General features: G+C 45.5%; 1 protein-coding gene across 2 annotated transcripts; it reads left to right on the forward strand.

Annotated features, from left to right (window-relative positions):
- Window positions 1–3,569: 3,569 nt before the first annotated feature.
- AMIGO1 (adhesion molecule with Ig like domain 1) lies at window positions 3,570–56,615 on the forward strand. Of its 2 annotated transcripts, none has more exons than XM_063955203.1 (2): window positions 3,570–3,861; window positions 49,174–56,615. In XM_063955203.1, exon 2 carries the CDS (start codon window positions 49,464–49,466, stop codon window positions 50,979–50,981), a length of 1,518 nt encoding a protein of 505 aa, XP_063811273.1. In that variant the 5' UTR covers window positions 3,570–3,861; window positions 49,174–49,463; the 3' UTR covers window positions 50,982–56,615. The 2 variants fall into 2 exon arrangements, with proteins under 2 accessions (XP_063811273.1, XP_063811274.1); XM_063955204.1 differs by lacking the exon at window positions 3,570–3,861 and adding an exon at window positions 4,378–4,507.
- The last annotated feature ends 15,474 nt before the right edge of the window (window positions 56,616–72,089 follow it).

Consider the following 72,089-nt stretch of genomic DNA (forward strand, 5'->3'; position numbering starts at 1 on the left):
TTCAGCCGGCTGCAGGACTCATAGAGTCACGCAAACCAGCCAGGAAATCTCTTCCAAGAGATCCTGGTCTCACTCCCCAACAACGACAGCGACACTCCTGCGTTTTGGGAAATAGAGGCCATTGCCACCCTATACACTCCCTCAAATGGCAACAGACTGTCAATCACTGACCATCAGCTGCCAATATGCGTCCGACATTGCAGACCCGCACTACACATGTACAGCATGGGTCTGGCGCATGCCCAAAGCACTGAACATTGGAATGTTTCAGAATAGGCCGTACCTCCAACCACATCTGAATCAGACCCATTATGTCGTGCCAGACCAGTACAGTTAGCCAATATAGAGTGCAGCCCCAGGTATTTCTGTTGGATTTATAATACAGGGGACCTCCCCCCTAGCTAAATCTCTGGTGTCATTCCAATGCAAAGCCCACCCAAAGCTCCAGTGTTGACAGTATGCAGACCCATATAGAGTTTTAATGCTCCAGGGTCACTGGAGGATACCGCTGATCAATTACAAATCAGAGTGCAGAGCCAATGCTGACTGACGAGGAGAGACCAGCCTTAGAAAAGAATGAAGACTGAAATAGAGGGCAGAGAGCAGCTGACCTACACTTTCTTTTTCCTTCACTATTATAAACCCCTGCCATCAATGCCTCCCAACACACACACACACACACACACACACACACACACACACACACACACACACACACAGTGTTCTATATTGAACTATAACCGGATAGCTTGGTTTAAAAATCACACAGAATTTTCACATTCTCAGGAACAAACAATTAGGGGGGGAATTCAATTGTTTGAAAAGTCAGTTGGGTGTCTGTCTTTTCCTGTCTATTAGATAGGAAAAGTCAGACACCCAACTGACTTTTCAAACAATAGAATACCACCCTTAGAATCCAAACCGTCATTGTGCAGCTCAGGGTACTGATTGGCTTTGGTTGATCACATGAGGATACCATAACTAGATCAAGTGTTCAGTTATTTTGGGGAAGTTATGACAAATATCTGCCAATTACATTATATAATCACATAGGGGGTCATTCCGAGTTGTTCGCTTGCTGACGATTTTCGCAGTGCAGCATTTAAGTGAAAAAACTGCAAAAATGCGCATGGTAAGCAGAGCGCATGCGCTAAATACTTTCACACAAAACTTTGTAGATTTACACAAACTCAAGCGACATTTTTTCATCGCTCGAGTGATCGTAGTGTGATTGACAGGAAGTGGGTGTTTCTGGAGTGTGCTAAAAAAACGCAGGCGTGCCAGGTAAAAACGCAGGAGAGGCTGGAGAAACGGGGGAGTGGCTGGCCGAACACAGGGCGTATTTGTGACGTCAAACCAGGAACTGAACGGACAGAGGTGATTGCAGTCTAGGAGTAGGGCTGGAGCTACTCAGAAACTGCAGGGAATTATTTAGAAGCTAAGATACACTCCCAGAGGGCGGCGGCCTAGCGTTTGCAATGCTGCTAAAAGCAGCGAGCGAACAACTTGGAATGAGGGCCAGAGTCAGCAATCAGTATGTATATGGTCAGATTACTGGCATCAAGGATCTCCTTCATATATCAGGTAATCATTTTTACACTTTATTTCCACTATCACACTCATGAATATCCTGTTATGGCACATATTTATTTCACTAAGATTTCAATCTATAATCACCTTTTCCTATACTTACATGTGTTGGGGCTGGGTGAAAACCATATCTTCTTGTTACGGTTTAGTAAACCGCATGGTTGCTCAATAGAAGTGTAGCAAATGTTACAAATTGTTATCTTTCATCAAGTGCAGAGTGTCTCTTTCTGGAGCTAGTTTCTCTGACGCTGTCCAGCTGCATCTAGTACTGAAATCTTTCTATTTTTATTTAAGCTATAATACAGGTCTGGCATTAGAATTAAGCTGCTAAAATATCATTTTCCAAAACTGTGAGATAGCATCACTTATTGTCAGTATTACTGTGGTGTATGCTACTTTTCAACACCTGTCACTGTACTGAATGAACTTTGTTTAAATGTGTTATTATAACACAATATATCATTTATTAACAGTTACTGTACTTCCTAGCGCACACATATTACGCAGCCCTTTATCTGGCAATTCACATCAGTGCCTGCCCCATTGGAGCTTACAATCTATATACCCTATCACACACTCAAGGATTATTATCATTTTTTTGTCAGAATCCATTTAACCTACCAGTATGTTTTTGTAGGGAACTGGTCAGGATCCCAGTGGTCGGTATCCTGGCAGTCAAACTACAGACACCAGAATCCTGACACTATTCGGAATGCCAACAGTAGGACATAGGGACACAAGGCCGGCGCTAAAATCTCAACTACTGAGATCCCGAATGAGCTTCAGCCGCCCAAACTGACCGGTAAGCCACCAAAGGTGGATTAGGGGTGGTTTGGGGGATTGTTTAGGCTTTGGGGATGAGGGTTAGGTTTAGGCTGTGGGGAGGGGGGTGTGAAGGGTGGGGGGGGGGGGGGTAGGCAGATATGAGCAAAAAGTGAAGGGAGGTAATCAGGAGTAAATAACCACTAAAGATGAGGAGAAGTAAGTGAAATAGGGACAACTCATAATTCTACCATGATGCTAATACACACAGAAAGTCAAATTACCATGTGAAGGAGGTCTACCCGGTAATTTGCCAATCAACGCGGGTCCTTTTTCTGTGTGAAAGGGTTAACTCAACTTCGACCCAGGAATTTACCAGGGTCGGAGACCCAAGAATTTCAACCCGGATTGACCCTTTCACACTGAAGAAATACCCGTGTTGATTTGCAAATTACCGGGTAGACATTTTCTCACACATTAATTTGCTTGTTTGTGTGAAGGGGGGGGGGGGGGGGGTCAGGCAGGGATCAGCACTCAAATGATGGGTTACAGCCGGGATTTTCAGACATTTCTTTTAAAGTCTGTGCTGAGAGTCAGATTACCCTAAAGTAACATTAGCAGCAGCTAGTGTAACTATGAGAGTAGTCCGGTTGTATAGTGCAGTGTAGACTGTGGAGGGACAGCCATATGTGTTCACTACTACTAAATTAATGCCTTTAGTTACACTTTGTCTTTGCAGATCTAATTGCATATGCATATAATGTATGACACATTAGCCATTTCCCTAATGTCTTGATAAAAAGCAATATACAGAACACCTGTCATCCCTGAGGCAGAGGGGTTTGTACTGAGTGAGGCCAAACAAATAGTGTGAGAGACAGAAGTTGTAAATGAAATGAAATAAAGTGAGGCCTGCCAAAAAAAATCATTGAAGGGAATAAATGATTCAATGACAAAACTGAAAGGTTAGAAGAAGCAGTAATGGGAAAATGTGGAGGGACTGAGATAAAGTACAAAAAGGAATGTGAAAAAAAATAGTATCTTCTGACATTTACTGCAGATCTAAGCCAAGAATTAATCAAGAGACAACAAAGCAAATCCAGACTAACAAGGGCAATGAGTCACTGAACATCAAACAGGACGAGTTCACAGCACAACCTCCCTCCTTCACTGCTGCTTTTGTTTTGTTCCCTTCCTTCTCCCTCCCCTATCATCTATTCCCCCTTGTCTCCCTCCTCCTTTTGTCTTTCTCTCCCTCTTTCTCCATCCTCTTCCCTCTCTCTTTTTTGTCCTTATCACTCTCTCTCTCTCTCTCTCTTTCTCTCCTCCCCCAGCTCCCTGGCACCAATAACAAGAGCGAGATCAGCAGTGGCTGCAGCGGACGGAGCTTTCTGCATGCGGAGGACAGAGGAGACCTGCACCTAGCCTGTAACAGAGAGAGAGAGAGAGAGAGAGAGAGAGATGGTAAAACAAGGAACTCCAAGGGAACAAAGGCGGAAAAAAAGACAGGTACAGTGAAACATGTTAAATATACATAATTAGAGACAAGTGTAGAGAGCTGAAAATGCCAAAAGTGGTGCAAATGGGGTGGACCAGAAGGACAGCAGTATAGAAAAACAGGGATATGTGTGTGTGTGTGTGTGTGTGTGTGTGTGTGTGTGTGTGTGTGTGTGTGTGTGTGTGTGTGTGTGTGTGTGTGTGTGTGTGTGTGTGTGTGTAAATCAGTGATTCACATGATGAAATAGAGGTCAACTAATTGATGATCAGATACAGGTAGAGGAGCACAAAAAGAAAACAAAAGACGAGTAAGACATGCAGACATAGGAATAAATATAGACTGATTAACACTCATGTGTTAGGAAAGAGCTGATCTTATACAGACAGACAATTCTGATCACACATAGATAGGTCATAATGACAAGGAAAAGAGACAGCTGCAAAGGTCAGACTGGCAACACACTCTCATGCAGACACACACCTTCCTCTCTCATCAGCAGTATAATAACATCCATCCTGAGGACCTGCAGTTTATCTGCATCATCCTCGTAAACATTCAACCCCCTCCCATCCAAAGCCAGGACTGGAAGCAGCACTCACTCAGCACTTACTGAACACACTTCCAGAATATAACAAGGACAGAAGTACATCCCTCCAGGTACAGTCTATGTGGGCCACTGTTGTATGTATACATGGAAGAGGAGTGTGTATGGAAAGAATGAGGAAGGTAGGGAATGCAAATGTGTGGAAAGGATGCATGGAAATGAATCAGAATCCAAGCAGACAGTATTCCCTTTCTATTTCGGAAAATTTCTAGTGCTTGTTGATAGGTGCTGAACTACCAATTGTCGTTAGCCTGCAGTTACAAATTAAACCCTGCACAATACGCAGCAGCATGATATGAAATGTGCAATTACCAGGCTACTAGAGGAATAGTCAGGCATGTATTTGGGACATAAACGAAAGGGACATACTGTAGTCTAGAGGCCTGTAAAAAATACATATTTCTATAAGGACACCAGTATTGAGGATTTCCCAGATAAATGGCTACTTTTCCATTATCTGTATCAGGTATCAGTCTATTACAGCTGTGCAAATAAATGAAAGGCTTGGTTTTAAGGTAATTTAAGCAGATTCATTGGACGTATTTTACCTTTATGCTGTTGCATAAAATATTATTCTAGAGCCTGTTGCAAGATTAAAGCTCAAATTTAATCATATGATCTGGAGCCAGTCACTGAGGAACATGTATGAGAAAGCTGTGTTTTTTTGGGGGGGATTGCAGTTGTGTTTCTAATCTGATGCGATGAAATTGTTGTGAGTACTTATTTGTCTTGTCTACCTTATAACTCTGGTCCAAGAGGTTTGTAAATATATCAAAATTAGAACGGTTCGGATTTATGTGGTTATTTTTGGATTTCAATAACGGCATCTTGTTGGCTCTCACGTGTTTTGGATAGCCAATAGGATAAATCCGGATAATCCCGAACTTGCGCTAGTTTGGTGAAAAGAACCGAGTAAAACCAAAACCTTGCGTTTCCAATTAAAATGCAAAAATCCATCAGTTCCTATAAGTGTTCCACCACTGTATCTTATTTGTTATTGAACAACACTAGAAGCAAAATGTAATAGCCTGCAAGCTGCCAGAGGTGCGGGACTTTGTGCGAGAATGCCCGTATTCGAAAAGTGGCAGTCATTTACAAGGCAAAAAAGCGGGCACTCTCGCACAAAGCCCCACACCTCCAGCAGCTCGCAGGCTATTACATTAGCTCAACGTGTCCACAAATGCTAATCTTCCAAATATTTCGCTCCAGTTGTTTTCCAGCTCCATCTTTATATTATCCCCAATGTATCAAAAAGTTCTGTAATTGCTGAATGCTCAACAATAATGTACTTGCTCTATGATCAGATTGAAGCAAAAAAGAGCATTCCGAGCATTGTCTTCAGCTGTTTGCCACCCAAAAAAGTGAGTCATTCACTGTTAAAAACAATAAACCCTCTTTAAAATAAGGAAGTGGGATTGTTTTGCATCAGCTGTCGCTGTTGCCCTTTCTGGAATTAAAGGGGAATGATCAAATGCATTTTAATGAGTTAATCCTACATGAAATCACCCACACCACAGATCTGGTATTATGGCAGATAATAATACTGGAAGTGTCGGTGAAGCTGACCTCCAAAGTCTTTAACTGCAGATGTTTTTGGGGATGGGTTGAGTTGGTGTATGGGAAACTGAACTCTTACTATGCAGATCTACAATTGCAATCTCTACATAACAATTGTAATCATGGAGAGAAAAGTGTTGAAGCTGCACATTTATAACACATTAAGAATAAAACGAAGATCGCCTTTAGGGGTACGGTTCCGTTATAAACTAGGATATTTAATACATGCAGCAAGCACTAAGCTGATATTGACAAGCGCTTGAACAGGCTGAGTGGATACGGCAATCCAGTCTGCAGTGTAATCCGGTATTTATGATTTGAACTCAATAAAAAATGCATCTGACGGAAGAGAACAATGTCTTATGGGGATAATAAGGAATTTACCATAATTATCTTGTAATTGTGGCCACATCGTAAGTGCAAAGACAAGCATGGTTCTTCCTTTTCCTGGAATCAGTTAAGTGCATTTGTTCCTATTAGTGCAAATTCAGTGCAAGTAAGTTTTGTCTTTAATTTGTTGTTTTTATGGTACGTTTCTGTAAAACAGAATTTACATTTGGATTAATATTTTTTACATTTATTTTGAAATTAAGTTGCAGTTTCAAGCAATCTGTAAGCATTATTGTGCATTACTTCAGTAATACTGCAGGTATTAGTTTTAGTTAACTGATACGATTTTCATTTTAAGTAAGAGTAAACATACGCATAGAATTTAAGCGTATTGCATTCAGTATGTGTTGCATGACTGGTAATGAAGAAGTGCATAAAAAGTGGCAAGAAATATATCAAATGTATGCTAAATAAATGAATAGTGTAATATTGGGCCTTATTCGGGTTGGAACGCTATTGAGACTGAATTTGCAATCATCCCAAAACTGGTACTGCTAAAAATCGCAAGTGAAGAGCCACCCTGAAAGGTAAAAGACGCTCAACGATGCGATCGCAACTCTGCATATTCAGTAGCAGAATTGCACTCAAAATGCAGAAAGCGACTACCATCAACAGTTGCGGTTGACCCAGGGCTACTCAGAAAAATGCGGATGCAGTTGCACCAGCACCATGTATTTAGTCACAATTGATTGCAACTGATGTCAGACACATGCTCCAAAATAGTCCATGATCTGCCTGCGTTTTACGAACCACTCCCCACACGCCTTCCAGTAAGGCTCTTACGTTTTCTTTCTTTTTTTTCTTGCTGCAGGGGAGACATTACGTTAAGGGCAAGTATGCAATAAAGTATTTACTTACTTTAGGAATGATCACAGAACACCATGCACACAACAACGGAGGGATGTAATGGAGTCCGAGATCGCTAGAGTTGCGGGATGGCGACCGATCTCAGACATTTTTAAAAAAAGGGGCAATCACTTACAAGCTATAGTTTTGCCTTGTAAGTGTTTTCCCCTTTAAAAAAATGTCCAAGATCGTCCGGCACCCGCAGCTCCGGCAATATCGGACTCTATTACATCCCTCCGCAAGTCTAACACTGAACTGAGCACCTTGTATAGATAAGGGCAGTGATCCCTGTCACAAGGTAAACAAATAAAGTGGATATTTTCGATCTAGCGGTAGAGCAAATGTTTACATTGCACACGCATGCTTTCCCCATAGACTTTACATGGGAACTTTGTCGAAACACCTGCACCGTTGTCACAATCTAATTTTTTTTCTTTGACTAGCACATCTACATGGTGAGACCTTTATTTTGATACCGCAACCATATTTTACATTCAGATGTTCTCTCAAAACAGGTCTCACAGTAAAAAAAACTTCTAGAATTAATATATAGATATATTCACAGTCAATACAAATGTGTGTCTACCAAGGCTCAGGGGGAGGACAATTAGGACTTCTAAGAGGTTTCATTTGATAGATCCTTTTTGCAACCTCACTATGGGGCCGATTTATCACCATCCACATCTGCGATGTGGATGTCATGTGATAAAATTGCCCAAGCTTGCAAAGCAATTATTCTCTGCATCGCTTGGATGTATCAATAATTGCATGATGGGACAGAGCTTGCGAGAAAGCTCTGTCCCTGTGAATGCCTTCCGCATCATTAGCTGGATATTTTCCGCAAAAAAAGACCTAAAGTTCCTGCCATTGCTACCGCCACCACCGGGTACCTCCCCATCAGAACTACTCACGACGAGACAACCTCCTGGTAATTATACTTACCAGTCCCAGGAGCCGGTGTTTGGTGGTCTTGGAGGGCTGCCTGACATCGGCTCCTGTGCGCTGCTGTGACCCCCGGTGCTGTGAAGTGAGCTGCCATTTTGCAGCATCACTTTACTGCACCGGGGGTCACAGTAGCGCATAGGAGGACCCGATGACCGTCAGCCCTCACCAGAGCACTGTTCCCCGGTCTCTCGCACTGGTAAGTATGGTTTTTGTTTTTTTTGGGGGGGTGGGGTGTTAACTGTTTTGTTTTTTTTGTTGTTTTTTTACCTCTGCTCAGCTTGTGTGATCACTGGAGCCGGGTCACTGCACAGGGCTTATTGTGTTTTTTTTTCTTCACATTTTTTTCCATTATAAGTATGGAGAATGTGATCTGATTACTAAAAAAAATGCGAATGAAAGGGTTTGGAGCAGTTTTTCACGAAAACTACTCTAAAAACCCTTTAATAGATTTGAGTGAAACTAAAATAATGTAAAAAGGGTGTGAAAACACTCTTTTCCACATTTTTTTCTAGTAAAAATTATGTTACTAAATAGGTCCCTATGTAATTATGTAATTATGGCCCTCATTCCGAGTTGATCGCTCGCTAGCTGCTTTTAGCAGCATTGCACACACTAGGCCGCCGCCCTCTGGGAGTGTATCTTAGCTTAGCAGAAGCGCGAACGAAAGGTTAGCAGAACTGCTCGTAAAAATTTTCATGCAGTTTCTGAGCAGCTCGAAACTTACTCCTACCTTGCGATCACTGCAGACTGTTTAGTTCCTGGTTTGACGTCACAAACACACCCTGCGTTCGGCCAGCCACTCCCCCGTTTCCCCAGGCACACCTGCGTTTTTTAGCACACTCCCTGAAAACGGACAGTTACCACCCAGAAACACCCACTTCCTGTCAATCACTCACCGATCAACGCAGCGACAGAAAAGCGTCACTCGCACTTGTGTAAAACTGCATAGTTTTGTGTGAAAGTACTTCGCGCGTGTGTATTGCGGGCCATACGCATGCGCAGAACAGCTGATTTTTAGTCTGATCGCTGTGCTGCGAACAACGGCAGCTAGCGGTCAACTAGGAATGAGGGCCAATATGTAACTATAGACTTGTTTAGCACCACAGGAAATACATTCTAAATATCCAAAGTAAAAATATCTATAAAAGTGTCATTAATAATAATAATAAGAATAAGAATAATACTCACAATAATAATTTTATTTATATAGCGCTCTTTCTCCAACATGACTCAAGGTGCTTTACAGACATCAAAAACAATGCACATAATGGGCCGGATGTAATGGAGTGCAAGATAGCCGGAGTTCCGAGATTCCGACCAAACCCATACTGGTTTTGCCTTGTAAATGATTCCCGCTCTAAGAACGTACGAGTTCGGCCGGAATCTTGGCGCTCCAGCCAGAATTTCACCTCGCACTAAATTACATCTGGCCCAATAATTGAAAGGGTTAAATCAACGTCCACTCAATAATTGACTTATTTAACTTCTTTATCTAATTTCACAATTTACGTATGTTGCTTTGAGCAATTATAAAGTTACATGAGTGTGTCTCAATAATCTATTACAGAGAAACTAGCGCAGGATAATGTTTTTATAATACCCAAGTGATGCTGATTCTGATGAGATTTGGACCAGTGTAAAGATACAAGGCCATAACTAAACTGCTTATCTTTATCATTTGTAAACAAATATATAATGCACAAGTAAGATCAATATATGCATAAACTTCAGTAAATATTATCTGTTTATACAGAGCCGGCCCTAACCAATATGATGCCCTAGGCAAGATTTTGGCTGGTGCCCCCTAGCACCACCGCTGGTTCTGCCTCTGACCTTGCACCTCTTTCCCAGCACCATCACCCCTCACCCATAGCAGTCCTTGTACCCCCTATATTTTAAATAGGAACAGTTCGCACATTTCACGCACAGCCCAAAAAGGGGCATCTTCTTGCTGGGAAGGGGCATGGCCACACAATAGTAACCTCAATTCCGATTACGCCACACAGTACTGCAACTTTATTCACATTTTATCTTGCGATAGTGTCCATAATTCATATTACATCCCACAGTAGTATCACTTTACCTTATAAACGTTACTCCTCACAGTAGAGCCCCTTATTCACATTACATCACACTGAATTGCTCCTTATTCACATTACACCACACCTTATTGCTCTTTATTCACATTAGATGACACAGTAGTGCCCTTTCTATATGCAACGCCACATAGTAGAGCACCTTATACACATAATGCCACACATTAGTAATGCATTTATACACAATTCCACACAGTAATGCCCCTTACACATATGAGACACATTAATATCCTTATAAACATAATGCACCTTACACATTATGACAACCTTTATTAATGCCCTTTTACACATAATGTCCATTACACATATGCCGAACATTATTAATGTCCTTATACACATAATGACACACATAGTGCCCCCTACACATTTGCTGCACATTATTAGTGCCCCTATACACATAATGACACACATACAGTAGTACCCTGTTACACATATGCTGCACATTATTAAAGCCCTTATACACATAATGACACACATAGTGGCCCTTTACACATATGTTGCACATTATTAATGCATTTTTACATGACACACATAATGCTCCTTACACATATTCTGAACACTACTGTACAACCAATCCACTCACATGCACACAGCATTCACACTTCCACTAACACTGTGACCTCTGCCTCTGCTTGGATACAGATGTGTCCTCACAAATTTTGCATCAATGCTAACGTTGGGCACCTTTTTTTAATGAAAATGCATCTTATTTGCATTGCTATGTGGCTAGGATGCACAAGCAGCTTCTGCTGATTAAACTGATATGCAGCATGCCTATATACTGTGTGAGACTGGCTGTATCTGCATATGAAATGCTACATACAGAATATAGGCATGCCGCATATCATTTTAATCAGCAGAAGCTGATGATGCCCCTAGGCATATCAAATGCCCTAGGCAATTGGCTAGTTTGCCTATGCCTATGGCCGGCTCTGTGTTTATACCATGAGTTCTGCTGCCTTATACAGTAATTAGTGGGTTCTTATACGATCATTTAAGTGTACACTGACAAAACATATGTATTCTAGGGAATAATGCACAACTAATGTAAATGACTGTAGAATGGATATTAGAACTAGAGATGAGCGCCTGAAATTTTTCGGGTTTTGTGTTTTGGTTTTGGGTTCGGTTCCGCGGCCGTGTTTTGGGTTCGAACGCGTTTTGGCAAAACCTCACCGAATTATTTTTGTCGGATTCGGGTGTGTTTTGGATTCGGGTGTTTTTTTCCAAAAACACTAAAAAACAGCTTAAATCATAGAATTTGGGGGTCATTTTGATCCCAAAGTATTATTAACCTCAAAAACCATAATTTACACTCATTTTCAGTCTATTCTGAATACCTCACACCTCACAATATTATTTTTAGTCCTAAAATTTGCACCGAGGTCGCTGTGTGAGTAAGATAAGCGACCCTAGTGGCCGACACAAACACCGGGCCCATCTAGGAGTGGCACTGCAGTGTCACGCAGGATGTCCCTTCCAAAAAACCCTCCCCAAACAGCACATGACGCAAAGAAAAAAAGAGGCGCAATGAGGTAGCTGTGTGAGTAAGATTAGCGACCTTAGTGGCCGACACAAACACCGGGCCCATCTAGGAGTGGCACTGCAGTGTCACGCAGGATGGCCCTTCCAAAAAACCCTCCCCAAACAGCACATGACGCAAAGAAAAAAAGAGGCGCAATGAGGTAGCTGACTGTGTGAGTAAGATTAGCGACCCTAGTGGCCGACACAAACACCGGGCACATCTAGGAGTGGCACTGCAGTGTCACGCAGGATGTCCCTTCCAAAAAACCCTCCCCAAACAGCACATGACGCAAAGAAAAAAAGAGGCGCAATGAGGTAGCTGTGTGAGTAAGATTAGCGACCCTAGTGGCCGACACAAACACCGGGCCCATCTAGGAGTGGCACTGCAGTGTCACGCAGGATGTCCCTTCCAAAAAACCCTCCCCAATCAGCACATGATGCAAAGAAAAAGAAAAGAAAAAAGAGGTGCAAGATGGAATTATCCTTGGGCCCTCCCACCCACCCTTATGTTGTATAAACAAAACAGGACATGCACACTTTAACCAACCCATCATTTCAGTGACAGGGTCTGCCACACGACTGTGACTGATATGACGGGTTGGTTTGGACCCCCCCCAAAAAAGAAGCAATTAATCTCTCCTTGCACAAACTGGCTCTACAGAGGCAAGATGTCCACCTCATCTTCACCCTCCGATATATCACCGTGTACATCCCCCTCCTCACAGATTATCAATTCGTCCCCACTGGAATCCACCATCTCAGCTCCCTGTGTACTTTGTGGAGGCAATTGCTGCTGGTCAATGTCTCCGCGGAGGAATTGATTATAATTCATTTTAATGAACATCATCTTCTCCACATTTTCTGGATGTAACCTCGTACGCCGATTGCTGACAAGGTGAGCGGCGGCACTAAACACTCTTTCGGAGTACACACTTGTGGGAGGGCAACTTAGGTAGAATAAAGCCAGTTTGTGCAAGGGCCTCCAAATTGCCTCTTTTTCCTGCCAGTATAAGTACGGACTGTGTGACGTGCCTACTTGGATGCGGTCACTCATATAATCCTCCACCATTCTATCAATGTTGAGAGAATCATATGCAGTGACAGTAGACGACATGTCCGTAATCGTTGTCAGGTCCTTCAGTCCGGACCAGATGTCAGCATCAGCAGTCGCTCCAGACTGCCCTGCATCACCGCCAGCGGGTGGGCTCGGAATTCTGAGCCTTTTCCTCGCACCCCCAGTTGCGGGAGAATGTGAAGGAGGAGATGTTGACAGGTCGCGTTCCGCTTGACTTGACAATTTTGTCACCAGCAGGTCTTTCAACCCCAGCAGACCTGTGTCTGCCGGAAAGAGAGATCCAAGGTAGGCTTTAAATCTAGGATCGAGCACGGTGGCCAAAATGTAGTGCTCTGATTTCAACAGATTGACCACCCGTGAATCCTTGTTAAGCGAATTAAGGGCTGCATCCACAAGTCCCACATGCCTAGCGGAATCGCTCCGTGTTAGCTCCTCCTTCAATGCCTCCAGCTTCTTCTGCAAAAGCCTGATGAGGGGAATGACCTGACTCAGGCTGGCAGTGTCTGAACTGACTTCACGTGTGGCAAGTTCAAAGGGCATCAGAACCTTGCACAACGTTGAAATCATTCTCCACTGCACTTGAGACAGGTGCATTCCACCTACTATATCGTGCTCAATTGTATAGGCTTGAATGGCCTTTTGCTGCTCCTCCAACCTCTGAAGCATATAGAGGGTTGAATTCCACCTCGTTACCACTTCTTGCTTCAGATGATGGCAGGGCAGGTTCAGTAGTTTTTGGTGGTGCTCCAGTTTTCTGTACGTGGTGCCTGTACGCCGAAAGTGTCCCGCAATTCTTCTGGCCACCGACAGCATCTCTTGCACGCCCCTGTCGTTTTTTAAAAAATTCTGCACCACCAAATTCAAGGTATGTGCAAAACATGGGACGTGCTGGAATTGGCCCAGATTTAATGCACACACAATATTGCTGGCGTTGTCCGATGCCACAAATCCACAGGAGAGTCCAATTGGGGTAAGCCATTCCGCGATGATCTTCCTCAGTTGCCGTAAGAGGTTTTCAGCTGTGTGCGTATTCTGGAAAGCGGTGATACAAAGCGTAGCCTGCCTAGGAAAGAGTTGGCGTTTGCGAGATGCTGCTACTGGTGCCGCCGCTGCTGTTCTTGCGGCGGGAGTCCATACATCTACCCAGTGGGCTGTCACAGTCATATAGTCCTGACCCTGCCCTGCTCCACTTGTCCACATGTCCGTGGTTAAGTGGACATTGGGTACAGCTGCATTTTTTAGGACACTGGTGACTCTTTTTCTGAGGTCTGTGTACATTTTCGGTATCGCCTGCCTAGAGAAATGGAACCTAGATGGTATTTGGTACCGGGGACACAGTACCTCCAACAAGTCTCTAGTTGGCTCTGCAGTAATGATGGATACCGGAACCACGTTTCTCACCACCCAGGATGCCAAGGCCTCAGTTATCCGCTTTGCAGTAGGATGACTGCTGTGATATTTCATCTTCCTCGCAAAGGACTGTTGAACAGTCAATTGCTTACTGGAAGTAGTACAAGTGGGCTTACGACTTCCCCTCTGGGATGACCATCGACTCCCAGCGGCAACAACAGCAGCGCCAGCAGCTGTAGGCGTTACACGCAAGGATGCATCGGAGGAATCCCAGGCAGGAGAGGACTCGTCAGACTTGCCAGTGACATGGCCTGCAGGACTATTGGCATTCCTGGGGAAGGAGGAAATTGACACTGAGGGAGTTGGTGGGGTGGTTTGCGTGAGCTTGGTTACAAGAGGAAGGGATTTACTGGTCAGTGGACTGCTTCCGCTGTCACCCAAAGTTTTTGAACTTGTCACTGACTTATTATGAATGCGCTGCAGGTGACGTATAAGGGAGGATGTTCCGAGGTGGTTAACGTCCTTACCCCTACTTATTACAGCTTGACAAAGGGAACACACGGCTTGACACCTGTTGTCCGCATTTCTGGTGAAATACCTCCACACCGAAGAGCTGATTTTTTTGGTATTTTCACCTGGCATGTCAACGGCCATATTCCTCCCACGGACAACAGGTGTCTCCCCGGGTGCCTGACTTAAACAAACCACCTCACCATCAGAATCCTTCTGGTCAATTTCCTCCCCAGCGCCAGCAACACCCATATCCTCCTCATCCTGGTGTACTTCAACACTGACATCTTCAATCTGACTATCAGGAACTGGACTGCGGGTGCTCCTTCCAGCACTTGCAGGGGGCATGCAAATAGTGGAAGGCGCATGCTCTTCACGTCCAGTGTTGGGAAGGTCAGGCATCGCAAACGACACAATTGGACTCTCCTTGTGGATTTGGGATTTCAAAGAACGCACAGTTCTTTGCGGTGCTTTTGCCAGCTTGAGTCTTTTCAGTTTTCTAGCGAGAGGCTGAGTGCTTCCATCCTCATGTGAAGCTGAACCACTAGCCATGAACATAGGCCAGGGCCTCAGCCGTTCCTTGCCACTCCGTGTGGTAAATGGCATATTGGCAAGTTTACGCTTCTCCTCCGACAATTTTATTTTAGGTTTTGGAGTCCTTTTTTTTCTGATATTTGGTGTTTTGGATTTGACATGCTCTGTACTATGACATTGGGCATCGGCCTTGGCAGACGACGTTGCTGGCATTTCATCGTCTCGGCCATGACTAGTGGCAGCAGCTTCAGCACGAGGTGGAAGTGGATCTTGATCTTTCCCTAATTTTGGAACCTCAACTTTTTTGTTCTCCATATTTTATAGGCAGAACTAAAAGGCACCTCAGGTAAACAATGGAGATGGATGGATTGGATACTAGTATACAATTATGGACGGACTGCCACGGTTAGGTGGTATAAAAAAACCACGGTTAGGTGGTATATATTGTAATACAATTATGGATGGACGGACTGCCTGCCGAGTGCCGACACAGAGGTAGCCACAGCCGTGAACTACCGCACTGTACACTGGTTGATAAAGAGATAGTAGTATACTCGTAACAACTAGTATGACTGACTATGACGGTATAAAGAATGAAAAAAAAACCACGGTTAGGTGGTATATATTGTAATACAATTATGGATGGACGGACTGCCTGCCGAGTTCCGACACAGAGGTAGCCACAGCCGTGAACTACCGCACTGTACACTGGTTGATAAAGAGATAGTAGTATACTCGTAACAACTAGTATGACTGACTATGACGGTATAAAGAATGAAAAAAAAACCACGGTTAGGTGGTATATATTATAATACAATTATGGATGGACGGACTGCCTGCCGACTGCCGACACAGAGGTAGCCACAGCCGTGAACTACCGCACTGTACACTGGTTGATAAAGAGATAGTAGTATACTCGTAACAACTAGTATGACACTATGACGGTATAAAGAATGAAAAAAAAACCACGGTTAGGTGGTATATATTATAATAATACAATTATGGATGGACGGACTGCCTGCCGAGTTCCGACACAGAGGTAGCCACAGCCGTGAACTACCGCACTGTACACTGGTTGATAAAGAGATAGTAGTATACTCGTAACAACTAGTATGACTGACTATGACGGTATAAAGAATGAAAAAAAAACCACGGTTAGGTGGTATATATTGTAATACAATTATGGATGGACGGACTGCCTGCCGAGTTCCGACACAGAGGTAGCCACAGCCGTGAACTACCGCACTGTACACTGGTTGATAAAGAGATAGTAGTATACTCGTAACAACTAGTATGACTGACTATGACGGTATAAAGAATGAAAAAAAAACCACGGTTAGGTGGTATATATTGTAATACAATTATGGATGGACGGACTGCCTGCCGAGTTCCGACACAGAGGTAGCCACAGCCGTGAACTACCGCACTGTACACTGGTTGATAAAGAGATAGTAGTATACTCGTAACAACTAGTATGACTGACTATGACGGTATAAAGAATGAAAAAAAAACCACGGTTAGGTGGTATATATTATAATACAATTATGGATGGACGGACTGCCTGCCGACTGCCGACACAGAGGTAGCCACAGCCGTGAACTACCGCACTGTACACTGGTTGATAAAGAGATAGTAGTATACTCGTAACAACTAGTATGACACTATGACGGTATAAAGAATGAAAAAAAAACCACGGTTAGGTGGTATATATTATAATACAATTATGGATGGACGGACTGCCTGCCGACTGCCGACACAGAGGTAGCCACAGCCGTGAACTACCGCACTGTACACTGGTTGATAAAGAGATAGTAGTATACTCGTAACAACTAGTATGACACTATGACGGTATAAAGAATGAAAAAAAAACCACGGTTAGGTGGTATATATTATAATACAATTATGGATGGACGGACTGCCTGCCGAGTGCCGACACAGAGGTAGCCACAGCCGTGAACTACCGCACTGTACACTGGTTGATAAAGAGATAGTAGTATACTCGTAACAACTAGTATGACTGACTATGACGGTATAAAGAATGAAAAAAAAACCACGGTTAGGTGGTATATATTATAATACAATTATGGATGGACGGACTGCCTGCCGACTGCCGACACAGAGGTAGCCACAGCCGTGAACTACCGCACTGTACACTGGTTGATAAAGAGATAGTAGTATACTCGTAACAACTAGTATGACACTATGACGGTATAAAGAATGAAAAAAAAACCACGGTTAGGTGGTATATATTATAATAATACAATTATGGATGGACGGACTGCCTGCCGACTGCCGACACAGAGGTAGCCACAGCCGTGAACTACCGCACTGTACACTGGTTGATAAAGAGATAGTAGTATACTCGTAACAACTAGTATGACTATGACGACGGTATAAAGAAAGAAAAAAAAATACCACGGTTAGGTGGTATATAATTATACAATTATGGATGGACGGACTGCCTGCCGAGTGCCGACTGCCGACACAGAGGTAGCCACAGCCGTGAACTACCGCACTGTACTGTGTCTGCTGCTAATATAGACTGGTTGATAAAGAGATAGTATACAACAATATACTACTATACTGGTGGTCAGGCACTGGTCACCACTAGTCACACTGGCAGTGGCACTCCTGCAGCAAAAGTGTGCACTGTTTAATTTTAAATTAATATAATATTATGTACTCCTGGCTCCTGCTATAACAACCTGCAGTGCTCCCCAGTCTCCCCCACAATTATTATAAGCTTTTATACATTGATGTGCAGCACACTGGGCTGAGCTGAGTGCACACAGACTGAGTCACACTGTGTGACTGCTGTGTATCGTTTTTTTCAGGCAGAGAACGGATATAGCAGAGAACGGATATATTAAATAAAAGTTAACTTAACAACAACTGCACTGGTCACTGTGGTAAACTCTGTCTGCACAATCTCTCTCTCTCTCTCTCTCTTCTAATCTATTCTAATGGAGAGGACGCCAGCCACGTCCTCTCCCTATCAATCTCAATGCACGTGTGAAAATGGCGGCGACGCGCGGCTCCTTATATAGAATCCGAGTCTCGCGAGAATCCGACAGCGTCATGATGACGTTCGGGCGCGCTCGGGTTAACCGAGCAAGGCGGGAAGATCCGAGTCGCTCGGACCCGTGAAAAAAAAAGTGAAGTTCGTGCGGGTTCGGATTCAAAGAAACCGAACCCGCTCATCTCTAATTAGAACGCCACTGACTTATGTGAGCCTATAACTTCATGCTTTTAAGGTTACATTGCAATTTCTAATATCTATATAATTGACAGTTTGTATATCTTCTAGGATACTGTACATTCAGCTTGTCAACATCAGAATATCCAAAAGCATTATGGGGACGGTGGAATACAGACACAGTAATGTTGGCAAGTGTGAAATGTTAGTAATAGCATTTTCTACATGCTTATAGTACAACTGTCAACATGGTACTAATTACTCATGTTGATAGCTGTACTCTCGGCTGGAGTAAAATGCTGTGAGTAGTATTTCACATGCACCCACATCATGGTGTCTGTGTTCCAGTGTCGTCATAATGCCTGAAGACATTAGAATTATCGATAAGCCAACTTGTTATGCACACCAGTGCCTGCAGGAAAGTACTGGTGTCAGAACTGTTATGCACTCCAGTGCCTGCAGGAATGTACTGGTGTTTGAACTGTTATGCAAAACAAATGGACTCACAGACAGACTGGGGAATATGACATAACGTACACAGAAGGTGATAGGGTAACAAAATACACACAAGGTGAACAGAGAAGCCCAGAGGCTAAGGAACTGGGTATCTCCCTTGTATTAGAACTGCTCAGATGGGAAAAGCAAGATGTTGTGTTTTAATACGTAGAGAACCCGAAATGCTGTTGCTAAGGGCAACAGCAAAACCCTAAAGGGTTACCAACGGGTGTGGCAGTAAACTCCTTGGTCAGAGATGGAATGATAGACACAAGGAGAGTCTCCACAATCCTAATTCTCACTTGCAGTGCACAGGTTCAGCTTACTGCCACTAAACTGACCCCTGACACCTAGCACAGTGAGACAGGATTAGACAGGCAAGTCTTAGAATACAGCCGCAAACTTGCTAAGTTCACAGAGTAGTAACAGAACCCCAGCAAGCTAAACGACTGACTCCAGTCTTACTGCTAGGTCTGGATTGGCAGAGTGTAATACCAAATCCCCAGGCCTATTTGCAGTAAGCAACAAACAAATACAAAGCTACACAGTACTGGTTAACTTTCAGGAACTGACTAACCAACAAAGATTCAGCAGCATCTGCTTACCCTGAGAAGAGGCCTTATAAAGCAGGTGCTGTCCACTCCCCACTCAGACCTCACAGACTGTGAGCACAAAAACCAGCACCGGATCCCCTGCCGTGCACAGAGCCTATAACCACTGCACAGCAAAAGACCCGAACCGGAGTATCAGCTGCGCTCAGGTTACTCCGCTAGCACTTGTCTCCCGGTTGCCATGACGACGTGGCAGCACAGGGCAGGAGACCCTAACACAACTACTTTCCCCCACACAACAGCAATAGGAGGATTGATGTATCAAGCAGTGAAAAAAGTGGAGAAGTTGCTCATTGCATCTACATATCGTTTTATAGAATACACTTGAGATTTCCTCAAACTGATTGGCTGCAATGGTCAACTTCTTCACTGGTCCACTTCTCCTGTCTTTTCACTGCTTGATACATCAACACATGGTTATAAACAAACAACAAATGGGATATTCATATATACAGCAGTTCCTTTATATTATTTTTAACCAACTTTTGAATTATTTCACCACATGCAGCAGATGCTATAAAGTATAAACATATATTTGCACTAAATTACTGCAAAACTACATGGTTTGTGTAACATGCTGAAATTTGCATCAGCCAGAGGGAGGAGATGGAAAGTGTCAGGTATTTCTTACATCCCTAATACATACTTGCCTACCTGACCCTCTCCATGAGGGAGAAAATGCTCTGTTCCTGGACTTTCCTGGTAATGTATGATTGCCATCACCTGTGGTGAGCTAGTTAATTGATAAGAAAGGTGTTTCACCACAGGTGATAACAATCATACATTACCAGGAAAGTCCAGGAACAGAGCGTTTTCTCCCTCATGGAAAGGGTCAGGTAGGCAAGTATGCCCTAATAGTACACCTGCTGTAGGTTACTGGTGAAAATAAAATAATAATGATTTTACTTTTGCACCACGCTTGAGCTGGAGGAGAAGTGATCCTATATTGTAACAGGATGCATTTTTCAGCAAAGTGCATTTTTAGGTGCACTCAGGGCCAGATTAAAGGTCACATGACACTAGGCTGAAAATGATCCAGGGTTTATTTTGAGAAGCAGAGGAGGTGTGTCGATTGATGTGTGGGCGTGGCCAGTGCACTGTGTGAATGTACAAATCTAACCATCAGCAGAAATGTCTGGCTAAATACATAAAAATAACAATTGTATAACTAGGTGAGTCAAACAGAAATAAAGGGCAGGATGTAATGAACTCTGAGTCCGGCGGCTGTGCAGGATGCCGACCGAACTCGGATGTTTTTTAAAGGGACAATCATGTACAAGGCATGGTTTAGCCTTTCCTAGTCTACTTGAGTGTTCACAAATATGAAATGCTATCTGAATGTACCATGGGGGTCATTCCGAGTTGATCGCTCGCTAGCAGTTTTTAGCAGCCGTGCAAACGCATTGTCGCCGCCCACGGGGGAGAGTATTTTCGCTTTGCAGAAGTGCGAACACCTGTGCAGCAGAGCGCCTGCAAAAACATTTTGTGCAAAACAAGACCAGCCCTGAACTTACTCTTCGTGTGCGTTGATTCTAACGTTGGAGGGTTGGCTTTTGACGTCACACACCCGCCCAACGTTCGCCCAGCCACGCCTGCATTTTCCCTGGCACACTTGCGTTTTTCTAAGCACTCCCTGAAAACGGTCAGTTGACACCCAGAAACGCCCCTTTCCTGTCAATCTTCTTGCGGCTGCCAGTGCGAATGAAAACGTCACTAGAACCTGTGCAAAACCACAAAGGCCTTTGTACCCGTACATCGCGCGTGCGCATTGCGGTGCATACGCATGCGCATAAATGCAGATTTTTAGCCTGAACGCTGCACTGCGAAAAACGGCAGCTAGTGATCAACTTGGAATGACCCCCAATATGCGAAGAGATCACCCTACATGCTCTATAAATGTATATTAAATCCACCACATGCCCTCTGACGAGATCAGTATGATTTACCTACAATCAAAATCCAGACGGTCAAAATGCCGACAACAATTGACCGATGATCAAAATACCGACAAGGTCAAAATACCGACATGGTCAAAATAACGGCATTTAAAATATCGACATGGTCAAAATACCAACATTTGAAATGTCGACAGGCCAAAAAGTCGACACAAGTTTTTTTAAAAAAAATTGGTGTGTATATCGACAAAGGATGACATGGACACCATATAAGTGTACTTGCTGTGCTCGCCATGCTTCGCTTGGCACACTATTATATTCCCCGTCCAGGTCCACTGGCATGATACAGTATGAACAAGTCGGTTTCAATGAAAAAAATCATGAAAAACTCATGCCAATTTCTTGACCTGTCGACATTTTAATTGTCGGTATTTTGACGGTGTCAACATTTTTAATGGAGTTATTTTGAACATGTCTGTATTTTGACCGTCAGGATTTTGGTTGTAGGTAAATTGACTGCATCCTCCTCTGACTTCCCTAAATGCTATTTTGTAAATGCCTCTCAGCCATGTATATATTAGGCTAAAAGCATAGCTAAAGACAGCAGCATTGGTTTGGCCATAGCTCTGCTCTTTATTAAGCTTGTAAGCTAGCCGCTCCAGTGAAGATTCAGCTCTGTTCCAATTTTCTCTGTGTGGAGATAGCAGCTCTCACTATGGTTCTCTGGAGGGGATACATATGAGATCCCAACAGACAGGATGCCATCTGCCGGAATCCCAGAGGCGAAGCAGCGAGTCCCCTTGTGGGCCCCGTTGCGGTCGTAGCACAACGGGACCGGTGGCCCGCTTCACCTGACACAGGTTCTAATCCCACGCGGTTGGTGGCGTGGACCCACCAACCGAGTGAGAATACCAGGCGGTTGTCAGTATTTTACCGGCCGTTGATATTTCACTGGCTGCCGGGATTCCGGCGACGGTCTCTTGAACGCCGGGATCCTGATAGCCGGTATATTAACTGCATCCCCTCTGGAGTTCCAGAGTCTTAAAAATGGCTCTGTAACTTGCTGTCATATTCTCTTCAAGAATTAATTTTAATTACAGCATTCTGTGCTACAGTACTTGTTGAGACCTTTTAGCCAACTACACATTGCTAGAAAGGGTCTATTTAAGTGATGCTTTGAAATGTCAGGCTGGCAATAATCAAGCCTGACTGTGTCTAGTTTAATTTAACCCAATTATCAATTCAATTTGGTTCACTGCCTGAATGAGTAGATAAGGGGGTGTTGGAGAAGTTGTTTCCTTCAGTAAATGAAATATTCATTTAAACATACCTCCCAACATGACCCTCTCCAGGAGGGACAGATAGCTCTGCTTCTGGACTTTTCACTTCTTAATGTATGATTGTCTACACCTGTGTTGAACAGGTTAATGGATAAGAAAGGTTTTTCAGCACAGGTGATGGCAATCATAAATTAAGAGGGAAGTCCAGAAGTAGAGCATTCTGTCCCTCCTGGAGAGGGTCATGTTGGGAGGTATGATTTAAACCAGGCATTCCCAACCACGGTCCTCAAGGCACACCAACAGTGCAGTTTTTAGTGATATCCAGGCTTCAGCACAGGTGACTTAATTAGTAGCTCAGTTATTTTGATTTAACCATCTGTGCTGCAGCCTGGATATCACTAAAACCTACACTGTTGGTGTGCCTTGAGGACCGTGGTTGGGAATGCCTGATTTAAACCATACTTGCCTACCTGACCCTCTCCATGAGGGAGAAAATGCTCTGTTCCTGGACTTTCCTGGTAATGTATGATTGCCATCACCTGTGGGGAGCTAGGTAATTGATAAGAAAGGTGTTTCACCACAGGTGATGGCAATCATACATTACCAGGAAAGTCCAGGAACAGAGCATTTTCTCCCTCATGGAAGGGGTCAGGTAGGCAAGTATGATTTAAACACTGTATTTTGTCTTTGCTCAGGTTAAGTTTGTCTCATGCTTTGGAGAAACAGACAAGTGGAGAAATTGCCCATGGCAATCAATCAGCATCTCCCTTACATTTTATAGAATGTACTTCAAAAAGGCTTCTTTCAAAGTTGATTGGTTGCTAAGGGCAACTTCTCCACTGAACCTTTTCTCTACTCTTTTCACTGCTTCATGAATAGACCCTTCTATACTCAATATTATTTCAAAACCTAAAACCATGAAAGTATGACAAATGCAAAACTAGAAGAAATCAAGAAGGGGCAAAAACTTTTACATACCTTTTACATATACTGTGTGTGTGTCAGCGACAGAACTAGCAGTGGTGTGCCGGTGCTTTGTACCGAAGCTTAGCGCAGTGATGGGGCCGGCAGCAGTATGACTCATTCATACTTTCCTACCCTCCCGGGTAGTCCCGCGCAACCACGGAAGGGTAGGTGGTTCTCCTCCATCTCGCCCGCACCCTGCTGCTTCCTACTGAAGCGGGCAGGGGGAAGATAAAAGACACTGAAATCACAGCTGCAAGGTGGAGGGGGCAGGGCTAAAATTTGCGATCGTGTCATTTAGCCATGCCCCCAACCCATGAATCGCAGGCATTTCCTTGTTTTGGGAGCAGGGTCTAACGACGTGGCACTCTGGTCCCGTCCCCCGAAGTGTCAGGCTCCATCTCCTCTCTGGGCTTCTCCCAGAGAGGAGCCAAACTCATTACATGCCGCTGCACCATAGGCCCTAACAAAGGAGGAAGCTATGATGCAGTCTCATCACCCTTCAACACGGCACAGTGCCACTGCAGCTGTCAGATAGTTTTCCTGCTGTCTCTGATGGCCCACGGATTGCATGCTGGGAGAAGGGTGAGGGAGGAGGGAGAGTCACAGAAGCAGTTTGTGTAGATTCAAGAGACATCAGCAGTCAGCAGCTGCCGTGTAGAGCCATGGCGGAGCCAGAGAGAGCCAGTCAGAAGGTGCAAAGTATGTTGTGGGAAAAAAACATTTGAATGCCAGCGTGTGCGTGTGTGTTTTGATGTGTGTGTAATTTGCTATGGGGGTGTATATGTGGGTTTTGCTATGCTTTATGTGTTTAGCTGTATGTGTGTGTTTTGCTATATGTGTTTTTATATATCTCTATCTATCTATCTATCTGGTTTTTGTTTTACACTACACAGCGTAGCACCTTGACAAAAACGCCCAGGAGGCGTTGAAACGTTGGTGTCCACTATGCTTGTCATTGTTTGATTTACTTTGAATACACTTCTTATTTACCAAAATCCGTGGAGTGCCGCCTGGTGCATGGAGGAGAGGAGCAGCAATCCATCCCAGAGAGCCAGCATATGCTTTATTATGGAAGGAAGGCACCCCGGTGGTCGATAAAAGGACAGTGAGTGCCATTATATACACATGGATATCTATCTATCTAGATATAGAAATAGTGCACTAGTACTTCTGGTAGTAAATGATGAAGTGCGCATCAGGTAGACACTGGCGTAATATGAATAAGGGGTTCTACTGTGTGGCATAACGTTTATTAGAAGTACCACTGTGTGACGTAATGTGTTAAAGAGTACTACTGTGTGGCGTAACATGTATAAGGAATATACTGTGTGACGTAACGTGTTTAGCCACTTAACGGACATTTTATTTTCCCAAAAACCGCTCACAAATTGTTATTTTTTAATGAGTGAATTAGGTGAAGAACATGTATTTAACCTTATCCAAAATGATTTTAGTGAAAAAAATATATATATTGTTTGATATTTGAAAAAAAATAGTTTTTTTCCAAACATCGGTCGTCGCCATCGGAACATCGCGACCATCAGAAAAATTGCGACCATTGCGGCTTTCAGCTTAAAAACTGGGACTGCCACCAGGTACACAGGGGTGGACTTGGCGGTGGGGGGTAACATAGTAACATAGTATTTGAGGTTGAATTGAATAGAGGCAAATTGCCCATCGTGTTCAACCTGTTTTAAGTTGTGATGATTCTACATACTTGCTAAATAATGTTTTATGACTAGTTAGCTACTATAACTCATGTTACCCCCGGATTAACCACGTTGATATTTTAAGTATTATAACCTTGGATAGCTTTTTCATTCAGAAATGTATCCATTCCTTTTTTAAATCCAATTACAGAGTCCGCCATTACCACCTTCCCTGGCAGGGAATTCTACATCCTGATTGCCCTAACAGTGAAGAACCCTTTCCTCCATTGCGTTCAGAACTTTCTCTCCTCCAGTCACGAGTGCCCACGTGTCCTAAACTGTGTTCTTTTAATAAATAATTCCTCTGATAACTCTTTGTGATGTCCCTTTACATATTTGAAGATATTAATAATATCTCCTCTTAGGCGCCTCTTTTCTAGTGTATACATATTCAGCCTAGTAAGTCTTTCCTTATAGTTCAGTCCTTCTAGGCCTTTAATCAATTTAGTAGCTTGCCTTTGAACACTTTCGAGTTCACTGATGTCTTTTTTATACAATGGTGCCCAAAGCTGAACACAATATTCCAGGTGCGGACGTACCAATGCCTTATACAGCGACATGATTACATCCGAGTCCCTTGTCTCAATTCCCCTTTTTATGCACGCTAGCACCTTACTTGCCTTCTTTACTGCGTTTTGACATTGTGTACGGTTATTAGGCCTATTATCAATGAATACCCCCAAATCTTTTTCCAACTCTGTTTCCCCTAGGCATTCCCCATTTAATATGTAGGATGCAAGTTTGTTTTTAGTCCCAAAACCTTGCATTTGTCTGTATTGAACCTCATTTTCCATTTAGACGCCCAGAGTTCAAGTTTAGATAGATCATTCTGCAAGGACTCCACATCCAATTCTGAATTAATTACCTTACACAGTTTAGTATCATCTGCAAAGATTGACACTGTGCTTTCCAGGCTTTCCAGGCCTATTTCTAGGTCATTGATAAATATGTTGAACAGTAGTGGTCCGAGTACGGACCCTTGTGGGATTCCGCTGACTACTGGGGACCAGGTTGAGGACTTCCCGTTGACCACTACTCGCTGTACCCTGCTATCCAACCAGCTGCTTATCCATGTTAAATAGTTTTTCCTAGGCCAATCTCCTTTAATTTGATAATCAGTCTCCTGTGAGGAACTGTATCGAAGGCTTTTGCAAAATCTAGGAAGACCACATCCACTGCTTTTCCTTGATCAAGATTATTGCTCACTTTCTCATAGAAGTTAATTAAGTTAGTCTGACATGACCTGTCCCTCACAAACCCATGCTGGTTCTTGCTAATAATCCTAGCGGACTTTAGATACTCCTGTATGATGTCCCTTAGAATTCCTTCCAATATTTCCCCCACTAAAGATGTTAAACTAACTGGTCTGTAGTTTCCCGGAAGATTTTTGGGTAATTAACACTTTCCCAGTGGCTGCTATTGTCTGCAGCCGCTGGGTGGGAGTCCTGCCGTGCTGACAGATCAGCATTGATCAGCAGCACGGCAAACACTGGGGGAGAGTGCAGGGAGGCAGAGGGACCTTATGGTCCCTCTGAGATCTGCAGCTGCGGGAAGTTTCCCTTCCCTGCACTTGCATATGCTATTTATCTGACTGGTCGCATCCTGTGCGACCAGGTCAGATAAAGCACTTGCTGGTGTGATTGCATCTGATGCGAACATGCCAGGCAAGTGGTTAAAGAGCACTACTGTGTGGTGTAATGTGAATAAGGAGTACTACTCTGTAGCATAACATGAATAAGGAGTACTACTGTGTGACGTAACGTGAATAAGGAGTACTACTGTGTGGTGTAATGTGTATAAGGAGCACTACTGTGTGGCTTAATATATATAAGGAGTACTACTGTTTGGCGTAACGTGTATAAGGAGCACTACAGTTTGGCGTAACGTGTATAAGAAGCACTACTGTGTGGCGTAACGTGTATAAGGATTATTACTGTGTGAAGTAACATGTTTATTGGAGTACTACTGTGTGGCGTAACGTGAATAAGGAGTACTACTGTGTGGTGTAACATGTATAAGGAGCACAACTGTGTGGCTTCATGTATATAAGGAGTACTACTGTTTGGAGTAACATGTATAAGGAGCACTACAGTTTGGCATAACGTGAATAAGGAGCACTACTGTGTGGTGTAATGTGAATAAGGCGCACTACTCCATGTGGTGATATGTGTATAAGGAGTACTACTGTGTGGCATAACGTGAATAAGAAGCACTACTGTGTGGTGATATGTGTATAAGGAGTATTACTGTGTGGCGTAACGTGAATAAGGAGCACTACTTTGTGGCTTAATTTATATAAAGATACTCCTGTTTGGCGTATCGTGTATAAGGAGCACTACTGTGTTGTGTAATGTGTATAAAGGGCACTATTGTTTGGTGTAATTTGAATTGGGAGTACTATTGTGTGACACCTCAGTGAGACAAAACACCATTTTTTGGGTGGCGCGCTACCTCTACAAAAATTACACCTACATACTGTCACGTTTGGCAGGGTTTGAGGATCCGGCAGCTGAGATTTGCCCGAGCAGGTAGCAGGCTGCGAATGAACCAGATGAGGGGGCTGGATATAGTTCCTTCGCATGGGACACGGAGCAATGAAGAACGTAGGCGGGGTTTGAGAGTCAATGGAAAGTATTTATTATGTACAGAGCTGAGGTAGGGAACTGAGGCTGAAGCACAATGGTTAAAGACGTGGATGGAGGTGAAGAACTGCGGACTGTGATTTGAAAGACGAGACTGTAGATGATGAACAGTGGAACTGTGGATGGTAGTTGAAAACGTGGCTGGAAACAAGGACTGTGGACTGTGGTTTGGAAAACGAGGCTTGAAGATAATAATCTGCAGGCTGTGGTCAGTGGTACAAAGGCGTGGCTGGTGAAGGAGATCTGTGGAGTGTGGCTTGAAAGACGAGGCAGAAGACCCGGGGCCGACTGTGCCCAAAGAGTCTTACTGGACCAGGTTTTCCAGGAGCGCTTCCACAGGCAGTAGCAGGCAAGAAACGGCAGGGCTGCAGCAGCAACAGAGAGCCGACCAAGCAGGATCGGGAGGAACCAAGATACAGCATGAATCCTGGGAGCATAGGCTAAAGCACCTACAACAGGGTTGTAACTTGAAGCACTGGCATCCCTGTCCTAAACCAGCCCCCTTTTATAGGGAGAGCTTCCCCTGGATTGGCTGGAAGAAACAGGAACTATGCTTAAAACTTGGTCTCCAACATGGCGGTGCCCAGTAATGCAGACCTTTTTGCAAAGCCACATTGCTCACTGCCCTTGGTCTCCAGCAACGGTTCAATAAGAGCGACCCGCTGTAGCGGCGTCCCGCCACCACGAGCGGACCCCCTCACCTCCGCTACTGCTGCCCACGGATCCGGCGCAGCAGCCCACCTCCGCCGCTGCCCGCACAACGCCAAGGAAGCCAGCCCCGCGGCCCCAGCGTACCGGTAAGATTCCGGACGCTGACAGTACCCCCCCTTTTGCAAGTGGACTCCGGACACCTATGTGGTTTATTTGGAAACTTGGCATGAAATGTCCGAAGAAGTCTTGGAGCATGGACATCCTCTGCATCTACCCAAGATCTCTCCTCTGGCCCATACCCTTTCCAATCGACAAGGTACTGGATGCGACCATAACGTCTGCGAGAATCGAGGATCTTGTGAATCTCAAATTCATCTCCATGTGCTGATTGGATCTTGGGTGATTTAGGCAGAGCGGCTCTGAACCAATTAAGTACCAGTGGTTTTAAGAGAGAAATATGAAATGCATTAGGAATTCTTAACTGCGGAGGTAATTTCACTTTGTAAGCCACAGGATTCAACACTCTTTCGATTGGGTAAGGCCCAATAAATCTGGGAGCAAACTTTTTTGGAGGAACCTTTAATCTTAGGTTACGTGTGGAAACCCAAACCCGATCTCCTACCTTAAGGCTTGGTACAGCTTTTCGTTTCAGATCTGCATAGGTCTTATATCTCTTGGATGTCTTGAGCAAAGTCTTGTGAACTTGTTTCCAGGCTTCAGTAAATTGACGAAGTGTTGACTCTGCGGCCGGAACCTCGAGCGTAGGCAGAAGTTGGAAGTCAGGAACTCTTGGATGGTAACCATAATTAATGAAGAATGGAGAAGATTTTGTGGCAGAGTGATAAAGATTGTTATGGGCAAATTCTGCGAACGGGAGAAAGTCCAGCCAGTTGTCCTGTGAGGAGGACATGAATAAACGCAGAAAAGTCTCCAGATCCTGGTTCACTCTCTCTGTTTGACCATCCGTTTGAGGATGATATCCTGAGGAGAAGTTTAATTTCACGCCAAGAGCAGAACATAGGGATCTCCAAAACCTGGCCACAAATTGAGGACCTCTATCAGACACGATCTCCTGGGGTAGACCATGGAGTCGAAAGATCTCTGCTATAAACAACTTTGCCAACTGGGATGCAGATGGAAGATTAGCCAGAGGAACAAAGTGTGCCATTTTAGAGAATCGGTCAACTATGACCCATACGGTGTTCCGCCCACCAGACATAGGTAAATCTGTAATAAAGTCCATAGAAATATGCGTCCATGGTCTTAGTGGTACCGGCAAAGGATGGAGTAACCCGGCTGGTGGACCTTTGGGACTTTTATGCTGGGCACATTTTGGACAGGCAGCTACGAATTCCTGAACGTCAGTCCTGAGATGAGGCCACCAGTAGGAGCGTTGAATGAATTTAAGTGTCTTATGACCGCCCGCATGGCCCATGAAGGAGGAGGAGTGAGCCCATGTAAGAAGTTTTTTGCGAAGATTTGGTGCAACGAAGATCTTCCATGGAGGAGGAAGTGGAGAGGTATTAGTTGCAGAAAAAGAGGTGGATTCAAGGATAAATTGCTCTTTTGAACGGTCAGAGGGTTCTTCTGAACTTAGGGAGCGAGATAATGCATCTGCCTTTTTGATGAGGGAACCTGGTCTGTAATTGAGTTTAAAATTAAAACGGGTAAAGAAGAGTGCCCATCTTGCTTGGCATGGGTTCAGACATTGGGCTGACTGTAGATACAGGAGGTTCTTGTGATCCGTGGTCACCGAAATTGGATGCTGAGCTCCCTCAAACAAATACCTCCACTCCTCAAAGGCCAACTTAATTGCCAGTAATTCCTGTTCCCCAATAGCGTAATTCTGTTCAGCGGGGGAGAATCTTTGCGAGAAGAATGCACAAGGATGGACCTTCTTGTCCTCGAAAAGCTGGGATAATACTGCTCCTACTCCTACAGTAGAGGCATCAACCTGCACCAAGAACGGACGGCTGAGATTGGGTTGTCGAAGAACTGGAGCAGTCGTGAAGGCCTCCTTTAAAGATGAAAAAGCTTCCAAAGCCTCCGGAGACCACTTGGCAGGATCAGCTCCCTTCCTAGTTAATGCGGTTATAGGAGCTATGACAGAAGAATAATTTTGAATGAATCTTCGGTAGAAGTTAGCAAACCCCAGGAAACGTTGAATCCCTTTAAGGGTAGCTGGAAGTGCCCAATCCTGAATCGCCTGGACTTTAGCGGGGTCCATCTGTAACCTCTGCCCTGAAAGAATGTAAGCGAGGAATGGAATCGTGGGTACTTCAAAGGAGCACTTCTCTAACTTACAGAATAACTGATTCCTTCGTAAACGAGTTAAATCTTCTTTGACTTGTTCCCGGTGGGTCTTCAGATCCCTAGAAAAAATGAGGATGTCATCCAGATACACTACCAAGCAGTCATAGAGGAGATCTCTGAAGATTTCGTTAACGAACTCTTGAAAGACGGTTGGGGCATTGCATAGGCCAAAAGGCATTACCAGGTATTCGTAATGGCCATCGCGGGTATTAAATGCCGTCTTCCATTCGTCCCCTGGGCGAATACGTATAAGATTGTAGGCCCCCCGTAAGTCCAACTTAGTAAATACAGTAGCTCCTTTAACACGGTCGAACAGTTCTGTAATCAGAGGTAACGGATATCTGTTCTTAATTGTTATGTCATTGAGGCCTCTATAGTCAATACAGGGCCGCAACCCCCCATCCTTCTTTTTGACGAAGAAAAACCCTGCTCCGGCCGGAGATGTAGAAGACCTGATGAACCCTTTCTCCAAGTTCTCCCGTATATACTCCGACATGGCCTGTGTCTCGGGAAGTGAGAGAGGGTAAATTCGACCTCGGGGAGGAGTCTTACCGGGTACTAGCTCAATGGGACAATCCCAAGTACGATGCGGAGGCAAGGTGTCCGCCCCATGCTTACTGAAAACATCTTGAAAAGATTGGTACTCCACAGGAAGGCTGGAAGGGTTGAAAGAATAGAGAGGTCTAACTGAAGGTAAACAGTTCTGAAAGCAGTCTTGTCCCCAAGAGAGAACATCCATAGTTTGCCAATCTATGTGGGGATTGTGTCTGATTAACCATGGAAACCCTAGGATTAGTTCATGAGAGGCTTTAGGAATTACAAGAAAAGAGATTTTTTCTGAATGGAGAACTCCGACCTTCATCTTGAGAGGAATAGTACGAAAGGATATAATACCCTCTGGGATATAACTTCCATCCACTGCGGTAACAGAAATGGTACGATCCAAAGGAACCGTTTGTATTCCAGGTCGTTTGACCAGAGCTGACGTAATGAAGCTTTCGGCGGCTTCGGAGTCGAGTAGTGCAGGGATGAGAAGAGAAGAAGAAGGGAGCTCCAATTGGGTTAACAGGACAGACTCTTTCTTGGTATGTAATTCTGAGAATTCTCCTAGCTTGACCTCTCCAGCACAAACTAGGAGCGGGCGTTTCCCGGACGTAGACTGCAAGTTTTAACAAAGTGATCAGATGCACCACAATACAGGCAGAGGTTCCCTTGTCGCCGTCTCTGACGTTCTTCATTGGAGAGGTGGGAGCGATTAATTTGCATGGGTTCTTCCACAGTTGGTGATGATGGTGTTGGTGGAAAAACAACTCTAGGCTTAGGGCGATCTGACCGCAACCTCTCCATACAGCGTTCTCTGTACCTCAGATTTAACTTATTGCATAAAGAAATTAGTTTATCCAACTTATCAGGTACGTCCTGAGTTGCGAGGTCATCTTTGATCTTTTCGGAGAGACCGCTCCAGAAAGCTGCAATGAGAGCCTCCTCGTTCCAGTTCAGTTCTGAGGAAAGGGTGCGAAACTGGATCACGTACTAACTGACCGTACGCGTGCCCTGGCGCAGGATCTCCAATGAGGCGGCAGAAGTCCTGCCCGGTTCGTCGAAGATTCTTCGAAAGGTGGCCATGAATTCTGGATAGTTAGATAAGATGGGATCCATCCTCTCCCACAAAGGTGAAGCCCATTCCAACGCTTGCCCGGTAAGTAAAGAAATTATATAGGCTACTTTGGTTCGTGCTGATGGGAAGTTGGCCGACTGTAGTTCGAACTGGATTTTGCACTGGTTAAGAAACCCGCGGCATTGTTTTGGATTCCCATCAAATTTACTGGGAGGTGGCAAATGCAAACGTGGAAGTGGTACTGGTACAGGAGGAAGCAGGACCGGAGGTGCCAATATGGGAGCAGCTGTAGATACTTGAGGTGCCGTCATGGCAACACAGAGAGAATCGAGACGTTCGGACATACTCTGCATGAACTGCACGATTTGAGATTGTGTGGCCTCCTGCTTACTTAAGCGAGACCAGATATCTGCAGTTGAATCCCCTCCTGAGGCCTGATCACCCGTCGAATCCATTGGGCCAGTGCTTACTGTCACGTTTGGCAGGGTTTGAGGATCCGGCAGCTGAGATTTGCCCAAGGAGGTAGCAGGCTGTGAATGAACCAGATGAGGGGGCTGGATATAGTTCCTTCGCATGGGACACGGAGCAATGAAGAACGTAGGCGGGGTTTGAGAGTCAATGGAAAGTATTTAGCAGCCCACCTCCGCCGCTGCCCGCACAACGCCAAGGTAGCCAGCCCCGCGGCCCCAGCGTACCGGTAAGACTCCGGACGCTGACACATACTAAATGGGGTAAAATGAGGGGATTCTGTACTCGAAAAGGACTTAGGTGTCCTCATAGATAGCAAACTAAGCAGTAGTACCCAAAGTAGGACTGCAGCAAAGAAGGCTAATAAGATATTAGCATGCATAAAACGGGGTATTGATGTTAGGGACGAGAGTATTATACTCCCATTATATAAATCACTAGTGAGGCCACACCTTGAATACTGTGTACAATTCTGGGCACCGTACTACAAAAAGGATATCCTGGAGCTAGAAAAGGTTCAGAGGAGGGCGACCAAACTAATTAAGGGCATGGAGACGATGGAATACAAGGAAAGGCTTGAAAGACTAGGCATGTTTACATTGGAAAAGCGGAGACTAAGAGGGGATATGATCAACATCTACAAATATATAAGGGGACAATACACAGAGCTTGCGCGGGACCTGTTTTTGGCATACTTGCCTACCTGACCCTCCTAATGAGGGAGAAAATGCTCTGTTCCTGGACTTTCCTGGTAATGTATGATTGCCATCACCTGTGGTGAGCTAGTTAATTGATAAGAAAGGTGTTTCACCACAGGTGATCGCAATCATACATTACCAGGAAAGTCCAGGAACAGAGCATTTTCTCCCTCATGGAGAGGGTCAGGTAGGCAAGTATGGTTTTTGGTTAGATCAACACAGAGGACTCGTGGACACTCGCTCAGGTTAGAGGAGAGGAAATTCCGCACAATACGGCGTAAAGGCTTTTTCACGGTAAGGACAATACGTGTTTGGAATTCCCTACCTGAGGGAGTTGTAATGGCGGAATCTGTCAACACCTTTAAGAATGGGTTAGATAAATTCCTAATGGATAAGGATATCCAGGGGTATGGTGCATAGTCATGCATTATAGTTACTATAAAATAAGATTTTACCCACCGGTAAATCTATTTCTCGTAGTCCGTAGTGGATGCTGGGGACTCCGTAAGGACCATGGGGAATAGACGGGCTCCGCAGAAGACTGGGCACTCTAAGAAAGATAAAGTACTACTGGTGTGCACTGGCTCCTCCCTCTATGCCCCTCCTCCAGACCTCAGTTAAGGAAACTGTGCCCGGAAGAGCTGACATTACAAGGAAAGGATTTTGGAATCCAGGGTAAGACTCATACCAGCCACACCAATCACACCGTATAACTTGTGATAACATACCCAGTCAACAGTATGAACAACAACAGAGCATCAGACAAACCTGATGCAACCATAACATAACCCTTATTTAAGCAATAACTATATACAAGTATTGCAGAAGAAGTCCGCACTTGAGGCGGGCGCCCAGCATCCACTACGGACTATGAGAAATAGATTTACCGGTGAGTAAAATCTTATTTTCTCTAACGTCCTAGTGGATGCTGGGGACTCCGTAAGGACCATGGGGATTATACCAAAGCTCCCAAACGGGCGGGAGAGTGCGGATGACTCTGCAGCACCGAATGAGCAAACACAAGGTCCTCCTCAGCCAGGGTATCAAACTTGTAGAACTTTGCAAAAGTGTTTGAACCCGACCAAGTAGCTGCTCGACAAAGCTGTAATGCCGAGACCCCTCGGGCAGCCGCCCAAGAAGAGCCCACCTTCCTTGTGGAATGGGCTTTTACTGATTTTGGAGGCGGCAAGCCAGCCGCAGAATGAGCCTGCTGAATCGTGTTACAGATCCAGCGAGCAATAGTCTGCTTTGAAGCAGGAGCACCCAGCTTGTTGGATGCATACAGGATAAACAGCGAGTCAGTTTTCCTGACTGCAGCCGTTCTGGCTACACAAATCTTCAAAGCCCTGACTACATCTAGTAACTTGGAATCCTCCAAGTCACGAGTAGCCGCAGGCACCACAATAGGTTGGTTCAAATTAAAAGATGACACCACCTTTGGCAGTAATTGCGGACGAGTCCGTAATTCTGCCCTGTCCATATAGAAAACCAGATAGGGGCTTTTACATGACAAAGCCGCCAATTCTGACACACGCCTAGCCGAAGCTAAGGCCAATAGCATGACCACTTTCCACATGAGATATTTTAACTCCACGGTCTTAAGTGGCTCAAACCAGTGAGATTTCAGGAAACTCAACACCACGTTAAGATCCCAAGGTGCCACTGGTGGCACAAAAGGGGGCTGGATATGCAGCACTCCCTTTACAAACGTCTGAACTTCAGGTAGAGAAGCTAGTTTTTTATGAAAGAAAATGGATAGGGCCGAAATCTGGACCTTAATGGACCCCAATTTTAGGCCCAAAGTCACTCCCGACTGTAGGAAGTGAAGGAAACGGCCCAGCTGGAATTCCTCTGTAGAGGCATTCCTGGCCTCACACCAAGCAACATATTTTCGCCGTATACAGTGATAATGTTTAGACGTCACGTCCTTCCTAGCCTTTATCAGCGTAGGAATAACCTCATCCGGAATCCCTTTTTTCTACTAGGATCCGGCGTTCAACCGCCATGCCGTCAAACGCAGCTGCGGTAAGTCTTGGAACAGACAAGGTCCCTGCTGCAACAGATCCTGCCCTAGAGGCAGAGGCCATGGGTCCTGTGTGAGCATTTCTTGCAGCTATGGATACCAAGTCCTTCTTGGCCAATCCGGAACAATGAGTATTGTTCTCACTCCTCTTTTCCTTATGATTCTCAGCACCTTGGGTATTAGAGGAAGAGGAGGAAACACATAAACCGACTGGAACATCCACGGTGTCACCAGTGCGTCTACAGCTATCGCCTGAGAGTCTCTTGACCTGGCGCAATACCTCTGTAGCTTTTTGTTGAGGCGGGATGCCATCATGTCCACCTGTGGCAGTTCCCACCGACCTACAATCTGCGCGAAGACTTCTTGATGAAGTCCCCCCTCTCCCGGGTGGAGGTCGTGCCTGCTGAGGAAGTCTGCTTCCCAGTTGTCCACTCCCGGAATGAACACTGCTGACAGTGCTCGTACGTGATTCTCCGCCCATCGAAGAATTCTGGTGGCTTCCGCCATCGCCACCCTGCTCCTTGTGCCGCCTTGGCGGTTTACATGAGCCACTGTGGTGATGTTGTCTGATTGAATCAGCACCGATTGGTTGCGAAGCAGGGTCTCCGCTTGACTTAGGGCGTTGTATATGGCCCTTAGTTCCAGGATACTGATGTGAAGGCAAGTCTCTAGACTTGACCACAGCCCTTGGAAACTTTTTCCCTGAGTGACTGCCCCCCACCCTCGGAGGCTTGCATCCGTGGTCCCCAGGACCCAGTCCTGAATGCCGAACCTGCGGCCCTTGAGAAGGTGAGTACTCTGCAGCCACCACAGGAGAGACACCCTGGCCCCGGGGGATAGGGTGATTAACCGATGCATCTAAAGATGTGATCCGGAGCACTTTGTCCAGTAAGTCCCATTAGAAGGTCCTCTCATGGAACCTGCCAAAAGAAATGGCCTCGTATGATGCCACCATCCTTCCCAGGACTCGAGTGCAGTGATGCACTGACACCTGTTTTGGTTTTAATAGATTCCTGACCAGTGTCACGAGCTCCTGAGCTCTCTCTATCGGGAGATAAACCCTTTTCTGGTCTGTGTCTAGGATCATGCCTAGGAGAGGCAGATGAGCTGTAGGAACCAACTGCGACTTTGGAATATATAGAATCCAGCCGTGTTGCCGTTACACTTCCAGAGAAAGTGATACGCTGTTCAGCCACTGCTCTCTTGATCTCGCTTTTATGAGGAGATCGTCCAAGTACGTGATAATAGTGACACCTTGCTTCCGCAGGAGCACCAACATTTCCTCTGAAATTGGTAATGACAATCCCGTACCGCAATTCTGAGGTACGCCTGATGAGGTGGATAAATGGGGACATGAAGGTATGCCTCCTTTATGTCCCGAGTCACGATAAAATCTCCCCCTTTCAGGCTTGTAACGACCGCTCTTAGCGATTCCATCTTGAACTTGAACCTTTGCAGGTATATGTTCAGGGATTTTAAATTCAATATGGGTCTGACCGAACCGTCTGGTTTCGGGACTACCACATGGTCGAATAATAACCCCCTCCTTGTCGAAGGAGGGGAACCTTGACCACCACCTGTTGAAGATACAATTTGTGAATTGCAGTTAACCCTGTTTCCCTCTCGTGGGGGGAAGCCGGCAGGGCCGTCAGTGAGGAGGCCTCTTCTCAAAGTCCAGCTTGTATCCCTGAGACACAATATCTATTGCCCAGGGTTCTAACAGGGAGTGAACCCACTTGTTGCAGAACTTACGAAAGCGTGCCCCCACCGGGCCTAGCTCCGTCTGTGGAGCCCCAGCAACGTGCGGTGGATTTTCATAGAGGCCGGGGAGGACTTCTGTTCCTGGGAACTAGCTGTGTTGTGCAGCTTCTTTCCTCTGGCCCCGCCTCTGGCAAGAAAGGACGCACCTCGGACTTTCTTGTTTCTTTGTTCGAAAAGCTGCATTTGATAATGACGTGCTTTCCTAGGCTGTGCAGGAATATAAGGCAAAATATCAGAATTACCAGCTATAGCCGTGGAGACCAGGTCCGAGAACCCTTCTCCACACAATCCTCAGCCTTCCATATGCTACTTAAGTTGGCATCATCTGTCCATTGCATATTCTACAGGACACGTTAAGCAGAAATCGACATAGCTTTGACTCTAGGACCCAGTATACTCATGTCTCTTTGGGCATGTTTGATTATACACAGCATCTTTAATATATATACATATCTCTCTCTCTCTCTCTCTATATATATATATATATATATATATATATACATACTAGTGTCTCAATTTCTGCTGATAAGGTACCTGTCCATGCCGCCCCAGCGCTATAAACCCATGCCGACACAATCGCCGGTCTGAGTAGTGTACCAGAATGTGCACGCTATCTGCAGGATCCCTGAGAATAGCTAGCGCTACCTTCTGGGCAAACGTGACACCCTAGGGGAAGATTCCCATCACATCCTGGCCCTAGTGGGAAAAGGATACTGCCTGAGAATTCTTTGTGGGAATCTGTAGTCTCTTGTCTGGAGATTCCCGCTCTTTTTCCTCATGAGAGGAGGGAAATTTACCTCAGCTTTCTTCCCCTTAAACATGTGTACCCTTGTGTCAGGGACAAATGAGTCATCAGTGATATGCAAATCATCTTTTATTACAATAATCATATATTGAATACTTTTCTGCCATTTTGGCTGTAACTTTGCATTATCGTAGTCGACACTGGAGTCAAACTCTGTGTCGATATCAGTGTTTATTATCTTGGATAGTGAGCATTGTGAGACTCTGAAGGTCTCTGCGACATAGGGACAGACATGGGTAGATTTCCTGTCTGTTCTCTAATCTTTTGTGCAATAAATTCACCTTAGCACTTACACATATCCAAACAGGTGTTGGCGTTGTCGACGGAGACACCCTCTCACACACCTATTAGCTCCATCTCCTCCTTAGGGGGGGCCTTTTCTCAGACATGTCGACACTCACGTACCGACACACCACACACACACACAGGGGATGCTCTATTTGAAGACAGTTCCCCCACAAGGCCCTTTGGAGAGACAGAGAGAGAGTATGCCAGCACACACCCCAGCGCTATATGACCCAGGAATCACACAGTAACTTAGTGTTAAACCAGTAGCTGCTGTATATATTGTTTTTACGCCAAATTTATGTGCCCCCCCTCTTTTTTCACCCTCACTATCGTGCTTCTGCAGGGGAGAGCCTGGGGAGCTTCCTCTCAGCGGAGCTGTGGAGAGAAAATGGCGCTGGTGAGTGCTGAGGAAGAAGGACCCGCCCCCTCAGCGGCGGGCTTCTGTCCCGCGATTTTGTGTAAAATGAATGGCGGGGGCTCATGCATATTACAGTGCCCAGCTATATATATGCTGCTTTTTGCCAGGAGGTAATCAATTGCTGCCCAGGGCGCCCCCCCGCGCCCCCCCTGCACCCTACAGTGACCGGAGTGTGTGGGTTAGTGTGGGCGCAATGGCGCACAGCTGCAGTGCTGTGCGCTACCTCATATGAAGACAGGAGTCTTCTGCCGGCGATTTTGACATCTTCTTGCTTCAACCCGTGTCTTCTGGCTCTGCGAGGGGGACGGCGGCGCGGCTCCGGGAACGGACGACCAAGGTTAGGTTCCTGTGTTCGATCCCTCTGGAGCTAATGGTGTCCAGTAGCCTAAGAAGCGCAACCTAGCCGCAGTTAGTAGGTTTGCTTCTCTCCCCTCAGTCCCACGTAGCAGAGAGTCTGTTGCCAGCAGAAGCTCTCTGAAAATAAAAAACCTAACTAAAAAACTTTCTTATTAGCAAGCTCAGGAGAGCTCACTAAAATGCACCCAGCTCTGTCCGGGCACAGATTCTAACTGAGGTCTGGAGGAGGGGCATAGAGGGAGGAGCCAGTGCACACCAGTAGTACTAAATCTTTCTTAGAGTGCCCAGTCTCCTGCGGAGCCCGTCTATTCCCCATGGTCCTTACGGAGTCCCCAGCATCCACTAGGACGTTAGAGAAATAGGGATAAAATGCAACGGCTGACAGCAGCATCAGTCAGAAATTTTAGTCAAATCATCATGCATAGGAGACCACAAATAGGTTGAACTCGATGGACAATTGTCTTTTTTCAACCTCAGATACTATGTTACTATGTTACCATGTTACTTTTAATATGGGAGGGGGCTCAATGCGTATTGTTGTGTGGCTTAATGTATATAAGGAGTACTACTGTTTGGAGTAACGTGTATAAGGAGCACTACAGTTTGGCGTAACGTGAATAAGGAGTACTACTGTGTGGCATAACATGAATAAGGAATACTACTGTGTGGCGTAACAAGAATAAGGCGTGCTACTATGTGGTGTAACATGTATAAGGAGCACTACTGTGTGGCTTCATGTATATAAGGAGTACTACTGTTTGGAGTAACATGTATAAGGAGCACTACAGTTTGGCGTAACGTGAATAAGCAGCATTACTGTGTGGTGTAATGTGTATAAGGAGTATTACTGTGTGATGTAACATGTTTAAGGAGCACTACTGTGTGGTGTAACGTGAACAAGCAGTGCTACTGTGTGGTGTGACGTGTATAAGGAGTACTACTGTGTGGCGTAACGTGAATAAGGAGCACTACTGTGTGGCTTATTTTATATAAGGAGTACTACTGTTTGGCGTAACGTGTATAAAGAGCACTACTATGTTGTGTAATGTGTATAAAGGACACTACTGTTTGGTGTCATTTTAATTGGGAGTACTATTGTGTGGCACCTTCTCAATGAGACAAAACACCATTTTCTCTTATGTCCTAGAGGATGCTAGGGACTCCGTAAGGACCATGGGGTATAGACGGGCTCCGCAGGAGACATGGGCACTCTAAACACTTTAGATGGGTGTGCACTGGCTCCTCCCTCTATGCTCCTCCTCCAGACCTCAGTTAGATCCTGTGCCCAGAGGAGACTGGATGCACTGCAGGGGAGCTCTACTGAGTTTCTTTGAAAAATACTTTTGTTAGGTTTTTTATTTTCAGGGAGCACTGCTGGCAACAGGCTCCCTGCATCGTGGGACTGAGGGGAGAGAAGCAGACCTACTTAAATGATAGGCTCTGCTTCTTAGGCTACTGGACACCATTAGCTCCAGAGGGTCGGAACACAGGTCTCACCCTCGTTGTTCGTCCTGGAGCCGCGCCGCCGTCCTCCTCACAGAGCCGGAAGATAGAAGCCGGGTGAGTATAAGAAGAAAGAAGACTTCAAAGGCGGCAGAAGACTTCTGATCTTCACTGAGGTACCCCACATTCACACATACTGGCGGCACTGTATGGGTGCAGGGCGCGGGGGGGGCGCCCTGGGCAGCAATTATAAACTTCTAGGGACACTGGCATAGATATATATATACTGCGGAGGCAGTATATTACAGAAACCCCCGCCAGTATAAAGATTTGAGCGGGACCGAAGCCCGCCGTTAAGGGGGTGGAGCTTGATCCTCCAGCACTAACCAGCGCCATTTTCTCCACAGCACGCTGCAGAGAAGCTGGCTCCCCGGACTCTCCCCTGCTGAACACAAGTACAGAGGGCACAAAAGAGGGGGGGGGACATTTAATTGGCGCAGTGAGTGTGTATATATATATATATATATATATATATGTATGTATAACATCAGAAGAAAATTATGAGGCGGCACTCGGAGTCTTGTGAAATACCAACAACATGTAATAGTGCAGAATCAACGTTTCGGGGTTTCCCCCTTCGTCAGGATCCTGGCGAAGGGGGAAACCCCGAAACGTTGATTCTGCACTATTACATGTTGTTGGTATTTCACAAGACTCCGAGTGCCGCCTCATCATTTTCTTCTGATGTTATGCAAAGGGTTTGTACCCCTGGAGGAGGGCACCTGAGCAAGTCAGCCCCATAGCAGGGGCAGAGCCGAGTGCCGGAGCAAAGCGTGTGTGTATATATATATATATATATATATATAAAAAGCGCTGTACTGACTGGGATTTTATTCCAGTGTCCGGTAGCGCTGGGTGTGTGCTGGCATACTCTCTCTCTGTCTCTCCAAAGGGCCTTATTGGGGGACTGTCTCCATATAGATATATATCCCTGAGTGTGTGGGGGTGTCGGTACGTGTGTGTCGGCATGTCTGAAGCGGAAGACTCATCTAAGGAAGAGGTAGAGCAGATGATTGTGGTGTCTCCTTCGGCGACGCCGACACCTGATTGGTTGGATATGTGGAATGTTTTAAATGCAAATGTGTCTTTATTACATAAGAGATTGGACAAAGCAGAGTCCAGGGAAGAAACAGGGAGTCAATCCATGGCTTTGGCTGTGTCACAGGGCCCTTCAGGGTCTCAGAAACGTCCCCTGTCCCACGTAGCAGACACTGATACCGACACGGATTCTGACTCCAGTGTTGACTACGATGATGCGAGGTTACACCCAAGGGTGGCCAAAAGTATTCATTATATGATTATTGCTATAAAAGATGTTTTGCATATCACAGATGACCCCTCTGTCCCTGACACGAGGGTGTGCATGTTTAAGGAAAAGAAACCTGAGGTAATCTTTCCCCCGTCTCATGAGCTGAACGCTTTATTTGAAAAGGCTTGGGAAACGCCAGACAAGAAACTGCAGATTCCCAAGAGAATTCTTATGGCGTACCCTTTCCCCGCGCAGGACAGGTTACGGTGGGAATCCTCGCCCAGGGTGGACAAGGCTTTAACGTGATTGTCCAAAAAGGTGGCGCTACCATCTCCGGACACGGCAGCCCTCAAGGATCCTGCTGATCGCAGACAGGAAACTACCTTAAAATCAATTTATACACATACGGGTGCCTTGCTCAGAGCGGCAGTAGCATCGGCATGGGTATGTAGCGCAGTAGCAGCATGGGCAGATAACTTGTCATCTGACATTGACACCCTAGATAGGGATAGCATTTTATTGACCTTGGGTCACATTAAAGACGCAGCCTTATATATGAGAGACGCTGCGATAGACGTTGGGGCTGTTAGGTTCAAGAGCCAACGCCATGGCTATTTCTGCTAGGCGAGCCCTGTGGACCCGCCAATGGACGGGTGATGCCGACTCAAAGAGACATATGGAAGTTTTACTTTACAAGGGTGAGGTCTTATTTGGGGAGGGTCTCGCGGACCTAGGGGGTCATTCCGAGTTGTTCGCTCGCAAGCTGCTTTTAGCAGCTTTGCACACGCTAAGCCACCGCCTACTGGGAGTGAATATTAGCTTATCAAAATTGCGAACGAAAGATTAGCAAAATAGCGAATAGACACTTCTTAGCAGTTTCTGAGTAGCTCCACACTTACTCGGCATCTGCGATCAGTTCAGTGCTTGTCGTTCCTGGTTTGACGTCACAAACACACCCAGCGTTCGCCCAGACACTCCTCCGTTTCTCCAGCCACTCCCGCGTTTTTCCCAGAAACGGTAGCGTTTTTTCGCACACACCCATAAAACGGCCAGTTTCCGCCAAGAAACACCCACTTCCTGTCAATCACATTACGATCACCAGAACGAAGAAAAAACCTCGTAATGCCGTGAGTAAAATACCTAACTGCATAGCAAATTTACTTGGCGCAGTCGCACTGCGGGCATTGCGCATGCGCATTAGCGACTAATCGCTCCGGTGCGAGAAAAAAATACAGAGCGAAGACAACTCGGAATGACCCCCCTAGTTTCCACGGCTACCGTGGGTAAATCTTCTTTTTTGCCTTATGTTCCCCCACAACAAAAGAAAACACCACAATATCAGATGAAGTCCTTTCGGTCGCGTAAGTCCAGAAGAGGTCGGGGCTCTTCCTTCCTCGCCAGAGGTAAGGGTAGAGGGAAAAGAATGCCTGCTATGGCTAGTTCCCAGGAGCAGAAGTCTTCCACGGCTTCTACTAAATCCACCGCATGACGCTGGGGCTCCACTGAGGGAGTCCGCGCCGGTGGGGGCACGTCTTCGACTCTTCAGCCAGGTCTGGGTTCTGTCAGACGTGGATCCTTGGGCGATGGAAATTATATCCCAAGGCTACAAACTGGAATTCAAAGAGGTGCCTCCTCACCAATTTTTCAAGTCGGCTTTGCCAGTTTCTCCCCCAGAGAGAGAAATAGTTTTAGCTGCAATTCAAAAGCTGTATCAACAGCAAGTAATTATCAAGGTTCCCCTAGTCCAACAGGGGAAAGGGTACTATTCAACCCTGTTTGTGGTCCCGAAACCGGATGGCTCGGTCAGACCCATTCTGAATCTAAAATCCCTAAACCTGTACTTGAAAAAGTTCAAATTCAAGATGGAATCACTCCGGGCAGTTATCTCCAGCCTGGAAGGGGGGGATTTTATGGTGTCACTAGACATAAAGGATGCATACCTTCATGTCCCCATATATCCTCCTCATCAGGCGTACCTGAGATTCGCTGTACAGGACTGTCATTACCAGTTTCAGACGTTGCCGTTTGGGCTTTCCACGGCTCCGAGGATTTTCACCAAGGTAATGGCGGAAATGATGGTGCTTCTGCGCAGGCAGGGAGTCACAATTATCCCGTACTTGGACGATCTCCTGATAAAAGCGAGATCGAGAGACCAATTGCTGAAAAGCGTGTCGCTCTCCTTGAGAGTGCTGCAGCAGCACGGCTGGATTCTAAATCTACCAAAGTCACAGTTGATTCCAACGACTCGGCTATCTTTCTTAGGCATGATTCTGGACACGGAACAGAAGAAGGTTTTTCTCCCAGTGGAAAAAGCCCAGGAACTCCAGAACATGGTCAGAGACCTGCTAAAACCAAAAAGAGTGTCAGTCCATCAATGCACTCGAGTACTGGGAAAAATGGTGGCGACCTACGAGGCCATCCACTTCGGCAGGTTCCATGCGAGGACATTTCAGTTGGACCTTCTTGACAAGTGGTCGGGGTCCCATCTATAAATACGTCAGAAAATAAGCTTGTCCCCCAGGGCCAGGGTGTCTCTCCTGTGGTGGCTGCAGAGTGCTCACCTTCTCGAGGGTCGCAGGTTCGGTATTCAAGACTGGGTTCTGGTGACCACGGATGCGAGCCTCCGAGAATGGGGAGCAGTCACACAAGGAAGAAATTTTCAGGGACTGTGGTCAAGCCAGGAGCCTTGTATACACATCAATGTACTGGAATTAAGGGCAATATACAACGGCCTACGACAAGCGGAGAATCTTCTTCGCGACCTCCCAGTTCTGATTCAATCAGACAACGTCACAGCCGTGGCTCATGTAAACCGCCAAGGTGGGACAAGGAGCAGAGTGGCAATGGTGGAAGCCACCAGTATTCTTCGCTGGGCGGAAAATCATATAAGCGCTCTGTCAGCTGTCTTCATTCCAGGAGTGGACAACTGGTAAGCAGACTTCCTCAGCAGACATGATCTCCATCCAGGAGAGTGGGGACTTCATCAAGAAGTTTTTGCAGAGATAACAAGTCATTGGGGACTTCCTCAAATAGACATGATGGCGTCATGCCTCAACAAGAAGCTTCGGAGGTATTGTACCAGGTCAAGGGACCCTCAGGCAGTAGCGGTGGACGCCCTGGTGACACCATGGGTGTTTCAGCCGGTCTATGTGTTCCCTCCTCTTCCGCTCATCTCAAAAATATTGAGAATCATAAGATGAAAAAGAGTGCAGACAATACTCATTGTTCCAGATTGGCCTCGAAGGGCCTGGTATTCAGATCTTCAGGAAATGCTCACAGAAGATCCGTGGCCTCCTCCTCTCAGGGAGGACCTGTTGCAGCAGGGGCCCTGCGTGTTCCAAGACTTACCGTGGTTACGTTTGACGGCATGGCGGTTGAACACCAAATCCTAGCTGGGAAAGGTATTCCGGAGGAAGTCATCCCTACTCTGATAAAGGCTAGGAAGGAGGTGACGGCGAAACATTATCACCGTATCTGGAGGAAGTATGTATCTTGGTGTGAAGACAAGAATGCTCCTACGGAAGATTTCCATCTGGGCCGTTTTCTCCACTTTCTACAGACAGGAGTGGATATGGGCCTAAAGTTAGGCTCCATTAAGGTAGATTTCGGCCTATCAATTTTCTTTCAGAAGGAATTGGCTTCTCTCCCAGAAGTCCACACTTTTGTAAAGGGAGTGCTGCACATCCAGCCTCCTTTTGTGCCCCTAGTGGCACCATGGGACCTTAACGTGGTGTTACAGTTCCTAAAATCTCACTGGTTTGAACCTCTTCAAACGGTTGAATTAAAATTTCTCACTTGGAAGGTGGTCATGTTGTTGGCCTTGGCATCTGCAAGGCGGGTGTCCGAATTTTGCGGCTTTATCTCACAAAAGCCCCTATCTGATTTTCCATGTGGATAGAGCAGAGTTGAGGACTCGTCCTCAATTTTTGCCTAAGGTGGTTTCATCGTTTCATATGAACCAACCTATTGTGGTACCTGTGGCTACGGGTGACTTGGAGAATTCCAAGTCCCTTGATGTAGTCAGGGCCTTAAAAATATATGAAGCCAGGACGGCTCGGGTTAGGAAAACAGAGGCACTGTTTGTCCTGTATGCAGCCAACAAGGTTGGCGCTCCTGCTTCTAAGCAGACTATTGCTCGCTGGATCTGTAACACGATTCAGCAGGCTCATTCTACGGCTGGATTGCCGTTACCAAATTCGGTAAAGGCCCATTCCACTAGGAAGGTGGGCTCTTCTTGGGCGGCTGCCCGAGGAGTCTCGGCATTACAGCTTTGCCGAGCGGCGACTTGGTCGGGTTCAAACACTTTTGCAAAATTCTACAAGTTTGATACCCTGGCTGATGAGGACCTCATGTTCGCTCAATCGGTGCTGCAGAGTCATCCGCACTCTCCCGCCCGGTCTGCAGCTTTGGTATAATCCCCATGGTCCTTACGGAGTCCCCAGCATCCTCTAGGATGTAAGAGAACATAAGATTTTAAACCTACCGGTAAATCTTTTTCTCCTAGTCTGTAGAGGATGCTGGGCGCCCGTCCCAGTGCGGACTTATTTCTGCAAGGCTTGTATATAGTTATTGCTTACATAAGGGTTATGTTACAGTTAAGATCAGTCTTTGGCTGATGCTGTTTTGTTCATACTGTTAACTGGTTGCGTATATTCCAGGTGTGGATGGTGTGGGCTGGTATGAATCTTGCCCTTAGATTAACAAAAATCCTTTCCTCGTACTGTCCGTCTCCTCTGGGCACAGTTCTTTAACTGAGGTCTGGAGGAGGGGCATAGAGGGAGGAGCCAGTGCACACCCATCTAAAGTCTTTAGAGTGCCCATGTCTCCTGCGGAGCCCGTCTATACCCCATGGTCCTTACGGAGTCCCCAGCATCCTCTACAGACTAGGAGAAAAAGATTTACCGGTAGGTTTAAAATATTATATTTTGGGTGGCGCACTACCCCTACTTTTAATATGGGAAGGGGGCCCAATGTGTATGGTTTCACCTGGGCCCACAATTTTCTAGTTCCGCACCGGTGTGTGTGTGTGTGTGTGTGTGTGTGTGTGTGAGTGTGTATTTATCTATTTGTTAAAAAAAAATTGTACTGAATCAGATTTAAATAGCTCTTATTAACATAATTTAGTAATACAAAATATCGACAAAGTTTTTTTTTTTTTTTTAATATTAGCAAGTTAAGTAGTTAAAGATTTTTGCTGAAGTTGCCCTTTCACTGGCTGGGCTCAGTATAATAGTTTTGTGCCCCTGCTGAGACACACTGAATCATGCTGAGGCACAATGCATCTGCATTATCCTTCTACTCTCCAATATTCCCACGGTGCTAACTGTGCCCTGCCTCTGACTGCCAGAGAACCACCAGAGAAGCGTGACTTTGTAGACCTCAGATCGGAGGGAGATCTGTGAACTATGCCTGTAACAGAACCATCTGCAAAGCGTGACTTCAAGGATCTCAGATTGGAGGGAGATCTGTGGATTATGCCTATAAACAGTACTGTATGTAAAGCGTGACTCTGGTCAGCTGAACATTTACAGATATCCCTCCCGTCAGAGATGCCTCCCCCTTCTTTAAGAGGCAGATCCCAATCAGATAGCTTCTCCAGAATAAGTGATGTGCAGAGCATAACCAGCATTGCATTTCTACGACAGTCACAGAGCTCAGCCAATAGCAACTCATCTTTAGGCTAGGAATGGGGTGCTAATGGCTGAGCTCTGTATTGGTCACATGACAAAAATGCTGGTTACGCTCTGCTGAGGGCTCACTCAAGGGGAGCTAACTGATTGGTGTTGTGTGAGTGCCGGTGATATATAAAAAAAATCCGGGTTGAGCAACCGTGAAATTGATCCTGGGGAGAACACAGCCCTCATCCATGTCACATGCGCCTATATGGCATCAAACCTCCTCCACATGCAAATTCTAACTCTTTAAAAGTCCTTCTTTCCTCACCTTAACAGTTACTCCTATTGACGCCTGCTGGATCCCATGTAGCATAATGGGTGGTGGGAGGGTACAATATACTGGTTCAACTCCTCATCCTGGTTCGATGGCCAGCATGAATTAAGAGCATCTGACTGGCCCTGGGAAGACCCTTAGAGGCAGTGATTGGTTATGAGGACAGCACTGTATGATTGGCCAGAGTGCTCCTTAAGTACACCGGCAACTTTTTCTGTATGAATAGACTGCAGGACGATCAGATGTCAGGCAGAGCGCCTCAGCAGCATAGGAGCCCTCCTCTAACTACTTTTACTATAAAGAATGAAGGTTCAAAAAGGGTTGCGATTACCTAAAGGATAAAAAAAATGGGCAGACTAGATGGGCCAAGTGGTTCTTATCTGCCGTCAAATTCTATGTTTCTATGTTTACTATGTTCCGCCAGCCCTGTGCATCTTGCTGACATGATGATAGTACAATTTTTATGTGGTAGCCTGGAACTGTAGTCCCATCCACCCCACTGTCAATCAGGTCATGGGTGCACTTACCCAATGTAACTCAAAGCTTCAAAAACACAAAAGTGGCAAATATAATGAAATAAGTTACAGATGTAGCCGTATGCTACGCGGCATAGCTGGCGTGACTAGCGTGACCATGACTAGGACGCAAGTGTGCACGTGTATGTCCATAGGTGTTAATGGAGATATCGCGCGCTGCAAATAGTCGCAGCTTGGCATGCCATGCAGCAATCTGAAATACAACCTGCCGCATCGCAGCTAAGTTGATCAGACAACATAATGTTTGCAGATTTGCACTGTGCACCTCTGGATATGCACCAGACATACGACAACAGTCGTAACAATAAATTATGTCCACTAATAATTGGAAGAAAGATTTTTGCAGAAATAAGCCTATTGTACATTATGGAATACGGGGCTCATAGAGAGTAAAAGTGAAAACTTGGGAAGTAATTACAACCTGTGGTCTAACCTTTTTTTTTGTTATTTGTCTTTCCCAGGACATTGTTTTCGTGGATCCTGTTCTCTTAAATCTTTTCTATGACTGTGCCTCCGGGTCCTAATGTAAAATTCATGGATGAAGAAATACTTTAAAAAGCACAGGAGAGAGAGAGCTTGGGCTAATTCAGGCATCTATAAAACATATTGTCATCATTTTACAAAGGTAAAAGGCTTACAAGAATGTTTAAGGTGTTGCTACTGTTCAGTGCCAGCAGGGAATATCTGTTACCCATGTTCTTGTACAATGCAATAGAAGTAACTGTCTGCTACGTGTGACCCACCGCTCACTATGAGGCTGTCCTGTGTCTTCTGGCCACGACTGTTTTGGGCCTTCTTTTTTTGGCGATCAGTCATAACAATGGTAGAAGCATCTCCACTGAACTGCCAGGGTACCTGTGTTTGTGCCAGTGACGTCATCACTTGTTCCAAGAAGAACCTTACCATAGTTCCCAGTGGTCTACCGAAGTACATAGCAATGTTGGATCTCAGTCACAACAACTTGACACGTCTGAGGGCTGAATGGACTACAAGTCCCCTAAAGAGACTGCACACATTATTGCTCTCGCACAATTTTATCACCTTTGTATCGTCTGAGGCTTTCATTTTGACTCCAAACCTGCGGCACTTGGACCTGTCCTGTAATAAACTGCGTACACTCGAGGAGAATGCATTTAGTTATTTGGAAAACCTGGAGGTCCTCCTTCTCTTCAAAAATGCAATTGTAGATATTGATCGCAGTGCTTTTGATGAAATGAAGCATTTGCAGAAACTATACTTGAGCCATAATTTAATGCAACGCTTTCCTCTTGAGCTTGTCAAGGATGGAGAAAAATTGCCAGAGTTGTCATTCCTTGATCTGTCCTTCAATCATATAAGAAATCTCCCAGTGCCACAGCTGAGGACACTACCTGCCTGGCTGAGCAACAGGCTTTACTTACATGGAAACCAACTGACCTGCAACTGTGAATTGTATGGACTTTTCTGGAATTGGCATGTCCGAGAGTTGGCATCCACTGTGGATTTCCGAGAAGAACTACGCTGTCATCCACCCTTTCAGCAAAGGACCCTTTTAGTAAGTGTTTTTTCCCTTAATAGTAGTGAGGGAATGAACTGCAGCATTGTACGAAAAACTGGACTGGAGGCATATTTGGAGGAAACAGTCACTTTAAACTGTGATACTAAACAAAGACATGTGAGCCAGGTTTGGATCACTCCTGGCAATGAGTGGATACACAAACACTCTGATGGGACTCAGAAAAATCGTAGCATATCTGTGCTGAGTAATGGCAGTCTGCAAATTAAAAAAATCCGCTTGGAGGACAGAGGGACATACACATGCTATGCCCAAGGGGAAGCCCTGAATGAGACTCTGTATGTAACCCTCAGTGTGTTCAACTTCACACAGCATGAGCACCCAGACACACTCAATACAGCATACACCACACTTGTGGGCTGCGTGGCTAGTGTCATCCTAGTGCTGATCTATTTATACTTGACACCGTGCCGCTGCTGGTGTCGGCCAGGTGATAAGGATCAAGGAGAAGACAGGGATAGCATCCGCTCCTCAGTCCTCAGTGCCACCCCAAACCATGAGACCACCAGTGACAAAGCAGCTCTCAGCCGTCATGTGGCATTTCTGGACCCCCCTGGAGATCGGCGTGGTCAGAATGGCAAACTAAAACCTAATGGTTCGCAAGAAGCACATGGGGTTAAGAGTAACGCCCTACAGCCATCATCACCACACAGGAGGTTGTCAGATCCAGGTTCTATAAGTTCAGTGTTCTCAGACACCCCCATTGTGGTATGAGAGTGATGTTTGTAGAAGTAAAGCTACAGTATCATACGGAACTTCCACCTCTCCAGTCTCCTGAACCCGCATGTGCATGTTAGGTTGGTATTCAATGGCCAGGAAAAAAAGACAGAAGTGAGATATAGCAAATATAAAATGGGGATATTTAATATGGTGAGGATATTCAGAGGAAACTAGGTTTACATGCTGAGAATAGTGCAATATATATGGTAAGAAGATAATGAAAACCTAAAACATGCTTGGATTAGTCCAGCAATAAGCAAACAAATTGTAAATCATCTATTTTTAGGGTAGGATTAAATGCACAGCTGAATACAGCACTTATGTTTGCGCCCAACAATAGCAACAATTGAGCCCACAATTCTAATTTTCATATATAATTATATGTATTTATACTGTTTATCATTATGGAAACTTTGCAGATCAGTATTAACCTGATCTTACATTGTGTTTAAAAAGAACCCCCTAAAAACTAAATCCTATAGCTCTTAAGTTGTGCCGATATGTGAAAAGGCTGAAATGTCTAAGCCTAACATATCACTTTAAACTAATGCAGCTACTGAAGCACATTCACCGATGCAGTTATTCATGCACTATATCCATAAGCGATACCCTATACGTTTTCATGTTTTAATGCAGACAGTCATTGTCATCTCAGGCTAGCAACGATTATATTTGTCTAAAGTAATTCTGCATTATAAATCATCTATCCCAAGGATAGGCAATTTACTACTGACTAGTAAGATATAATAGCAGGGTCGTAGCAGAACAGCCGGGACTAGAGAAAAGTTAAGAGTACTAAGGGCACTTTGGGTGGCATTGCGATGGCTTCGTAGTAGAGATTGAGTGCCCCGAGCATCATAAGGGTGTGCCAGGTGGTGACTCTGTGGGCTGCAGGGTACCATTCCAGGCACCTGCATGCCAAATACTGTCCAGGGTGCAGCAATTGTGGTTCCCCTTAAGCCCTGCAGCCTGGACAGTGCAGCAATTGTGGTTCCCCTTAAGCCCTGCACCCTGGACAGCGGCACCGCTCGCCCAACCCTAGTTATGGCCCTGCATAATATGAGTGTAATTCAGTAACAACTGGATGCAGATGTTGAATACTCTTATTTTACCCAACCATATTTCAATATAAAAATGTACTAATATGACTAGCACAATAGTATATAAAGAATTATTTGGGGTTTAGTCTACACAAGACTAATGCTAGCAATATATCAGGAAGATATGGTTCCAACCAGCCAACTAGTTGGCTGGTTGGAACGATAATCTAGCAGTGTGTGGGAGGAAACGATTATCAGCAGTTTGCTCCCACACGCTAAAATACTTCCAGAAACGGTCGGTCCAACTAGTTGGGAAAATCCCAACTAATTGTGAAGGTGTAGGAGGAACTTTCCCCCCAACTGAACGATAAGTAGGCGGAAACTGTCCAGCAGTGTCCGCCTACATCTGTCACACACACGGATTCCCGGCAGCAGCAGCACTGTGGAGCAGGAGCTGGGAGGAGGTTCAGGAGCAGCTGCGGAAGTTCATCACTGCTGCTGGGCTGCCCCTGTCACACCAAGACCCCCAGCAGTGGCGGTGGAGCGGGAGGAGGTTCAGGGGCAGCTGTGGCAGTTCATCACTGCTGCCGGGCTGCCCCTGTCACACCGGGACCCCCAGCAGTGGCGGCGGAGTGGGAGGAGGTTCAGGGGCAGCTGCAGCAGTTCATCACTGCTGCCTGGCTGCCGCTGTCACACTGGGACCCTCAGCAGTGGCGGCGGAGTGGGAGGAGGTTCAGGGGCAGCGGCACTGGAGGGTACAGTGGCTGGGCATGCCTTATGCGACGAAGATGCTATTACCGGCGGGTTCAGGACTGGGGCAGATGCATGGTGCCGACCATTGTGTCCCACATGAGGCAGGCTGTGTTCTCCGTGTACTGCAGGCTAGGAGGGAGGCGACTGTGCCTCGCTGACTGCTGTATACACCGTGCTGCTGCACCTCCACTCTGGGGACATTTGTGGAGCTACTACCCCTGGCAGCAGCACCCCTGGTATTATCAGGGCTGCTCTGTGCCCAGCCCCTGGCTGTCAGTGGGAGAAGGAAGCGCTGACCTGTGTGCTGTACAAATGCAGGTACATCCACATATATTGAACTATATCAGTGTATCCCCCCCCCCCCCATATAGAACAGGCTCTACTTGGCATAATGCGTGTAAGGGGCTCTACCTGGCGTAATGTGCGTAAGGGTCTGTAAACGGCATAAAGAGTATAAGGGCTGTACCCAGTGTAATGTGTCAGAGATGTCAGCAACTATGTATCACTTTATGTATCTGTTTGTGGTAGCTGTAGCTTATACAAATAAAGTATTTATTTGTTACCTTCAACAAAGGTAAATTAATTCAGCTGTAATGCAGTAGTTCAACAGTTCAGTCCTGTTCCCTAGATAACTGAAAACCTGTCAATAGCATAAAAAAGTATATTGAAATATATTTCTAAAAAAAATTATTCAAAACATGCAAAGTAGGCAGACACTGTCCGCCTACTTCTGTGACATCATGTGTTGGATAGAAGTTGGCTGGTTTGATGAAAAGTTGGCTGGGTGACTGGTTGGATGAAAAAGTTGGTTAGGTGTGTGGGGCAGCGTTTTACTTGGACAGACAAGTTGGTTGGTCAGTTGGATGGTTGGAGGACAGTTGGTCTGATGTATGGCTAGCATAAATGTATAATGTGTATAATACAGTGCCTCTAGTTGGGTCACCTAGGGGGATGTGGTAAAATCTGAATAGGCAGTGTGCAAAGTGTCATTGTCACATCAAAGACTCCCTACAAAGTTACAATCATCCATTTCCATAATGCTCAGCTTAGTCTCATCATTTCAGCGAGGCGACATTGGTGCTGTCCTTATTACATGCCAAAGCACCAAGAGAAACTTCCCAGTCAGCTGTAGTAACCTGGTACTACTGGGAAGGTGCATCTATGCCTCCCCCAATGCGCAGCGGAGTAAATCAGGGCCTGATTCTCATTTCTACGTTAAAGCTGCCAAAATCAAAGTCAGGCCCAGAGTATATGCCAAAGCATAGCCACGTCTATCCTCCACACCCACCGATGTGTCAGCTGCCCTGATAGTAGCTACCAATGCATGTCTAAAGCTTTATTGTTACATTGAGCAAAGTGCACATTTCTTCTGAAATGCAACTGGAAGGTGAAAAGTATCCCTAATATAAGCCAAATCTCTGCCAGCATTCATGCCTCTAAAAATTACCCTTCACTGCTATTTTGAGATGATGGCTTTGATATCTGCAACTAGAAATCATTTCTTTCTTCTGGAGTGATCGCTTGTAAGACACTGAGGGGGAGATGTACTAAGCAGTGATAAAAGTAGAGAAGTGATCCAGTGGAGAAGTTGCCAATGGCAACCAATCAGCATTGACGTAACGTATATAAATTGCATACTATAAAAGTATACAGACCAGCTCATTGGTTGCCATGGGCAAGTTCTCCACTGGCTCACTCCATCACTTTTATCATTGCTTAGTACATCTCTCCCACATTGCCAGCATTGAAGGTGTTCTTTAAAAAAAAGCCATGAGATGCTGAGAAATGTATCAAGCTACAATCCGCACCACAGGAATAGTCAGTGAATCTGTTCAGCTCTACGTGAGTGCTCAGAACCAGATGAATAAGGTTCCTCTTGCCGTTGAGTACTAATAAACTCACAGGGCGAGATTCAAATGATTTTTTGGCCGGCAGCCACTAGATGGCGCAGAACGGGGATATTCAAATCTAGCTCCGTTCGGGCGCGATCAGCTGCCAGAGTCTACATTTCAGGTCGCACCCGCTGGGGTTGGCACTTTTCCCGATCGTGGTGTCACCCTGTATGGTCGGTCCCCTCCTAGTGATGCTACCGGGTAAGAGTAATGAATCACAGGTCAGCAAGAGGGGGTTTTCCATAACTGGGCAACCCCTTGAGGATTAGAGCAATGATCTTAGAATGTGCAAAGTTACATTTCCTACTAAATTTCAGCATCTATAAAAGCACAGTCTCTGTGTCTTGAGATTCCATAAGTGGGGATCAGGATATGTTTATTCTGTTACTGGGCCCTTTTTTTATCCTGCAGAGCATTTACACTGAATGATGTGTAGCTCTCCATTACTGAAAACCAATACCTTTAGCAGGGAGATTGCTTGCTGAAGTGAGGTACACGGTGGGGTAAAAGAGATGCATGCATTGCTAAAGGGATCAGAATGTGTCACTGATTCTGTTACTGTTAAGGAGGCTCCACTGACCTACCAGCTATCTCAGTGGGCTCTTTCTTGATTATATTTGTTTCACTTCTGTATATCTGCACAATACCCTGGGAAACATGCACATGGTTTTTGGTATACCTATATGCAGGACAACCAATTAGAGGGTGTTTCAATTATTGGCAATGTGCCATTGGCTATCACTGCGATGTTGGCTGTGTGCATTACCATCTATTATTGTAGCTGATTTTCCTGCTTACCTCTATGTGGTAGAAGATGGATGGAAGTGCAATATAGATGCGTTGCTGAGAACTGAATATAAATTAAACTGTATAAACCAATAAATAGAGAATAAACTCTATGTGAACTGGAACCATACTCCTAAAAACTGCACCGGTCTTCAAGGTATAAATTGAGACCAGTTATGAAGAGGTTAAATATAGCACAATAAAAATAATAGGCTTAATTCTCTTGTATCAATTTTACAACATAGCATTTCTAAAATATAGGCCAATAAAATGGCTGTATCCTACATACCGTTTCCAACATATTTTAAAAGGACAGACACAGCCATCTTTTTATTAATACAGTACCTTGGGGTAAATTTATGAAGCCAGAGGTGCGGGGGGTTGTGCGAGAATGGCCATATTTTTAAAGTGGCAGTCAGGTTGGTTTTCCCTTATAAATGATTGCCGCTTTAAAAATATGGTTATTCTCAAACTCCCGCCCCTCTGGCTTCCCACACCCTATTGCATTTACTCTCTTGTCTCAAAATGCTGATTTAATTTGTAATTTAAAAAGAGGTGATTTCATTGAATTACTTTCCCCTGGATTTTAAAAATATGGGTCTTACATGTTTTCCATTATACAGTATGTTCTAGACATACTGATGACATAAGCTTCGAAGTCAAAAAAAGTTGTGTCATTTGCCTCTAGGTCCTTTCATTGTCTGTGTGTATGTGTGCATGTATAACTGGGCGGAGGCACGTTCTGCTTACAAGAGTATTAGGGAAAGCAAAAGAATGCACAAGGGGAACGTTGAAGAAGAAAATATTTTGAACTGAATTTAGTATTATAATTGTGTTTGTAATTTGTGAGAAAAGAAATAGGAACACTACTGCAAAATTTAGACACTTTATCTAAAAGTAATGTCAGTGTATTTAAGTCTACTTAATGTCTCACAGTTGGAGATTTGCCATATTCCTTCATTAGTTTCTTCAACAAGTTTTCCTCTGTTTTCCTTTCTTATATGTGTCTTACTGTATGTCTTCCCCGTAAGCAGTTGAGATCTGCTCCTTGTACGAAATATACATACAGATATATATATATAAATAAATATATAAATATAGATATTACTTTATTTATTTATTAAGTCAGAAACATGGCTGCATTGTTATGATTTGAATTCTGGAAATAAACATTTCAGTACATGATTTACTTGTCTACATTATTGTGTTTTGTATCTAGTAACACAAGACAGTCAACATACCTTCTCTCATCTGTATAAAATGCAAGAGGAAATTGCCTGGAAGAGATGGCTTAAGGCATTTAGGTGCCTATTTATTCATTATCCGCATTTAGATAGTTATAAGATAGTGATCATTTTGTAGCAATGCTTATTGCACCAATAAGAAGTTCTATACCTTTGGTTTGTATGAGAAAGCACATCCAGTGATAGGAACCCATCTTTGCAATGTGTATTGACGCTAGTGCAATGGTAGCATCTAGTTTACCTTCGTGGAGAGGACCTTTCCCATAACCCCCTGGGTCCATTTCACAATCTATTTGGAATAATCAAGTGTGGAGAGCAAAGCGGAGCGAGACACCGAGCCCGCGAGGGTCCAATGCTGCATAGGAAAAAATAAATTACCGAACGGAGAACGAAGAAAACATTTAGGAGCTGTAAGGGCGGAAGTTCTCTCCTGCCCTCTCGTTTTGTCACTTCCAGGTCCTGAGCACGAAGGTAACATAGACACAACCCTAATGCACTACTGCGCATGCGTGGTCTTTTTACTGAGCATGTGCGAGTATGATTCTGTTTTCGGGAGCTCTAAGAGAAAATAAAATCAATGAACTGCTCTTGCTCTGACGGAGGGGTCTTCTACATATGTAAGTCATTATGCACTTCTAAGGGCATTGCATAGGGATGCTATACATCATACAATGTCCGCGATAGTTCCGCAATTGGAGATGTGGCTCTAAAACATTTTTGGACTGCAGCTTACAGCTGGGAAGGTGGCCACAAGCACCCCCCGTGTACTTAGTAATGACGGCAGCAGCCTGGAAGCCACACAAGAAGCATAGGATGCTCCTGTGCAGTCTAGTGGTCCCTGTCCTGTGCCCAGGCAGCATCTTATGAAGTCATCAACGGCGGCTGCCCATCTTTCTTTTACATCTTAGATCCACGGCACATGGGCTCTCCGCATTGAATCCTAGACCCAAAGACTGACACTGTCTACAGCCGCTGACCGTAACACATCTCATGGTCAGGATAGCCCATGTTGCACCCTGTAAGCAGCCAAAGACAGGCGTCGGAGTCTGCCAAGCCTGGTAAAAAAATGTATTATTTAACTTGGTCTTGTTCTCCACTAAATTCTATGTACAGTCTGTATTTTGCCTTCACTGTAAAATGATTCCCATATTATGGCGTTTATGTAACAGGGTGCAAGTTGCCTGCATCGGCGAGATCCCAGTGAGTTCTGATGTATTTTTTAAAACGGAAATACTTTTTTTTATTGAAATTCAGTATTTTTTATTACATGTTTCAAACAGACATACAGCAATACAAAAAAACAGGAAAAAATAAAAATAAATAAAAATTACAAAATTATATGACTAGGTCACTAGGAAGTACAAGTAGTAAATAAAAGGTAAATACTGACATCAATTGTAAGAGGAACAGATGATGGGAAATGTACAGTACATACATGGTAGTGTATATATAAAATGTAACCATTGTTCAAACACAAACAGAAGGAACTAAACTAGGAATTACAGTGTCAACATCCAAATATATCACATAAGAGGTGCACATAATAACAAACCAGTGCTCCAAGGGGCCGCTAATCATCAGAGAGAGGAAACGATGCCAACACAGTGTCTGCCCCCATGGATGTTTATGTGTACACAGAGTCCAACAATTTATTCCACGCGCAATCAAATTTGGATTTAGCATTCCTAGCTAGATATGTACTATATATTTCTCATGTGCAACAGTGGTGTTCACTTGTGATATCCAACACCGAACCTGCAGAGGCCATCAAGCCAGTACAGACTTTAGGTAACATGCATACATTGAGGACATATTATATGGTGTATTTGTCCAACAGTTCCTCATCAATTATACCCAATACACACACTTGTGGGGGAGATGTACTAAGCCTTGGAGAGTGATAAAGTGGAGAGAAATAAACCACCAGCCAATCAGCTCCTGTCATTTCTCAAACACAGTCTGTAAACATGGCAGTTAGGAGATGATTAGCTCTCTCTCCACTTTATAGCTCTTAAAGGCTTAGTACATCTCCACCTGTAGAAGATATCACACATATTATTCTGTCACAGAAAGTAGTGATTTGGGGACATTCCCAGAGGTGGAGCCAGACTGTGCCTACAGCAGCCCTACATTTTGGACACCAAACCTACATAAGCATGCCACAGTGAGGTATATACCCTATGCAGCAAAAATAACTGGATTGTTTGAAACCTAACTGAGGTAGTGGACAAACGAGGGCACCACAGAGCCATTTGCCATGACTCATCATTCAAGGTGTCTACAGATGTGTATTCTTATATTTTTGCTCCAAGCACTACGTGAGTGCCATATGACTCGGTAGCGGCGAGCATTTTTTTTGCGTATTTTTCTGCGAAAATAAGTCTTAGATGCATAGTAATGTAATAGGACGCACAAGAAGCTTCTGCTGATTAAAATGATACGCAGCATGCATATCTGTGTGTAACTGTGACTGTATTTGCATACATTATGCTATGCTACAGTGTTTTCATGTAACGTGGCTTTTTGTATGTAGATATAGCCGCAATTACACACAGAATGTAGACATGATGCATATTCTTTTAATCAGTAGAGGCTGCTTGTGCATCCTATTACACTACTGTGCATCGAAGACACATTTTTTACTGAAACTAAAAAGCAAAACAAGATGCTCGATGCTACCGAGTCCCGACACGGCATTGCGCGACTTCAAGAGCTGTTTAGCGTGACTCCAGCAAGGATGTATGAGGACACATCTGTACATCAGCTTTCCACTTGACCCTAATGTCTTCTAGCAGATCGTCCCCATGGTGGTCCTATAGGAGAAGAGAGCAGATAGGTGATACTAGCTGGTGAGAGCTGACTGACAGCTAAAACTTTTTAATGAGAGAGTCCTGAATATCAGGAAGGGTATAAGGGAATTGAGTTGATAGAGCATGCCAAAGCTGTAAGAATCCATAAAAGTGGGTGGTAGGCAAACCAAATTCTAGCTGCAGATGTTGAAAGGACTTGATAGCATGCCAGATGTAAATAGCTGAGTGAGAGGGGTCATTAGGTCGACCATTATATGTCGACATGCATTAGGTCGACAGGGTCACTAGGTCGATATGGTCATTAGGTCAACATGTACTAGGTCGACAGGTCAAAAGGTCGACATGCGGTTTTCACTTTTTTTCTTCAAATTTTGGACTTTTTAATACTTTACAATCCACGTGGACTACAATTGGGAACGGTAACCTTGCCCGAAGCATCGCAAGCCGTGCGAGGGGACACGGTGCACTAATTGGGGTTCCCCATCACTTTACGAAGAAAACGACACCAAAAAAAGGTTTAACAAAAAATTATACCCACTGAGAGAGACCACTCCCCACCTACCCCAGACCTCTCTAGTTTACAGCACTGAGAGCTCAGACAGCATGCAAGAGTGCCACAGAGGGAAAGCTGAATTCAGACTACCCTTCGAGATATTAGAGGAATACTAATTCTAGCTGCCCTGTAAAGCTGTATGTGCCAGGCCCATCTGAGGACATGTAGCTGATATGTAGCTTCTGGGAGTCTGTGTTACTGACAATTATAACAGAGGGTATTAAAAAGTGCGCAGAGAACAGGAAACTTGCAGAACACTGAATACCAGAAAAAGTACAAATCCCCAGGGCCAGATTAAGGATGGTGGGGGCCCAGGCCAATGTAGATTGTGGGGGCCCCCACTTATGATTTTTGGCAAAGTCCTGCCCCCCCCCCCCCCCCCCTCCCAGGGCCGTACACACACACACCTCTTCACTTACATTGCAGCAGGGAGCGCAGGCTGTCCGGCGGCTTGCAGTCACTGTCTCGCGGAATTTCCCTGTCCCGCGAGACTGACTGTGCAGGAACTCCTTGGTGGCCGCTGCTACTGAACAGCTGAGTCACCGAAGGAAGACTCTTACAAATCGTGGGGTGTGGTGCCCCCACACCGGGACGGCCGCCCATCTCGCCCCTGCCTTAATTCGGCTCTGCTAAAACTAAAAAGAAAGGTTTAGTGCACTCTTACACTTTCATACCTTTTTTTCCATGTCAATAAATGTGTTTAAACTCTGAAAAGGAATCAGGAGTTCACATCTGTTAAAATATATCATCCTTTATGAAATAGCGCTCCAGTTGTGATATCAACATTTTTTCTTCCAAGTCTGTGTCACTGAGCCAGCTCCACAAGTGAGCCAATTGTGAAGCATAATAATACAATAATATAACCAGTGTAAGTGACCTTGTCACCACATTGAGTTGTATAGGCCACAGTGATCCGCCCAGACCAGGCTTTCTAACTGGTGAAAATCTGTAATGGGGATGAGAACTGGAGAGTTAGGAAAGACGTATAATAATTTGGGAGGTAGGACCATCTTAATCAAGTTGACGCAACCCGTCAGGGAGATTGGAAGCTTACTCCTCTCATCCGTATTTTCAGATAATCTAACTGTGGCACCACGTTCAAACTTCTAAATCCTGAGGTACATAAGAAATCAAAATACCCAAAATGCTTAAACAAATCCATCCATTGTAGTGGAAGAGGATGAGCTGGTTTGCAGGAGATGGGCCCCAGAGGGGAAGGATATAGGCAGAGGCGTAACTAGGGTTTTCGGAGCCCAGGGCAAGATGGAAAATGGCGCCCCCCCCAAAAAAAAAAAAAAACACAAAAAAAGAGGCATGTGCGCGCCGAAAAATGGGCATGTCCACAAACCAGAAGGGGTGTGGCCACGCTCCGGAAGGGGTGTGGCCACTGAAAATGGCCCACAGTGCCAGTTACATTGCCCCACAGTGCCAGATACATTGCCCCACAGTGCCAGTTACATTGCCCCACAGTGCCGGATACATGCCCCACGGTGCCGGATACATGCCCCACGGTGCCGGATACATTGCCTCACAGTGCCAGATACATGCCCCACTCAGTGCCAGTTACATTGCCCCACAGTGCCAGTTACATTGCTCCACAGTGCCAGTTACATTGCCCCACAGTGCCAGATACATTGCCCCACAGTGCCAGATACATTGCCCCACAGTGCCAGATACATGCCCCACTCAGTGCCAGTTACATTGCCCCATAGTGCCGGATATAATGCCCCACAGTGCCGGATACATGCCCCACAGTGCCGGATACATTGCCCCACAGTGCCGGATACAATGCCCCACAGTGCCGGATACATGCCCCACAGTGCTGGATACATTGCCCCACAGTGCCAGTTACATTGCCCCACAGTGCCAGTTACATTGCCCCACAGTGCCAGTTACATGCCCGACTGTGCCAGATACATGCCCCACAGTGCCAGATACATTGCCCCACAGTGCCAGTTACATGCCCCACAGTGCCAGTTACATGCCCCACAGTGCCAGATACATTGCCCCACAGTGCCAGTTACATTGCCCCACAGTGCCAGTTACATGCCCCACAGTGCCAGTTACATGCCCCACAGTGCCAGATACATTGCCCCACAGTGCCAGATACATTGCCCCACAGTGCCAGTTACATGCCCCACAGTGCCAGATACATGCCCCACAGTGCCAGGCCCCACTTGGTGCCAGATACATGCCCCACTGTGCCGCCGGACCCCCCGTGCCGCCGGACCCCCCCCCCCGTCACTTACCGCCCGCTTGTTGATGTTGCTATGTGCTCCAGGTCTCCGGCGGCTGTCTGGTGCCGGTTCGCTAGCCAATCAGAGCTCGCGGACCGGCAGCCAATCAGGAGCTGGTCCGCAAGCTCTGACTGGCTAACGCCGGAGACCGGACACAGCAGCGCTGCTGGCAGCGCTGCTAGTGCTGGCAGCGGCGGTGAGGGGAGGGAGAGACGCTGCGCTCTCCTCCCCTCACATTTAGGGTTGACGGGGGCGAGTGGGGCATGATGCCCTGGACGCCGGCTGCGCCCCCCTCTCCTGGGCCTGCCAAGGCACCCAGGGCACGTGCCGCACTCGCCCTACCCTAGATACGCCTCTGGATATAGGATTTGTTCCAGTTTATAGAGAGACTCGAGTATGTACTAAATTGATTACTCAAATCAAGGGCAAGGGGCATAGAAGTCCTGAGCTGTCATTCACAGCTCAGCTCTGCCCCCAGCTCAGTCAGAAGCATAGCCAGGAACCGAGTATGGGCAAAAACTATGGTAAAACCATCGCTGGCACCTCACTGAATAGTTACCGCCCATTGATGGTTTGTCTGTTCACAGCACTAACTTCTTATCTCAGCCCCATGCTGCACTGCTACAGATAAGAGTCAGTGGGGGTCATTCCGAGTTGTTCGCTCGTTGCCGATTTTCGCTATGCTGCGATTTGTTGCAAATTGCTCATGCGCAAGGCACGTAGGGCGCATGCGCTTAGTTATTTATCACAAAACTCAGTTTTGCTGTGGTTTCTGCGGCGCTTTTCAGTAGCACTGCTGTTCGGTAAATGATTGACAGGAAAGGGGCGTTTCTGGCGGCAACTCAGTGTTTTCCCAACGTTTGCAAAAAAACGCAGGCATGTCAGGGAAAAACACGGGAGTGTCTGGAGAAACGGGGGAGTGGCTGGCCGAACGCAGGGCGTGTTTGTGACGTCAAACCAGGAACTAAACGGACTGAGCTGATCGCAATCTGTGAGTAGGTCTGGAGCTACTCAGAAACTGCAAAGAATTATTTAGTAGCAGTTCTGCTAATTTTTCGTTCGCTATTCTGCTATGCTAAGAAACACTCACAGAGGGCGGCGGCCTAGCGTGTGCAATGCTGCTAAAAGCAGCTAGCGAGCGAACAACTCGGAATGACCCCCAGTGATCGCCGACACTGCAGATGGTCTACTATCACAGCAGTAACCTCTTATCTCAGCCCCATACTGCACTTCCACAGATAAGAGTCAGTGATCGCTGACACTGCAGCCGCCTCTTCCGGACACACCAGATTGTCTCCTATCACAGCAGCTGGGGCAGCTCATGAGGCTGCTGTGGATGTGCGCAGTGTTGAAGTGAGTGTGCAGATCCAAGCATGCCATCTAAGCAGCATTCCCTGGTCAATGCTCCCATCCCCTGACCAAAGCCCAGTGCCCCCTGATCTAACCAACCCTCACCCATCTGAGTGTCTCCCCCATCTCCAGCCCAGTGTATTTCTCCCTGCCAGCCCATTGCTGGATCTCACTGCTCCACCTCCCAACTTTAACTCCCCAGTCAGTAAAGTCACAGTGTCCCCCCTTTACCAGCCATGTGTCCCCCCTCCCACCCCCATCTCAATGCCCCTTGTCCCATCCAATTAAGTGTCCCCTTCAAATATTACCCCCGATGCTTTCCCCCTTCCTCCAACCCAGTGGACCCACTTGCTCACTGAGCCCCACATCTTAGTGTCTCCCATCTTGCCAGCCCAATGTCTCCCCCCTTCCCTCCCTAACCAGCGCACTGCCCCCCCCCCCCACCTAGAACCTCCCTTTCAGTACAGTCACAGAGTGTGTGTCCCCTCATTCAGGCCAGTGTCCCACTCCCACCCTCATCCCACTGCTTCTCTTCCCAACCAGCCCAGTGTCCCACTCCCACCCTCATCCCAATGCTCCTCTTCCCAACCAGCCCAGTGTCCCACTCCCACCCTCATCCCACTGCTCCTCTTCCCAACCAGCCCAGTGTCCCCCCACCACCACTTAATTCCAATGCCCCCCTCCCCCCCAAAAGCATTAGAGCAGCCTGCACCACTGACAGCTCAGGGTCCTTTCATCCATCTGCTTACTGCTCTGCGCCTCCTGTGCCCTTTGTTAGGTTTCAGCTTATAATGTGGACCAGAGAGAGAGAGCAGGATCTCTCCATGTAGGGTCGTAGGATAGCAGGAGCGGGGGCTGCACATTGTCACGCAAGGGGGAGAGTAATGCCATACATTTCATTCAGCTGCAGTCTCTGGGCTATTTCACACAGGCCGGTTTTCACCAAACGTCAAAAAGCCTCCAGTTTTTTTGGCTGTGGTCAGTGGCTTTCACATACCGTGTTGAACGTTGTGGGCATGCACAGCAGCTGCCACCACAGCAGTAACAGCAGCCATCCTACTCGGTGGTGGAGACAGCTGTAACACGGAGGCCGGGTCATTTTTGTGCAGTGTGGAAGGCCTAATGAAGTTGTTCCTTTCACCAGAACAAAACATAGGTAAAAAGCCATCAGATTTATTGACGGATGGGCAAAACCGCCCAATATAATTTTTTGGGGGTGAGGGGGAGTGGCCAATAATGTTGTGCCTAGGGGTGGCCTGACCCCTAACTCTGCCTCTGACTCGCATAGCATTTCACGTCAGGCTGTGCCCCCTTTTCCGGGCAAATGTTCCATTCTCCACTTCTAGAAAGTTGGTGAATATGGATTTCACTGGGATGCGGTCAGTACAAGGGCTAATTGTCTGCCAACATCACCAACATTTGCTTTTGGCCATGCCCATATGGCATACCTCCCAACTGTCCCGATTTTCACGGAACAGTCTAGTTTTCTTGGGACTGTTCCACTGTCTCACCCCATCGGCCACAGTGGGGAGGGGGATGGGGCAGTTGGGAGACTCCTGTCACTGCTGCTCTGCTTAGCAGTGAACAGGTGACAGAGGGAGAGAGGGCATGGCAACAGCTCAGAGAGCGCTGGGCATGCCCCCTCAGTGACGGTAAAAGGGGCGTGACTTGCAATCGCGGCTCTGCCACAAGGCCACGCCTATTTGGGTGGTATGATATAGGTCCACTTTCGGAAAAGTTTTCAGGACCACTTGAGGTTTCCAATCTGACCCTACTCAGGCCCTCAGTCTATAGTGCTTAAATAAAAGTTTGACTGCTCACGTAAAGGCAAATCGTGTGACATTAGATTTGGGATATATTATCATTGATAGCCTGGGTTGGAAGAGGATCAGGGAGCTGAAGGTGTCAGCTGCCTTAAGTCTCTCTCACCTTTCAGCCAGAATACAGTGTGTAACCTGGAACAGTATGAATGTCAGCTGCTGTTAGATCAGGGTTACACTGGAGTCAGTTACAAACACATAAAATACAGAAGCGTAAAGCAGTTTCTTCCTCTATTTGTTTTTTATGTTATGAGCTTATTATTACTACATTTTAAAGCTACTGTATTAGCACGTAGGTCAGCGCTACAGGGTCACATCACTTACAAAGGTCAGAGAATGTGGGTTAGCCACACTGCTACTGCACACAGCGGGTAACGGGTAGACTGTGGTGTTGCTGCAACTATCAGACCAGTGGTAGAATTCCTATTAGCTCTATGAAATAACTGCTGATGTCTTCAGTTTGTGTTGAAACATTTCCTACAGTAGCTGCTATCAGTCACAGATAAGTGACAATTCCAGGGGCTGACAGGGTGATGATATGCTGAGTGCGGCTGATCCCCTTATCGGACCGTAAAGGAGAGGGAGTTTTTTTTAAATAAAAAATATTGGTTTATGTTTAATGATCCTTTAAATATCGTGGAGTTGGCTGTGAATGTTGAGACCATTTGAATTTGTTCTCCTGTACTTATAATTAGGAGCACTACCTTCATTAACTATTATGCAAACAATACAAAAAGTCAAGTCAGCTACAAGAACAGTGACTTCTAGGAACACTGCACACTGGGGGTCATTCCGAGTTGATCGCTCGCTAGCAGTTTTTAACAGCCATGCAAACGCTATGCCGCCGCCCACTGGGAGTGTATTTTAGCTTAGCAGAAGTGCGAACGGTTGTATTGCAGAGCAGCTACAAAAATTTTTTGTGTAGTATCAGAGTTGCTCAAAACCTACTCAGCGCTTGCGATCACTTCAGACTACTCAGTTCCGGATTTGACGTCACAAACCCGCCCAGCGTTTGCCCAGCCATGCCTGTGTTTTTCCTGGCACGGCTGCGTTTTTACACACACTCCCTGAAAACGGTCAGTTGCCACCCAGAAACACCCACTTCATGTCAATCACTCTGCGGAAAGCAGTGCGACTGAAATGCACCGCTAGACCCTGTGTAAAACTACATCGATCGTTGTGCCCGTACGTCGCGCGTGCGCATTGCGCCACATATGCATGTGGAGAACTGCCGTTTTTTAGCCTGATCTCTGCGCTGCGAACAAATGCAGCTAGCGATCAACTCAGAATGACCCCCACTGAACATTAAATAAAGACAACATGAGGTACCGAGACAGAATCTGTGTTCACACTGTTTTGCTCTGACTGGAATGCTTTGATGTAGGTTAGAGGTTTATGCTCAAGCATATGAAGAAAATCAAAATATGAGTCACATCTGGCTACAAAACCTTCTATTGTGAAAGAGTTCAACCTACTCTAAATGGAGCCTAGGCCGTCCATCAGACCTCATCAAATACCAGTTTCATTTACCCATATGTCATCAGATCCCACCCCTCATGCCATCAGTTCCCATCACCTGCTACTTATATGACAGACTTTTCCACATGCCATTAGACCACCCCCACTTAACCCTTTCATCTATACAAATGCCAACATACCTCACCTATGATGCCATCAGATCCATTCATATGCCCCTTACATGCCATCAGATATCACCATATTCCCCTTACATGCCATCAGACATCCCCACCTGCCAGTTACATAGCATCAGATATTCCCTCATGCCCTCCATATGCCATCAATCTCCCCATATGCCGCTTACATGTTGATTATATGCCTCCACATGTCATAAGACCTCCACTACATGCCATCATATTCCCTCCACGTGCCTTCTGTTATTCTCCACACCAGTTAAGTCATTAACTTCATTTTTTTATCAAGTCACACAACATTCAGGTTTTGAACAGAGATATCGACAGGACTGGCAGGGCGTCCATGCACACCTTAACTGTTCTCATAAGAACTATGAGGCTACTAATCCAGGAGTCAGAAAAGCATATGATGAGCTCATCCATTCATAGCTCAGCATACGCTCCTCTGCTGACCCCTTGTGTTGATTGTCATTGCATTGGCTCAGCGCATCTGAGCAGCATCTACCTCCTGATGCTGGTAGCTGGTTGACCCCCTGGGTGCCCACTGGGTAATACTACCCTGGTACCTGGCACCCCTGTAGACTCTCCCCCTCCCCCCCCCCCCCCCCCCAATATCAGCCAAGACAATTTTTTATTTATATTATTATGGGGGCATTTACATGGGCCTATTTATTTTAATATTGGCAGATGCCTACAAGTTGGTAGGTTTGTAAAGGTTTGAACAAGGAGGTTAGCCTGCACGTTGACTCCAAACCAGAGTGTGCTTAAAATAAGATAAACAGCAGTCAATATGATAAGGTACCAATCTGTGTTAAGTACTGTACAGCCGTGATGCTCCAATAACACAGTGACAGGCTTGGGTAGATGCAGACCCTTCTATAGAGCCAAGTAAAGAACATGCACCTGCAGGCTAATCAGGCTGACCTTTAAGTCTGGTGACAGACATTTGATGTTATTGTGGCTAGTAAGTCATGCACAATTACACAGACATGTGATGTTATTGTGGCTGATGCACAATAACACTCATTTAAGAGCCTGGTTGTAGCGTTTAATCATTTAACTACATGTCAACAAATAATAGCCCAAGTACCTAGATTCCCCCATCTCCTCCATCTGGCCAAAAAGTTCCTCCTGGCAGCCTGAACACAAACCCTGCTCTTTCTGGGGGTTTGGGATGTGAAGGCAGACTAGAAAGTGAGCCATGCAGTGTCAGGATCCACCCTGTCCGGATCAGAGTCAGCAGACACAGAATCAGACATAACTGAGCAATTGCTGAAATAACTTGTGGTATAGACTGGTCACTGAGTTGCTAACAGTGGCTGGCTGGAACTGGACTTGGGCCGGACTGGAACTGAACTAGAGATATTGGGCCATACTAGAACCAGCTGAATACTGGACTGAAACCAAGTTGGACACTGGAACTGGCAGTGCAGCAGATGGCAGCCACACTGGTAACTTTGCTATAACAACAAGTAGTTCAGCTTACAGGAATCAGGACTAAGGTGGGTATTCAGAGGTGGACGCTATTGTCTGAAAATCACAAATGGTCATGCATCAGTCATCTGCGCATGCACTGCAGCGGCATTGCACATGCGTGGACTTTCACTATGCGATCGTATCCTGGAAGGAGTGATCGCATGGTGATTGACAAGCAGCAAGCAGTCAGGGGTGGCGTTGTGGGGGAGTGGCGGAGGAAACGCAGGCATGTCATGGTCATTTTCGAGGCGGCCGTATGATGTCGCCTGCGCTTCCTGCGATAGGAAACATGGCGGAGGTGCACATGCATATGCAGCCTGGCTGCGTATAAAGGTGTCTACTTCCATTTCAAAGTTTCTGCGATCCGTTCGCAATTGAATATCGCCTCTCAACGCTACACATGCTGAGCAGCCTTGCCCTGTGATGGGCAGTCCCCAGCATGCGATTTTATCCATAGCAGTGTTTGCTATTTTAGAAGCAAACGCTGTCCAAGTGTGACTGATCAGAAACAAACAGTCACTGGATACTGGTGAATAAAGGCTGTGCTGCTGGGTGCTGGTTCAATGGTTGGAAGTGATAAATGTACTCACTGAATAATAGGTAAACTTGTACAGAGATCCTTAATGCTGCCTTGCTGTTAAGCCCTGTATCCCCTGCAAGTTTACCGGGTGTGGATTATTAGATCTACACTAAAAGGGTCTACCGTCAATAGGTCTACCACTAATAGCAGACGAGCATTAGGTCGACAGGGTTGAAAGGTCAACAGGGTTAAAATGTCAACATAGAATAGGTAGATAGTAGGAAAGGTCAACAGGGTCAAAAGGTCAACAAGGTAAAAAGGTTGACATGAGCATGGTTGACACAAAAAAGGTAGACACAATAATTTTTTGGGGGTGTTTCGGCATTTTTCTGCCATAAACAAGCACGATTAGTGTACCGCATCCCCTCGCTTCGTAGTCCACGTGGATGGTAAAGTAGGAAAAAGTTTTAAAAAATGTAAAAAGTGTGTCTACCATATGTGTGATGACCAATGTCATGTCGACCTTTTGACCTTGTCAACCTGTTAAACATAGTAACATAGTAATTGAGGTTGAAAAGAGGCAAATGCCCATCGTGTTCAACCTGTATTCTGTATTAAGTTGAGCTGATTTTACTGTTCCTGCTGAAGAATGTTTTATGACTAGTTAACAACTATAAGTCATGTTACACCCGGATTAACAACGTCAATATTTTAAATGTTGTAACCTTGGATATCCTTTTCAATCAGAAATTCATCCAATCCTTTTTTAAATGCATTTACAGAGTCCATCCTTACCACTTTCTCAGGGCAATAAGGATTTGGAATTCCTTGCCAAGCAGTAAAGAACCCTTTCCTCCATTGCGTACGGAATTTTTTTTCCTCCAGCCGCAGCGAGTGCCCACGTGTCCCAAACAGAGTTCTTTTAATAAATAATTCTTCTGATAACTCTTTGTAGTGACCCTTTACGTATTTGAAGACATTAATAATGTCTCCTCTTAGACACTTCTTTTCCATTGTATACATATTCAACCTAGTAAGCCTTTCCTCGTAATCCAGTCCCTCTAGCCCATTAATCAGTTTAGTAGTTCTTCTTTGAAACCTTTCGAGTTAACCAATATCTTTTTTATACGTGGTGCCCAAAACTGAACATAATATTCTAGGTGCAGACACACCAATGATTTGTACAGCGGCAGGATTACATCCTCTTCCCTTGTCTCAATTCCCCGTTTTATGCACGTTAGCACCTTACTTGCTTTCTTTACTGCGCTTTGACATTGTATACAGTTATTAAGCTTATTATCAATGAGTACCCCCAAATCTTTTTCCAAAACTGTTACCCCTAGACTTTCCCCCGTTTAATATGTAGGATGCAAGTTTGTTTTTAGTCCCGAAATGCATAACCTTGCATTTTTCTATATTGAATCTCATTCTCCATTTAGACGCCCAGATTTCAGGTTTAGATAAGTCATTCTGCAGAGACTCCACATCTATTTCTGAATTAATTACCCTACACAGTTTAGTATCATCTGCAAAGATTGAAACTGTGCTTTCCAGGCCTATTTCTAGGTCATTGATAAATATGTTGAACAGTAGTGGCCCGAGTACGGACCCCCGTGGTATTCCGCTCACTACTGGTGTCCAACTTGAAGACTTCCCGTTGACCATTACTCGCTGTACCCTGTTGTCCAGCCAGTTACTTATCCATGTACAAACAGTTTTTCCTAGGCCAAGCTCCTTTAATTTGATGATTAGTCTCCTATGAGGCACTGTATTGAAGGCTTTTGCAACATCTAAGTAGACCACATCCACTGCTTTTCCTTGGTCAAGATTGACGCTCACTTCCTCGTGGAAGTTAACTAAGTTAGTTTGACATAATCTGTCCCTCACAAACCCATGCTGGTTCTTGCTAATAATCTTAGTAGTCTGCAGATACTCCTGTATGCTATCCCTTAGAATTCCTTCCAATATTTTCCCCACTATAGATGTCAAATTAACCGGTCTGTAGTTACCCGGATGATTTTTGGATCCCTTTTTAAATAATGGCACTACCTCTGCTATACGCCAATCCTTCGGTACCATGCCAGATCTAATTGAACTATTGAAAATCAAGTAACTGTCTTCCTTATTACATGTAGACCTTTTGACCCTGTTGTCCTAATGCATGTCTACCATTAGTTGTAGACCTATTAACTGTAGACCTTTTTAGTGTAGATCTATAGTCCGGATATCAAAATAAACACAGAAATCAGGATTCTGCAAAACAGAGGCACTTTTCCCACAACATTTTTTTTTTTTCAAATTAAATCTTTAATCACAATTCTCGATATCACATCATTCAGATTGCTGATGCGCCTGAAAAAAGTCACAAATAATACCTTACTATAAATGTCTTAAGGTATGTACACACTAGGCAATGTGCTCTATGAGCCACGTCGCCTAGTGGTTCCCTCCCGGGCCGGGTGGTTGACGGCAGTGCATACACATGCCCATATCGCTCAGTGACATCACGCCGCGGACAGGACGTGCAGGCAGCTCTGGGACGACAGTCCAAATTGAGCTGCATGCATGGCCGACAGCAAGGGTCGTTAAGACCCACGGCGTCACGCATCGCTTGACGGCGGCAGCATACACACCCCGAGAAAGTAAACAACATCGCTCAGGAAGGGTGAAAATGACCGACGTACGGTGTCAAAATTTTAACATGTGTAAGAGGGTGACAGATTAGAATCAATAAATGTGGCAAGCTAGTTGGTAAACTTAATAACGCCCCCCCCCCGAAAAAGTATATTGTTATAATTGTACTTTAAATGTTCCAATATTTATACAACATTATATTGTCAGAGAAATAAATATTATTTCTGCTGTCCGAATATATATATCTTATTGCTACAGTATAGTTTGAGTTGTGTTTCACATACATATTACTAACCAGAATAATGAATAGACTAGGTATTACATATGTGGCACAA

The sequence above is a fragment of the Pseudophryne corroboree genome, chromosome 2 (genome assembly GCF_028390025.1).
Source record: "Pseudophryne corroboree isolate aPseCor3 chromosome 2, aPseCor3.hap2, whole genome shotgun sequence".
In the NCBI taxonomy this organism is placed as follows: domain Eukaryota; kingdom Metazoa; phylum Chordata; class Amphibia; order Anura; family Myobatrachidae; genus Pseudophryne; species Pseudophryne corroboree.

Excerpts from the sequence above, each read along its gene's own strand:
- AMIGO1 (XM_063955203.1), top strand. The coding sequence starts at position 49,464 with ATGAGGCTGTCCTGTGTCTTCTGGCCACGACTGTTTTGGGCCTTCTTT.